The sequence below is a fragment of the Pseudoliparis swirei genome, chromosome 12 (assembly GCF_029220125.1).
Source record: "Pseudoliparis swirei isolate HS2019 ecotype Mariana Trench chromosome 12, NWPU_hadal_v1, whole genome shotgun sequence".
Classification (NCBI taxonomy): Eukaryota; Metazoa; Chordata; class Actinopteri; order Perciformes; family Liparidae; genus Pseudoliparis; species Pseudoliparis swirei.
In genome coordinates this window covers 23,658,847-23,730,935 of record NC_079399.1, presented here as the reverse complement: position 1 = coordinate 23,730,935, position 72,089 = coordinate 23,658,847, and the positions used below count along the sequence as shown (strand labels likewise).

At 47.4% G+C, this 72,089-nt stretch overlaps 1 long non-coding RNA gene across 1 annotated transcript; it reads right to left on the bottom strand.

Annotated features, from left to right (window-relative positions):
• Nucleotides 1-39,243: 39,243 nt before the first annotated feature.
• On the bottom strand, nt 39,244-40,775 carry LOC130202687 (uncharacterized). The gene is made up of 2 exons (XR_008833384.1): nt 40,488-40,775; nt 39,244-39,913 (listed from the first exon to the last, which is right to left on the bottom strand). It is a non-coding gene; the product is annotated as an uncharacterized LOC130202687 (long non-coding RNA).
• Nucleotides 40,776-72,089: the final 31,314 nt, after the last annotated feature.

Sequence of the window (72,089 nt, the reverse complement as noted above, 5' to 3'; positions counted from 1 at the left end):
TTCCCTTTTTTCCCCCCCTGAAGGGTTATTTGGGAGTTTTTCCTGGTCCGATGTGAGGTTTTGGGGCAGGGATGTCTATGTGTACAGATTGTAAAGCACTCCGAGACAAATTTGTAATTTGTGAAATTGGGCTATACAAATAAACTGAATTGAATTGAATCATCAGGTACAGGAGGATGACGACATCATCAGGGACAGGAGGATGACGACATCATCATCAGGTACAGGATGACGACATCATCATCAGGTACAGGAGGATGACGTCATCATCAGGTACATGAGGATGACGTCATCATCATCGGGTACAGGAGGATGACATCATCATCGGGTACAGGAGGATGATGTCATCATCGGGTACAGGAGGATGACGTCATCATCGGGTACAGGAGGATGACGTCATCATGGGGTCCAGGAGGATGACGACATCATCAGGGACAGGAGGATGACGACATCATCATCGGGTACAGGATGACGACGTCATCATCGGGTACAGGAGGACGACGTCATCATGGGGTCCAGGAGGATGACGTCATCATCGGGTACAGGAGGATGACATCATCATCGGGTACAGGATGACAACGTCATCATCGGGTACAGGAGGATGACGTCATCATCATCAGGTACAGGAGGATGACGTCATCATCATCAGGTACAGGAGGATGACGTCATCATCAGGTACATGAGGATGACGTCATCATCAGGTACATGAGGATGACGTCATCATCATCAGGTACAGGATGACGACATCATCATCGGGTACAGGAGGACGACGTCATCATCGGGTACAGGAGGATGACATCATCATCGGGTACAGGAGGATGACGTCATCATGGGGTCCAGGAGGATGACGTCATCATCGGGTCCAGGAGGATGACGTCATCATCGGGTACAGGAGGATGATGACATCATCAGGGACAGGAGGATGACGACATCATCAGGTATAGGAGGATTCAAGAGATTCAAGATTCAAGATTCAAGATGTTTTATTTGTCACATACACACACAGGGTGTGCAGTGAAATGAAAGTGGCAATGCTCAGCAGGAATGTGCAAGGGCAACAAGTACACACTATTTACAATAAAAAACAACACAATATTTACAGTAAGTGTGTGTGTGTGTGTGTGTGTGCCTAAGAGGGGCAGTTGTGTGGGTCTATGTGGGGGTCCTGGTGAGGTCGGAGTTCACAGTCCTGATGGCCTGAGGAAAGAATCTCAGTCTCTCTGTTCTTGCAGCGTGACTACGGAGGCGCCTGCCTGACCGCAGCAGCTGAAACAGTCTGTTGTTGGGGTGGTGAGGATCCTTCATGATCCTGCCGGCTCTGGTTCTGCACCTCCTGGTGTACAAGTCCTGCAGGGTGGGAGTGTAGTTCCAATAGTGCGTTCAGCCGAACGCACTACTCTCTGCAACCTTCCTGTCCTGAGCGGAGCAGTTGCCAAACCAGGCTGTGATGCTTCCTGTCAGGACGCTCTCTACAGCTCCAGAGTAGAAGGACTGAAGGATCCTCTGGGAAACTTTAAATTTCCTCAGCTGCCTGAGGTGGTAGAGGCGCTGCCTTGCCTTTCTCACCAGAGTGTCTGTGTTCGTTGACCATGTCAGATCCTCGGTGATGTGGACTCCCAGGTATTTATACCGCCACCCTCTCCACAGTAGTCCCGTTAATCCCCAGTGGTGAGTACGTCCTCTGTTGTTGTACCCTCCTAAAGTCCACAATCAGCTCCTTAGTTTTGGTGACATTCATGATGAGGCTGTTGTCCTGGCACCAGAGTGACAGATCAGCAACTTCCTCCAGGTAGGCCTTCTCGTCGCTGTCGGAGATCAGGCCCACCACCACTGTGTCATCCGCAAACTTGATGATGGTGTTGAGCTGAACCTGGCCACACAGTCATGTGTGTACAGGGAGTACAGTAGGGGGCTGAGGACGCAACCCTGGGGGGATCCTGTGTTCAGGGTGAGGGATTTGGAGGTGTGTCTGCCCACCCTGACCACCTGTGGCCTGGCGGTCAGGAAGTCCAGGATCCAAGCACACAGGGGGGTGTTCAGTCCCAGCTCAATCAGCTTACCGGCCAGTCTGGAGGGGACTATGGTGTTGAAAGCTGAACTATAATCAATGAACAGCAGTCTCACATAGCCCCCCCTCTGGCTGTCCAGATGAGAGAGTGTGGTGTGCAGTACCTGGGAGACAGCATCATCCGTGGATCTGTTTGGGCGATAAGCAAACTGCAGCGGGTCCATGGAGGAAGGGAGGAAGGCGCAGATGTAGTCCTTTATCAGCCTCTCAAAGCATTTCATGACCACCGAGGTGAGGGCCACTCGGTAGTCATTCATACATGCTGGAGAAGCATTCTTGGGCACAGGGACAATAGTGGATCTCTTGAAGCAGGCGGGGACCACGGACTCAGCCAGGGAGAGGTTGAATATTGTGGTGAACACTGGAGCTAGCTGGTTAGCACAGGTCTTCAGTACTCGCCCAGATATGCCATCTGGACCTGCAGCTTTCCTGGTGTTCACCCTCAACAGAGCCCTCCTCACACTGTGCTCGGTCACAGAGAGTGTGTTCATCCCAGCGGTAGAACTCACCTCGGCTATGCTAACGGTGTTGTTGTTGGCGAGCTAGCGCTGTTGTTGCTAGCCTCAAACCGTGCATAAAATGAGTTCAGGTCGTCCGCTAGGGATGCGTCGGCACTCACCATAGCTGGGTCTGCTCTGGTAGTCTGTGATAGTCCGTAGCCCCTGCCATAGGCGCCTGGTGTCGCGCTGCTCCATCTGTGATTCCACTCTGTCTCGGTACCTCCTCTTGGCTTCCTTCACCGCCCTCCTCAGTCCATAGACCGCTGGCTTGTACTGTCCATGTTGCCGGATACAAGACCGGAGTTATAGGCAGCAATGCAGGCGTTCACAGCTTCACGGATGGATCTATCAACCCACGGCTTTTGGTTAGGAAAGACCCTAACTTTAACCGTGGGGACGATGGTGTCCGCTAGCGTTGCTATGAGGCTCATTGCTACTTCATAAACTCGCTGACGTCACTGGAACTGGATTGGATCATGTCCCAGTCGACGACGCGCAGAGCGTCCTGTAGCTCAGCCTCTGATTGGTCAGACCACCGCTTCACGTTCCTCGTCACTACCGCTTCCCGCGATCTTTTTCGGTACTCGGAAGCAGAAAAATGGCGGCATGGTCCGATTTGCGAACGGAGGAGAGAGACAGCCTTGTAGCCTCTCTTGAATGGCGTATAGCAGTGGTCCAACGTTCTTTCCCCTCTGGTAGCACACGTAATGTGCTGGTGAAAGTTCGGCATGACTTTTTTTAGGTTCGCCCTATTAAAGTCCCCAGCCACCACCACAGCCGCGTCGGGATACTTGTTCTGATGCCGACATAACACATCATGTAGGTCCGATAGTGCTACGTCGGTGTCCGCTTGTAGTGGTATGTAGACGGCTGTGGTGATGACCGAGCTGAACTCCGGGGAAGGTAGAATGGACGGCATGAGATCGTCAGATGTTCCAGGTTCGTGAGCAGGAACGAGAAAGAGTCTTAATGTCCTTGGGGTCGCACCATTTGTTGTTAGTCATGAAGCAAACCCCTCCACCCTTAAATTTACCAGACTCTTCCGTTCTGTCTGCACGGAAAACAGAGAAGGACTCGGTTGGGCATATGACTCGATCCGGCACCAGCGGTCAGCCATGTTTCAAATCAGACAAAAGATGTTACAGTCCCTCATGTCCCGTTGGAATCTGATCCTTGCCCTAACATCATCCATCTTATTTTCCAGAGACTGGACGTTAGCAAGAAGGATGCTGGGCAGAGGTGGACGGTGGGCTTGAACTCTCAGTCTGTTCCGAATTCCGCTCCGTTTCCCTCGATGTTTTCGTCGTCCCCCCGTAGTAGCGGCTCCACTGTTGCTGTTGTGGTTCGCTCATACAATCTCTGCCGGCCACGCTGGATCGATGGAAAAAGTGGACAAAAACCCTTGTTTTGCGCAAAAGTTTATGTCCAAAAGTGTGCTGCGGTCGTATGCTGTTAGTGCCGATGTGTTTGTGGCAAAGAAAACATTAAAAATAAACACAAAAACTAAAAGAGCGCACAATCTCCGCGGAGCTACCTCGACGGCGTCTGGACACAGCCGCGCCATCTTCGGGTCCAGGGGGATGACGTCATCATCGGGTACAGGAGGATGACGTCATCATCGGGTCCAGGAGCTTTTAACTCCTATTTTATTGACTCGGTGGAGGCCCTGGCCCCGAGGTCCAGCATCGGCTCAGTTGACCTGCCGCCTGGAGCTGGGGGTGAACCTCGCTTCTCCTTCCTAGAGGTCTCTAATGTTACAGTCAATCGCCACATGGGCTCTCTCAGGAACTCTAGGGCAAAAGATGTGTATGGTCTAGACAACATGTTCCTTAAGAAACATAAAGACCCACTCGCGCTCCCGATCACCAGTCCGCTCACTGTGCAACAAACTGGACGAACTCCAGCTGCTGGTGGGGAGAGACAGAGACTTCTCCTCATCCTCCGCCCTGTGTTTTACGGAATCATGGCTAAGTGGATCGATACCAGATTCTGCGCTCCAGCTCGCTGGCTTCCAGCTGTTCAAGCGGACGGACACGGAGCTCTCCGGAAAGCAAAGGGTGGAGGAATCTGCTTTTACCTCAACAACGGCTGGTGCAACGACGTACGGTGATCCTACAGCACTGTTCGCCGGACCTGGAATCTTTATCATTCACTGCAAACCCTTCTACTCCCACGTGAGTTCGCTTCATTCATCCTGGCCGGAGTTTACATGCCGCGGGAACGTGCACGAGGCACAGCGGACCTCGCCGAACAGATACGGTGTGTGGAGCGGACCTTCCCGGACTCTTTAGTTATTGTACTCGGGGATTTTAACAAAGGAAACCTCAGCCACGAACTCCCTAAATATAGACAGTTAATTAAATGCCCTACTAGAGAAGAGCCTTCTGGACCACTGCTAAACAACAATCAGCAGGGCCTATCACGCCGTCCTCGAGCTGCACTGGGAAACTCTGACCACGTCATGGTTCATCTGATTCCCTCATACAGGCAGAGACTAAAGCTCTGCAAACCTGTGGTGAGGAAGTTCAAGAAGTGGACCAGTGAGGCTCTGGAGGATCTACGGGCGTGCTTGGACTGTACTGACTGGGATGTCTTCAGGACTGCTACCAACAGCCTGGATGAGTACACAGAGGCTGTAACTTCCTACATCAGCTTCTGTGAGGACAGCTGTATTCCATCCAGCTCAGGGTGAGTTATAACAACGACAAACCCTGGTTCACAGCGGAGCTCAGGAAGCTAAGACTGCAGAAGGACCAGGCATTCAGGAGTGGGGACAAGGACCTGTACACAGAGTCCAAATACAGGTTTAGCAAGGCGGTGAGAGATGCTAAACGTCTGTACTCTGAGAAACTGCAACAGCAGCTCTCAGCAAACGACTCTGCTTCTGTCTGGAGAGGGCTCAGGCAGATCACCAACTACAAGCCCAAATCACCCCACTCCATGAACAATGTGCTTCTGGCAGACAGGCTAAATGAGTTCTACTGCCGCTTTGAAAGACAATGGAGCAGTCCTGAGACCATCCCCACAGCCCCATCAACAAGCCACAGACCATCAGCCCACCCTCCCCCAGCCCATCAGGAGCTCACACCTCTGGAGCACCCTCCATCAACTCAGCGACGACCCTCGTCATCCTGGAGAGAGACGTCAACAGGCTGTTCAAAAGCAGAACCCCAAAGCAGCGGGCCGGACTCCGTCTCCCTCCACCCTGAAGCACTGTGCTGGCCAGCTGTCTCCGGTGTTGACCGACATGTTCAACACCTCCTGGAGACATGCCACGTTCCAGCCTGCTTCAAGGCCTCCACCATCATCCCGTCCCAAAACCCAAGATCACAGGACTCAATGACTACAGGCCCATCGCCCTGACCTCTGTGGTCATGAAGTCCTTTGAACGCTTGGTCCTGTCACACCTCAAGACCATCACCGACCCACTCCTGGACCCCCTGCAGTTCGCCTACAGAGCCAACAGGTCTGTAGACGATGCAGTCAACATGGCCCTTCACTACATCCTCCAGCATCTGGACTCCCGAGGAACCTACGCCAGGATCCTGTTTGTGGACTTCAGCTCTGCTTTCAATACAATCATCCGTCCCTGCTGCAGGACAAGCTCTCCCAGCTGCACGTGCCCGACTCCACCTGCAGGTGGATCACAGACTTCCTGACCGACAGGAAGCAGCACGTGAGGCTGGGGAAACACGTCTCAGGCTCCCGGACCACCAGCACGGGTTCCCCAAGGCTGTGTTCTCTCCCTCTGCTGTTCTCCTGTACACCAACAGCTGCACCTCCAGTCACCAGTCCGTCAAGCTCCTAAAGTTCATGGATGACACCACCCTCATTGGACTCATCTCTGGTGGGACGAGACCGCCTACAGGTGGGAGACTGACCACCTGGTGACCTGGTGCAGCCAGAACAACCTGGAGCTCAACGCTCTAAAGACAGTGGAGATGGTTGTGGATTTCAGGAGGAATGCAGCCCCACCCGCCTCTCTCATCCTGTGTGACTCCCCCGTCGACGCTGTGGAGTCCTACCGCTTCCTGGGCTCCATCATCTCCCAGGACCTCAAGTGGGAGCTGAACATCCGCTCCATCACCAAGAAGGCCCAGCAGAGGATGTTCTTCCTGAGGCAGCTGAGGAAATTCAACCTGCCAGGGAGAATGATGGTACAATTCTACACGGCCATCGTTGAGTCCATCATCTGCTCCTCCATCACCGTCTGGCACCCTGCAGCCACAGCCAAAGACAAGTGCAGGCTGCAGAGCATCATCCGCTCGGCCGAGAGGGTTATCGGCTGCAATCTGCCTTCCTCCAGGTCCTGTTCACTTCCAGGTCACTGAAGCGGGCCGGAAAGATTGTCGCTGACCCCTCCACCCTGGACACTCCTGTTCGAGTCCCTCCCTCGGGAGGAGGCTGCGTCCATCATGACCAAGACCACCCGCCACACCAAAAGCTTTTTCCGACGGCGGTCGGGCTCATCAATGGACCCGGGACTGACTGACTGTCACCCCAGGACTACCACCTCTTCTTCCACCTTCCTCTCTCTCCTTCTTCCGCTCCTTCCTCCTCCTCCTCACTCTCCTCATCCTCCTCCTTCTTCTTCCCTCCTCCACACACGTCACTTTAACATGCACTTTAACTAAAACACACCACTTGAAGCACACACCCAAACACTTCACATTATTTGTTGTCTTTCTGTCGTGTTGATTGTTGTTTGTTTGTCATGTCCAAATGTTGCACCTTCCACCAAAAAAAATTCCTCGTTTGTTTGTGAAAACATTCCTGGCAATAAAACTGTTTCTGATTCTGATTCTGATTCTGATAATCAATAACACCATGAGGCAATGTGTGTTCCCTAAAGGATGGAAATCAGCCATAATAACACCTATCTTTAAGGTGATAAAACGCAAGTTACGTATGTAACTATGGTTCTATGAATCCTGGATGACCGCCAGAGGCGGTGCTTAGCACTGGATATCTTCCGTCTTGCGCATAGCAGGTCGAGTATTAATAACGACAAAGTCACCCGTGACCTCGGATGACCCGCCCACCGGGTATAAGTTCCGGTGTCATCCCGAGATCAGTTCTACGGAATCTTCTCGCGAACTCACGAGATTCCGGTGACTAAGAACTCTGGCGGTCATCCAGGATTCATAGAACCATAGTTACATACGGCCTGCGTTCTATTTCATCCTTCCTGACCGCCAGAGGCGGTGCTTAGCACTGGATGACTTATATCAACAGAGTCACGAGGAATCCCAAGGAAACTACCTCATATGACTCAAGCAGAGGATTTGGACGGAGAACCACCTGCAATGCATGGAGGGTGTTCCCGTTCACTCTGTAGTCTCTGGTGAATGTGCGCAACGATGCCCCTGAGGCTGTTGCATACATATGCACCTATATTCCCTACGGGCATACCTCTCAGGGTCGCCCGTGATGTGGGAACGCTGTTGGTAGAACACCCTGCTCTGGATGGCAGAGCACGGACGTTCACCACCTATGCACAGGCAATGGCCTCCACTATGTAGTGGAACAGGCACTGTTCTGCAGTGGCATAGCCCTTCTTAGATCCACCCTAACTGACTAGTTATGGTGGTCAAGCTGTGCAGGCTGGCCAGGCTGGTTGAGACACGAGCGTGCCAGCACCTTTGGGGGAAGCCACTGCTTTAGGCCGCAGTGTGACACCCGAGCCATCTGAGTTCCCCTCAGACAAGGCTCATTGACCGACAGGGCGTGTAGCTTGCCTACTTGCTCTGCCGCAGTTATGGCAAGGATGAAAGGTCTTTGCCGACAGCAACCACAGCTCTGTCTCTGCCAAGGGTTCGAAGGGAGGCGAGCATAGGGTGTCCAGTACCCCGGGCAAGTCCCCTGGAGGAGCCCTCGGGGGGGGGGGGGGGGGGGGGGCTCAGGGGATAGTCACTGAGGCCCTCCTTATGAAGAGGGACACCAGCTTGTGGCTGTTCCGCATCATTGTCGGCTTTAGCATGCTGCCCTGAAATGGCAGCTATGTAGGCCCTCAGGATAGAGGCAGACATGCCCTTAACTAGAAGGGATGACGGAGGCGTGAGTACCGTAGGCACGAGGCACCGTACTAGTCCCTCCGTCCGCTGGTCGGGAAGCGGCTTCAGTCTGCACGTCTTGTAGACGGATGGCACTCTGGCGTTTAGAATAGTCCTTTGGACTGATTCTGTTCAGCTGCTTCTGCTCTCCTGCGGCCAAGCCCTTTGTTGGACACGGCCAGGATCGGGATGGCAGGTCCCACCATCTAGCTGTGCTAGGGCCCGCATGTCAGCGAGGCACCGTGGCGTCTCACAGCGAAGTCTGTGCAGCCAGGGGAACCAAGTCCTGGCTGGACGCAAGGGCCACCAGCAAAATTCGGTGGCCCTGTTGAAGACCCCGAGTAGTTGGCAAGATCAGCGGAAATGTGGGGAACGCCCTGGTTCCGTTCTCCTGGTCGCTACCTCGCCCGACAATTGGTCAGGTGAAGGGTTACTGGAGTAAGAAAAATCAGAAGGGCACGGGAGCTCCGTAGCAGCTCTGCAGCCCTAGAGGCCCCTGGAGGTTCAAGCCAACACGTGGTTGAGGCGATGTCTCGCCCAACAAGTACATATTCCCTCCCAAGTATGGCAGGAACTGTTTGAGCGCTAGGTGCATGGCCTGTGGCTCCAGACCCAAGTGTCGCGAACAGACTGTCCTCTGGAAGTCCTGTACCGCCAGACTGCGCCCCACTTTGAGAGGCGGGAGTCTGCTGTGGCAACCTCCCGGTGGGCGGACCCCTTCCTGGGGATACCCTCTGACGGGTATGCTCTCACCCTCTACGGGATGGCCGAGGGCACCACTGTGACCCCATCTTGTGCCTGTGGCCCCTGGCGAAGGCTGTTAGGCCCTCCATGCGGCGGGCGCGACAGCAGCCCAAGCATTTGCCCCATAGGCAAGGAAAAAAGGGATAAAAGACCACTGCCTGCCCCCTCAGAGAGTACCTACCTGCTTGAGTGACGGGCAGGCCCACTTAGTGGCTGCATCTAGAGCTATACCAATGAAGGTTATGCTCCGAGAATGGCTCAGAAAACTCTTTATGTTCACGAAGGCCCAACCGGGCAGCGTGAGAAAGAATGTACGACAGCTGATGCAGCTGTCAATTTTCCCGATAGGCAAGAAGAGAGGATAAAAGACCGCCATCTGCCCCCTCAGAGAGGGGAAGGCTGCAGAGGATGCCGTCCACCTGTCTGAGTGACGGCCAGGCCCGCTTAGTGGCTGCATCTAGAGCTACACCAATAAAGGTTATGCTCTGAGAATGGCTCAGACAGTTGTTTGTTCACGAAGGCCCAACCGGGCGGCGTGAGAGAGTGCAAGTAATGCACTGTGTGGCCCTAAATGGGTATGGCACACATATCAGCCAGATCGCCCAGGATGGCAGTTTCCTCACGCCCTGGTGATTGCAGGGCGGCAGTAATGCTCTTTTGTAGAAACTCCTGGGGAAGTCCACATGGAAGAAGCCTGGGAATAACGGCTTTGGAAAGCATAACAGAGCAACCGTCTGTGAAGCATTCTAGGAGCCTGACAAAAGGCCTCCCTTAAGTCGACAGACATGAGCCGATCTCCTCTGGACACCACACGAAGGATGTCTGCTGGGCTCAGCCTGAGAAAGTCAAGACGTGGCGCCCCCGAGTCTGCGGGGTGTGTAGTTCTATAGAAAATTTTGAGTCCGAGTGTCAAACACACAGATAAAAATGGCCTCTAGGGGCGCCGCAAAATATGTAAACTGCTACAACTTTGATTAGATTAACCAAATTTAACAAATGAGGTATGTATGGATTCAGAATTAAAAGGAGAAACTGGTATGCTAAGCATTTGGTGACCAGATAAAATAAATACACTTTTAGCCCAAATATTACATGGACACAAGCGAAATTATGCTTTTTTAAAGATAAAGTCTGAAAATATCCTCACAGTTGCTAAGGAATTTTACTTTTTAATGTTATTTCACAAGTCAAGACTGTGTGGTGATTAAACTGAAATTGAAATGCTCCTCACTCTTCTATTCTATGCCATAGGAGGCGCCGCAAAATGTAGTAACAGCCATGAACTTTCTATGTATTGATTTAGGATCAGGTGTCTCAACTTTTTTCAGTCAGTCAATCAATCAATCAATCAATCAATCAAGCCAATAAGCCATCATTTTATTCACAAGAAATGTTCACAAAAGAACTTTATATCTGGAAGAAAGTAAATCAATAACAATAAGAAGATAAACAATAGTTTTTCTGGCATTCAAAAAATGAACAGAGGACCATAGGGCTAACATTTATTCTGAGAACTTCACTCTACAATGATAACTATAATTTACTTCTTTGATTTATTCTATGTCAGTCTTAGAAGTTCTGACATGTGCACTTGCACAGACGCGTGTGCACTTTAACTTCGCCTTCATGCACTTGCACCGAGAACTGGCAGGTCGACTTGTACAAGTACTTGTCACTTCACATCTAGTTGTCCTTGGCAAGTGGTATAGTCCAAATGGGAAGAAGTTTGCTGTCCTCTTCTTTCCACCCATGGTCAGTGGGGTTGTTGTCAGGCATTATAGACCTAAATGAATGAATACATAAATGCATGGTTTTTGTGATTATATAGTACTCAAATCCATACAGGTGCATACTTACATGTGGGCTGTTGTCCAGATGCTTGCTTACAGATGGGGAAGACACTCCTTTTGAGATGTAGATCCAAAGCATCCATTGTTGGGGATTCTTCAACATCCTCGTCTTCTGTGAGAATAGCCTCATTCAAGAAGATCAACATCATTTTCCTCATTTGATTCACTGGAGTACAGCCTACAGACAAAGTTTACTGCAACTTCTTTCAGCCTTGGAGAGGTTTGGAATGGAGTCTCAATGATGGTTGCGAACTCTGTCAAGTGTGGAACTTCGTGCATCAATTTGCAGCAGGATCGCTTACCTGAACTTGAAAGAAGATGTGCTGTCTGATCCCGTGAATGCGTGGAAGAGAGCCATGGCTTTACATGTTTCTGTGCCCAGTTTTGTGGCGAGAGTGTTCAGGAGATCATTCTTGATGTCTTTCCAGTTTTGAAGCAGATCCAGATTTCTGCAGTTGCATTCAAAGCCTTGATATGATGGAAATTACTCAGCAGGATTACGACAACATCTGTGTCTCCAGTATAGACCATCCCAACTGATGCTGTTTGGAGGGCATGGAGAAGATGCACTAGGACACGAGTGTCAGCTTCCTCGTGGTTGCAGCGATCCATTGGAGGACTGTTTCCAACATGGTGGACGCAATCATCTGCTGTTATGTAGACATCTTTGTCATCTGGGAACTGTCCATTTGTTACAAGCGCAGTTGACAGGAATGAAAACAGTTCTGTCTTATTATCCTCATTTGCCAGAAATGCCTGCCAATCTCTTGGGACTTTGGCAGTGCCAGAGATGCGTTGTCGGGGTGCCTGATCCTCGCTTTCTCTTGTTCCTCCTTTGATTGTCAAAGCACGATACTGGTCCCAGACGATGTCCACTCGTGTTGATCTTTTCAGGTCACGTTGAACTCTTGGGCAGAACACCTTGTCGAAGTAGGACTCAAAGGTCTTCCCTTGGACAGTCGTGCCAGGCAGTGAATGGATAAGTGCTCCACCATCAATGACAATGAAATCATAAAGATCTGGTGCAACTATCTCCTCACTGTCAGATATTCCTCCACTCTTAGGATTCCCAGGATGTAAAACAACAAATCTGATTGCTTACAGGAGTTGAGGGATCCTTCGCATGACAATGCAGGTGGGTATGGCGAAGACTCGTGGCAGAAAAATCTTCCAAATTCCCACTCCGCTTTCCAGCACAATGAAAGCTTTCCATAAAAGCTCTGCATGACGTTTGAAGTGCTGCATCCTCAGTTTAGCTGCTGTCTTCTGCGTGTTTTCTTCTCATGGAACAACATCAAGTTGTTTCGCTTGATCGAGCTGTCAGTGGTGTGTCATGTGAGTCCAGCACATTCTTTTGAAGTTGTTGTACTGCTCTTGTCCCATTGACTCAACTTTAAGGACCGATGCTGCAGCGGCTGCAGACTCGCACACCTTGTTATCTAAAGTAACCAGGTCTTTACTGCTCTCCTCAAAGGGATTCCCATTGCTGAGCAACAGCTCCATCAGGTCTTTGTGACGTTGAAAACGCTGCTGTGATGCTGATCCTTCCTCGTGATGAGAACGCCATTCGAGTCATCACTGTCATTTACAGTGGTAAACTCTTCCAGGACACGGCTGATTTCGGCCTGTCACAATCCAGCGTTCCAACATGTCCGGGTTCTCTGTGAGGCCAATTATGCCACCCACTCCTTTCACCCTTTTGTTGGCTTGCTCGTGTGCTTGGTCAATCGGCATAGCTGAAAAGCGTCGATGCTGCGAGTTCAATGTCCCTTTTCGAACTCTGCCCGGATACTATCTGGGAGACAGTCCATGTCCTTTATAAAGACTGGAAGCCACTGGGCATAGTTATGATGGTCGAGAGCAAAGAACAGAGGAACAAGCTTCTGCAGGGTTGTGACCATGAGTTCGATCTTCCGTTCGCGATGTGCTCGTATGAACATGAAGATACTCTGTTGGTACTTGTACACAAGCAGCCAGAAGGAGAATGTTGGGCTCTCATGGGCCTCTCTCAACCCAGTCCTCAAGGACCATCTCAGTTCCACTGTCCTCATAGGCTCGCTCGCTGTAGAAGGCTGTGGAGTACCACAACAGTAACTTGATGGGCATATCTTGTTCTCATTACATTGGATGCCTTCAGAAATGATGTGGCTGCTGCCACTGAATTCACTAGCCCAGCTTCTTTCAGGGCTTCAGGCCATCCTGATCCACGAGATCTCCCATGGTACTCCACAAAGCCATTTCAATGTGGAGCCCACCTAACCCATTACACAGCCTTTATTTACAATAACTTTAAAAATCATGTTTCATAGCAACTTTGAGGACATTTCCAGACTTTATCTCCAAAAAAAGCATAATTTCGCTTGTGTCCATGTAATATTTTGGGATAAAAGTGTATTTATTTTTATCTGGTCACCAAATGCTTGGTATACCTGTTTCTCCTTTTAATTCTGAATCCATACATACCTCATATGTTAAAATTGGATAATCTAATCAAAAGTTGTAGCAGTTTACATATTTTGCGGCGCCCCCTAGAGGCCATTTTTCATCTGTGTGTTTGACACTCGGACTCAAATTTTTCTGTAGACCCTAAACTTCAACTTGGAAGTGAAAACCAAACTTTAACACAAATTTGAAATGACTGAGCCTTATACGACCCCACTAGTGGACACGGTCCTGCGAAGACCAGATAACTGCTGCCTGGTCTAACCGGCTTGCACCGTGCGCTGCTGCGCCTGTAGAGCAGGTCCCCTGATTTCACTGGGACAGTAGGGAGGTTGTTCCTACATGCCTCCGACAAGGGTGCCTGGGCCGGCCAAACAGCTGGTCTGAACCCTGCAGAGCATTAGGCGCCCAGGTTCTCTCGACGTAAGTGCACATGCCTGCAGCGAAGCATCACTGAGGCTGTAGTCAAGTATGACATATGAGGGGGAGTTGCCGTGTAGTAAGCACGGTAAAATGGTCACCTGAGAACCGACTGGGCTCGAGGGCACGGTCATCCGCCTCGGAGTCCCCTTGGGGAAAAACCGATGGATGCGATAGTCAGCTCAATGGATGGCATGGGACGAAGGCCACATTTGGCCATATCCTGCATGGACGCCGGGGTTCGGTGATCTGTCGTAGGATGGTAACCCCTCAGTCTCTGGAGGGGAGACTGAAAAGGTGGCAGGGCCGGGAATGCCCCTGAAGAATGCACTAGCGTGCGTGGGGTTCCGGCTGCTGTATATCCAGCAGTTCCTGTGCCCTGCGAATGACGAACCCGATGGGGCAGTCGACTGCCCCCTACAAGGGGCTATGGCCTGAGGAATGGGAACCAGGCCCAGAAGCGTGGGTGGGCCACTTGTCCCCGTCCTCCAGTAAGGAGATTGGTGGACACTGCCACTGGGATGTCCTCCCTTGGGAATGGATCAGCTTCAGTCCTCCCTGCACTAGGGTGGCGACTTATCTGAGCTAGTTCTGCGGTCAGCAGACCTACTCTATAAGCTAGCATGCCCGATTGCACTGCTAGGGGAGCCCCTGCGGCTCCTAGCCGGCGCTTGCAACTGGTCGGCTGGCCTGGAGCTGACCTGAACTGTCTGTTGGGGTCCTAGCAGGAGGTAGAGCGAGCGCACTCCGCTACTGCAGCGCAGGTCCTGTGGAGCAGGACGGAGACAGCCCGTCTAGTGAGGGGAGAGCGTAATGCTGTCCTCACTCGTACGGTAGCTGTAGCTGCTGGGGGTCGCAGCAGTAGCACTCAGCTACTGTGGCCCAGGTCCTGTGGAGCAGGACGGAGACAGCCCGTCTAGTGAGGGTATCAGCCACCACTGGCCTCCCTCGTACGGTAGCTGTAGCTGCTGGGGGTCGCAGCAGTAGCACTCAGCTACTGTGGCCCAGGTCCTGTGGAGCAGGACGGAGACAGCCCGTCTAGTGAGGGTATCAGCCACCACTGGCCTCACTAGCTGTGGCCCAGGTCCCAGGACAGGACGCGACAGCCCAGCGTCTGGGAGCGGACGCTGACCTCGCTAGTACGGTAGCTGTAGCACCTAGGGTCGCAGCAGTAGCACTCCGCTACTGTGGCCCAGGTCCTGTCGAGCAGGACAGAGACAGTCCGTCTAGAGCGAGGACACCTCTTCAATACAGTAGCTGTGATTACTGGTGTCCTATCAGTAAACTTAAGCGAGAGCACTCTGTTACTGTGGAAACGGGTTCCGTGGAGACAGTTTAGAAAGCGGTCTAGAGAACAGCCTCTCTAGAGAGAGGAAGTGAGGACACGCTTGACTAGTACAGTAGCTGTGATTACAAGCATCCCACGAGTAGCCTGGGCGAAGGCCTGTGCTCCGGGGGAGCAGGTCCTGTGGAAACAGTCGTAGTGAGAGGGCAGGTCTCTTCGAGGACCCTCTCCACTAGTCTGGCAACTGTACTTACTGGTGCCTCCCAGTAAGCCTGAGCGAGAGCTCTGCGCTACTGTAGACGCTGATCCCGTGAACACGGGTCAGAACCCAGCATGTCTAGTGAGAGAGTGAGGACACACTTCACTCCTCTGGTCTGTCAGCATTAGCGTGGCATTAGTTGGCCTGAGTGGAGACGCTCTGCTAGCTGTAACAGCGGCGATGTCATGGAGGTACATGTGCAGTATGCATCAGTATCGACTTATAGCCTCCTTAGCGTCCCACCGGTGAGCCTGAGCGGGACGCTCTGCTCACTGGAAGCCGGTACTGGTATTACAATGTACTACTAACATGCCATTCTCAGATAATGAGCATACCTAGGTAGCATTAGATGCCATTGGATCTGCATGGCAGTTATGATAAGCTAGCTGGCTAATCCACCACCCAGTCCTCTCGCCAGTCCGACGAAGGTGCACTTTTATCGGACACTTTTCGCTGAAGCGGGGCAGGTGGCGGGGCAGGTCGGCTCCAGGCGCTTTCTCCAGCGGCAAGTCCGACGACAGATAGCTATGTCAGTCATCGGACAGTGTTAAACAACGGCTGTTCTGTGAAACAATCGAAATAGCAATTTTAATAATGGATTAACAATGGGTATGCTCAGTTTAATAACGGGTTAACATGACACCGCGAACGTTTGCCCACACGCCGCCCGATAATGAATACCGTTACGATAGCTATCTAAGCTTGTCCTTCTAGAAATAATTGTAGCTTTCAATCATCGTTGTGTGTTGTTTTAATGTTGTGTATGTATTAATTTAAATGTAATCGTGGTCTGGGACAGAGCACTGAATGGCTATCCTCTTTCTGTTTCCTGCCCCAGAGACGTTTCCTGGAGGTGCTGGCTGGTCCTCTGCTGCCCTCCCGACATCTGCATCTGGCTCCAATGACCTCTGGCACCTCACATCCACCTCCAGGGCCTTTAAGAAGATGGACCGCCATCGCGTCTTCAGTATCCCGAAGGACCTCTCCACAACACACCTCGCCTTTGACAGGCAGCGGTTGTAGCTTGGAGGCGGACAGGCTGCCTGAAGGGGGTCATGAGGCAGATGGGTTGGGACAGGCAGGGATAGCCACCATCCCCAAGGATACAGTATCCTGGTGGAGGGGATGACTGCTCATAGAAGATGGGGCTGTTATTCAGGACCCTGGCATCATGCACTCAGTCTGGGTAGCCCACACACACATCTATGAATTTGTACTTATCATCACAGATGGCCTACAGCTGGACGGAATGAAAAAGCTTCCTGTTAAAATAGCAGGCAGCATCCTCCGCTGGGGGCTTCACTCTGACGTGGCAGCCATCAATAGCCCCCACCACTCTGCTGAAGGCTGCCGACCAGCTAGACGGGCGAAGCGAGCACCTCGGCGTGGGAGTTCCTCTCCTGTAGGGTGGCGGACAACGGTGTACAGGAGCGCAGCGATCTGCCCACTCATCCTGTGCACCAGCCGGTGAACGGTGGCCCGGTGGCCTGTCGAAGGCCCTGGCCACCACCCGATAGGAGGTGGCACTGGCAAGCCAAAAAATAAAAACTAGACAGGAGATCTCGGGGCCCCAACCGTGGTCACAGTCAGTGCCCAGCACAGCCATGAGGGCGTTGAATGACTCGGGTGAGCCTGAAGTCCACCCTCATGTCACTGTGGCCATCACAATACAACGCCAGCAGTGGCATTGCAACATGGATACGGCAGCGCCGCCTGGGACTGGGTGGCTGCTGTCGAGTGTGGGGAGGGGAGGGGAAGGGAAGATTATATTAATATGCAAGTCATTTTATCAATAAAATGTTGTCATTGAGGTTTTGTCGTCTTTTATTGCGTTTTCTGATTTATATTAGAATTGATGCATGTTTGTAACAACAATTAATATGCCTGTGTGTTCAATTGCTCATTGATTCCTGTATCAGGGTAAACTTCACTACAACAGAGATGTGTATAAAAGTACAGTCAGTCAAAGTAGGCCTATTACTGTGTGAATTCAAGCAGATGATGCCTATCATTTCAGTGGATAATTCTTAAAACTAATTGGAATCTAGGGACAAACATGTACAGATTTGTCATGTTTTATTTCCATATGGTGTGTATGTGGATTGCAAAGAAGAAGGCTACTTCTGACAAAGATAATTGAGAATTTAGCATACCTAGCGAGGAGAATTTAATTGCAACTACGACATGAAGCTATGCTGTGAAGGTAAGGCAAAAATCACAATTAAATTTACATATACCATCTCGACTTCAGCCAGAAGGCGGAGGCTCCTGCCGCGATTGTGGAGGTATCGCAGTTTCCACATGGGGTGGAGAAAGGGGTAAACAAGGAACAAGGGCAAGAAGTGCATTCATTCTGTCACTTTAAGGGTTCGGGTATCGCAAGCAGATTTGCATACGTCACTCCCGGCTTAATTTCGCCGGTGCCGTGAACAGATTTGCGTCCGTCACTTCCGCCAAGTGGTTAACGTAAGTGTTCCATTTGAGACAGCACTTATCAGCGACGCAGTGCACTGCAATACAGTGCACTGTATTGCAGTGCACTGTATTGCAGTGTACTTCGTAAAGTATGCGGTAGTAGACACAGCCTCTGACTTCATTGTTTCGAATCTGAGCACCAACTTCATGGTTGATGCTGATCACAGCCAGACCACTGAGGCGTTCTTGAGCCATGGTTGACCTCAGGTATGTCTTTAAAAGCCTGTGGCTCTGTAGGACTCAAGAGCTTTTTCAGTAGACTTACTGCTACATCCACTTGCATGGTTTGGGACTGCAAGAGTTTGCTCACGTGCTGAATTTGGTTCAACACATCATAGCAGACCACTGTGCACAGTGAAAAGCGGAATGACCCCACTTCTTCTGCCAGAGACTGGGCTTCAATCCTGATGATTGGGTCTTTGGCTTGGTTTCTCACCTCAAGCAGTGCCTCTCTCACAGCTGCGGCTTCATATCGCAGAGGTTCCACAGCTTTCACTCTGCTCTCCCATCTGGTTTCTGACCACATTTTGAGCGAAAGGTTCACATTTTTTTTGAGGATGGCCCATCTATGTGTAGAGGCAGAAAACAGACTGTATAGCTTCTGCACAATACCAAAAAATTATATTGCATCTTTGGAGCTTTTGGCAGCATCAGAAATTACCAAATTAAGAGTATGTATTCTCGTTTGGCTCTCTCCGAAGGTGGTCGCATTTTTCTCTCCCTCTCCTCCCCATGACCTTCCCTGCGTCATGTCTTGTCTTATACTTGAGACTCTCTCCGCATCGCTCTTCGAACTAAAAACCATGGATTTGATCAACTGGACTCAACGCAATTGACACCATCTTCTCGACGAGAAGCTCGGGTTCGGGGAACCTGCCCGTCCTGCCGGGACGTTGGCAGCTGGTCACACGATGGACGCGTGGGAGCGTCGTGTTCCTAGCGGCCCTTTCCGTGGAGGACGTAGAAGACATCTACCTATTCAGAACAATGATTACAGGATTTCTGCTGTTTGGATTTGGCGTTGCCCTGGCTTATCGGAAAATTAAGGAAACGGTGACAGCTGTTAAAAGCCCCCTAAGGCTGCCCGAATACGCTGGGTAGAGTTGTTGGCACTCAGACTGTGGCATTAAACCGCAAGATTGATAACATCGTGGAGAAGCTGACGGCTCTGCAAATGAATTTGGATCGATTTGAAAACCTATTGGAAAATGGAGGGTTAGTAGTTGCGCAAATTGAATGCAGCTACTGGAAGACCAAACAATCCCAATCTTATCTGCTTTCGGCTCCCTCAACCAGAACGGGCCTTGGCCGAGGCCGTTACTGGAACAACAACTGCTGTAGTAAGACTCTCTCATTCCCTTCCCCCTATCCACAGACACCTGTGGTTGTTGTCTCCCCAGGACCTTTCAAGGCTATCTCCATGGCAACGACCATCTTGCGGACTGAGAACTCTATCTGTTGTGGCCTGGGGGAGGACGACATACCAGACCACTCATACACAAACTTTCAACACACTGATATGCATTCACTACCCTCACCCCCATCCCACGCCTTCGCCTGCTTCGTACCCCCAGTGTGACAGGACGGGGTCTGTGACTGGCGCCGTAATGGCTGCTTGTCTGTGCTGGTTACCTTCTGCCCCCCAATGGCTGGGCTTAGATCACCCAGACTTTGGCTTACCTCCCCCCCCCTCCTCCATGTTGCAAGTCATGTTTAAAATGTATGTGCTTATGTGCTCTCTCCCCTCATGTTATGCTGTAATCTTCATCCTTTCTTGCCATTTCGTTGCCTCTGTACCTGTACTCTAGCAATGACAATAAATTGAATCCAATCCAATCCAATGTGCCCCACAAGGCACGAACAAAGCTCTTGGATTTAATTGCAGTAGCCTGGCCTGTACTCCCTTGTTCTTTCCTCTCATATTTGCCCCATTGTCATACGACTGTCCTCTGCAGTCATCAAAGGCAACCTCCAGCTTCTTCAAAATCAGGGCAGACAAACTTTCCCCAGCGGAGTCCTCTGCTACTAGGAATCCCATGAAGTGCTCTTTAACCTGGGGGTCTTCTTCCACTGTCAAAATTCTTATCACAACTGACAGCTGTTCAATGTGGCTAACATCCGGGGTGCAATCTAAAATGAGGCTAAAGTATTTGCATTTCTTTATTTCCAGACCATTGTTGATAGAATCTTTCCACTGATGCATTGGATCAACTCGTTCTGGATGGTTTTGCCCAAGTACCTGTGGTGTGATGTTTCACATTTAACCTTGTGGATGTGGTCTTTCATCACTGGGTCAAACTGTGCCATAAGCTCAACCTCTTTCAAAAAGTTACCATTTGAAGGAGTGGAGTATTTCTGAGTGTCCTCTAAATGCCATATTTCGCACAGTGAGCGACTGTACAATTGCAACCAGTCTTGTCAGTACTGCTCTCCACCGACTCTGCTCTGCCTCTAAGAGGGCCTGCTCTTTTTTGTCAATGGTTGTACCTTGTTTTCATCGAACTGCCAATTCTTTCCATGACGCCAAATTGTTCAGGTGTTCCGGACTATTTTCATGGCTGTTTAGAGCAGCACTTGCATTTTTCCAATCAGACAGTCCTCCATGTGTTTAAGAAATGTGTTTTGGGGAGAAAAGCTGACAACAAAAACAAAAAAGACTGTTTTTCTCTTTTGAATATGTCAACCAACTTCTTTTAATCCTTTCTCCATTTATCAAGGTCCTGCTGAAGTACTGGTGGTGGCAACTTCTCCCATCATCTCTCTTCGGAAAAATGAAATCAGGTGTTACCTGATTTGGTCCTCTCCGAACAAACTGTCTTTATTGTGTCCGTGAGATGTGCAGGCCAGTCAGCAGGATCGGTTGGTAATGGATCGTCTGTCTTTGCTGCATATGGACGGCACACGAAAAGCACACTTTCTCATCTCATGTGCACAATAACTTCACACACACACATAATTGTTGTAGTTTTAAAACCATTCTTGCTTGATATAAGATATTCAGCTGTTTGTATAACCTCTGCATTTAAATGGATCTCTTTGAGAATGGAGGGGTGGATAGGTAGATTCAGTTGTGAATTATGCTGGTACAGTATGGAGTGAATCTAAAATGATATAACAAAAGTATGTATTATCATTATTTGTTAAATGTAGCTATTATGTAGTTATTAAGCATTTTGCTGTATTTGGACAGCCTGACATTTTTATTCCAAGATGCATAGCTCTTGATGAGTTAAATCATGTCTCATGGCTAGCTGGCTAAAAACGTACGTTATGATTACTCACATTTTTATTTCATGACATCGCAAATGACGCAAATTTTGTACAGCTGAACTTGAACTGATGTTTCGACTGAATGGCAATAACAAGGAACGTCACAAGTCACTGGCTAGCTAGCGTTAGCTAACTAGCTAGCAAGATTACATACAACCATTCGCTAAAGTTGAGTTGACAATACAACACTTGGATTTTTACCAGTATTCCTCACTTGTTGACAAATTGCCGTGTTTGTCTTCCTTAATGGGCATGCTATGCAACGAGTAAGATATTTGTAGTGTTGTTGCACTGGCTATTGGCTTTATATGTGCGCCCCTATTTTAATCATGTCTATTTTGTATAATGTAGAATAAATGGCCATATCATTTTTTTTATATACCCGCCTCTGTAAAATCCTTAAAGAACTATGTGACAGGGGGTAGGAAAACTTTCAATGATAAGGTACATCTTTTCTTCTTAATTCCACTAAAGTGCCCGGGGCAATTCACGCATTCATGAACGTTTTCTTATCTGGAATTCATTTTAGGCTAAGAACAGAATTTAAGGATTTACCTTTCGCCTTTGCAAGTTTCTCTTCTTCTTCCTTTCTTTTCTTCTTAAATTCCACCCCGGATGGCTTTTGCCTCTTCATTAATTCGTTCTTCAAAGTTCTTGAACACACACTCTAACCAAACGCCTCACTGTGCTAGCATGTTCTGATAACACCAAGGAGGTACGTACCCCTTCCGTTTTCGATTTTTGGCTCATTTTACCCTAATGTTAAGATTTATTTTTTAAATGGCATTTTTTTGCGCCGCCCTCTGAATGGCGACCGAGGCGGCCGCCTATACCGCCTGTAGGAAAAACCGCCCCCGAGTGCATGTCCGATGAGGATACTGAGTGCATACCGGACTCAGAAACACAAGATGACGATGACGATAAAGATGATTATGATGATTTTTCCGATACAAGCATCCCCATTACGCCTAGTCAGTTGAAAGCTGGACGGATTCAAGTAAAACCAGTACTACCTGACGCTGGAACATCTTATGGGTCAGACACCAGCATCCCAGTTGTGTCGAGTTCATCAAAAGGTTGCCAAACTCTTGGTTCCAATGCTGCTGAAACATTGAATTTGACCAAAGACTCAACAAGTTGATCTTAACAAACAAGTGAGACATATGAATATGACCCCCCAAAAAATAATGTTTTGTTTGTGGTGAGCCACCAAGCAAAATTTCCCACCATTTGAAAACGCAAAAGACACTTGGTGAAATTGTAAACACATTTTTCCTCCCTGAGCACTCAAAAGAGCACAATATATTAATAGAAAAGATGAGGAATAAGGGACATTTTAAACACAACACTACAGTTTTACAAGATGGAACATGGCCACTGAAAAGTGAAAGGAAAGACAAAAGCTAACGCATTGGCTGGAAAGTTTATTCTGTATGTACTGTCAAGGCATGTACATTGGTAAGGAACTTTGGAGACATGCCTGCAGTTGCTCCTTTAAGCCAGAAAACATTGAACTGAATAGAGAACCTGGGAGAATCAAAGTACTGTTTGGCTGAAGCTCAAATGCATTCAGTCAGCAGATCTCAAGCGGCGTGTGGAAGATCCTTAGTGTCATGAAACAGGATGCGGTTGTTTCAGTTGTGCAAAATGGTCTCTCCATTATTAATTTAGCTCAGTCACTCGACAACAAACATGGACAAGATCCTACCAAGTATGAGTACATACGACAGAAGCTCCGTGAAGTGGGGCGTTTGTTGCTATGTCTGCGTACAGACTTCTCTGTACATATTCTCTGTTAAACCTGCTAACTTCCAGAGGATTGTGCAAGCTGTTAAGAGTTTCAGGTTTTGATGAAGAAAAACACTCGTACGCAACACCAAGCCTCTCACTGAAATTGAGTGATACACTTCAGAAAATGAGAAGTCTGCAGAAACTGACTTTTGCAACGTGAAGGACAAGGCCAGTACTCAGAACTACACTCAACTTGCAAAGAGCACCCATTCACAAATCATTGTGTCTAATCGAAGACGTGCTGGGGAGGTTTAAAAAAATGAGCCTCAAAGGTTTCCATGAAAGATGCTTCATTAAGATGTTGCCATGGGCTTGTCAAAAACTGAACAGAGACTCAGCAACTCTTTCAGCTGAATCGAAATCATGGAAATGGGGGTTAGAAAGGTTGCAGTTCTGCTCACACCAAGCATGATGGATGCTCTGTCACTCCTTGCCAGTAAAAGAACAAATTGTGGTTTTTGTGCCATAAACGTCTTCCTGTTTGCAATACCCAACACGATGAGCCACAAGTTGCTTTTATCAATGAAAAAAGGGTTAGGGAATCTTTCCAACATGCAGGGGAAATCACTGGATGAGATTGAAGTGGAAGGTTTGTAAATAAATGAACACTTACAACACACTCACTTATGCTTTGAACATATCTTATACTAATTTAAATATTACAGGGCAAACGGACAGAATTATGTTCAAATAATATCTACAAATAATTGTTTATTCTCCACCCCAGACAACCCCAATGGGTAGGAACATGGTTAGCATTTGAGAAGTACAAATTTGCTAAATTAATCTTTAAAATTAGTTTTCATAAAGCCATTTCATTCCTGACAGATTGACAAGTTCTTTAGTCTACCCTGAAATAATGCTACCATATAACAAACAGAAATATGATTTGTTTTTATGTCCAGATATTCATGCAAGTACAATTAATACTATTTTCCTGATGAAATTGCATTTAGCTGCACTGAAGACGAGGACAGTGGGAGCGAATCCGATGACGGTGGCACAGCAGGCAGAGCACCAGTGTGGAACTAGCGAGCCTGTAGATCACACGTGTCAAACTCGCGGCCCGCGACGGCATGAAATAAATATGATGCCTTTTCTTATAAAAGGGAAGGGAAAAATAATTCCTGTGCTTTTATTTTTGAAGGTCATTTTTTCTGCAACGGAGTCCGCTCACTCCTCCATGCTGCGTTCACGCCAGAGGAGAGGGGAACTCTCACGATGCTTTACGACATGTACTCGCGTGAGTTCACTTGCCGGACTATTTGCGATCATTTTCTTCACTCGCGCTAGAAGTGCCGGAGACGGGGCGTGGCTTATCGTGGCAGATAACAGTTTGTTTCCACCGTCCACCACGGAAGAAATAATCACTATTTGTACGTGTTGAGGAAGTCCCATTAACGTCGGACCATCAAGCCCTCGAGTCTGGGTCATAATATTAAATATTCTGTAATCCGTAGCCGCACGCAGCTTCTGTCATGACCCGGAGTTTCTGTCTCGTTTTGTGTCTTATGTTGAAGTCCTTGTGTCATCCGTCTCCCTTTGTCTGCCCTGGTCCCAGGCCCGGGGTGGGTAATCGGGAGAGTTCCCGGTGGGCCGCTTCACTTCTGGGCCGGTTGAGAATTGTATTTGTTGACATTTGTCACATTAGTCCATCTTCTCTTAAAGTGGGCTACACACGTTCCGCATTCTGACACCGCAGCCTCTGCATGGGTTGTACCATGCGAGGAAGTTCACCCCTCCCAAATAATAGAGTTGGTTCAGTCCATTATGGAACCAACCAACTCAATTTGGGAGAGGAGCGCTTCCTAATAGAGTTGGTTCGGTCCTTGGCCGTCTTTTCCAAAAAGTTCTCAGCTACGGATAGCTGGGCCGGCCCGACCGCAACGATACGCGTCAGGGAGGATGGACGGGAGGAAGAGGGCAGGAGGGGCTGAAAAAGCCAGGTTGAAAAAAAGACAGGCATTGGAGGAGGATGCTGCCAAATGTGCCAAGCTTACAGATTCATTTTCAAGAGGACAAACACAAGTGGCAACTGGTAAAGAGAGACAAAGGCCTAATGATAAGCAACATAACTATTCGGCTAACGTTGTAGCCTTGATTAATATCATTGTAGCGTTGTCAACCTATTCCCAAGCAAAATCTTAAATTAAATTAAAATATTAGCCTTTTTATATCACCCAAAATATGGCGATCCATAGACTTTGCAAATATTGATATATACTATTGATATTGAAGTATGCAGTAATATCACTCTTAATTTTTCTTTGTAGCTTCGGAGCAGCAGATAAGAGTCTCCTGCTGAAAATGATGAGCCCGACATTTGCAATGAGGAGGCCATGACTACAGGGACAGGTAGAGAGGATAACAGAGGAAACTATATGAATTAAAGTTATATATTCTAAGAAAGAGCAGTATATATGACAGTACTTGATGAACCAATATGCATTGTTTGCTCAGAAGTGGGTGTAGTAAAGGAGTAAATCACCACTATATAATACTCATGCAGAAAAATGATAATGACCATGACAATGACAATGACCATGACGGCCCCCATGAGGTCTCACTCCAACAAATCTGGCCTACTGCCTGATCCGAGTCCGACACCCCTGCAATGCCCTTCTGCCTTTTTAATGTTATGCATATTTTTTGTTAACTTCTCATCTTAAGTGGATTATTATTGTTGTATATAACCTTTACATTATTTGTTGGACCATGGTATTAATAAAAGAACTCCAGGATAGTAAGAGCTGAAATGTTGCTTCATTTATCCAATTTCCACTACCATGAAAAAAGTGGGCTGGTCTCAGGGTTGCCAGGTCTGTGTGACAAAACCAGCCCAATGGCCAATAAAACCAGCCCAATATCAGAACTCAAAATATGCCCGTGCCAAACCATATACACTGCTTTTAAAGTCCATGTCCATGTGTGTACGTGCTGATCTGGAGTTAGTTTGGTAGGATTTGGGTATAAATAAATAATTTCATTTAACAGGCATGAAAACGGGTCAGGGGTGAAAAAGGTGAGCGCGCGCGCGGGGGAGGGGGTTGGTGGTTACTTCCACGTACATCGATGTTGGACGTTGTATGATAATCTATAGGTCCTCCATCTGACACCAAGTCAGTGATCGGGCCCTATAATAATAGTAATATTGTGTATAATATGGTCATTCATGAACAAACTTACTTTTTGTTGTTGTTGGCGTGAACAAGTCTTTAAGTCTTGTGTGCTCTGCTGAGCCAAGCTGTTCCTTGAGTCTGTTCCTCGAGTCTGTTCTGCCTCTACCTGGTTGTCACGATCTTCTATACCAGAGGTCCCCAACCTTTTTTGAGCCACGGACCGGTTCCGTGTCAGGAATTATTTTCACGGACCGGCAATAAAAATGACGTAATAAATATGACGTCATACAATTATACGAAGGGCATAAAGTGCCAAAACTACAACTCATCATGACGCCGAATTAGTGTGAGCCGTGCTTGTTGACCTGCAACGAGCCGCTAATGGAGACGGCGACACAGACGTGTGTTTGGTCCGCTGCTCCTCACCGAGTTCTGGTCGCTGTCATGAGAACACCGGCACAGTTGTTGTGTGAAATGTCCCTTAAGGCCACCGTCATTTGCATCTCCAACACATTTTCTTCTAGCTCGGACGGCTCGATTCACCAGGTGGGTTTGTTTACAAATGGGTTGCAGGTCTATTCTTTTGCAGTCGGGTCTTTTGTGGTTGGAGTACCGCTCAAACTCTTTTAAAAGCCTCTTCCACCCGGTCAACGTCTGAAACATGTAGAATGTTCCGCTGTTCACTCGCCCACACAGCAGCGACTTTATCGGCCAACTTGAAAACAGTTGTCATTTCCCTGAAGTGACAGAATTCATTGAGCAGGTTGAATCTGTTTGAAGATTCTTTGTCACTGTGCCGCCAGCAGAGGGTTCGGCGCGTGAGACTCGCCTGCAGCGATAAACCCGAACTTTAAGACTCCTGAACGCGGCTCAGACGTACACACGGTGGATCCGGTCCTTTTTCAAAATAATATATTTTTCCGACTGATTTAAAAAATAAAAAAAAATTCCAACTTTATTTATTCACTTTTTTTCCGCGACCCGGTTCCAACCAAGCCGCGGACCGGTACCGGGCCGCGGCCCGGGGGTTGGGGACCCCTGTTCTATACCATACCTGCCATAAATATCATGATACTGATACAATACCATAAAAACGATACTGGTATATTTATCTATAATAGTAATAAATAAAATATATGTATGGTTCACTTTTTACCAACTTTTTCAACACTTAACAAATGGCAGTATTATTAGTATTAGCCTACAAGATATTAATGAAACTACATGGAGCCATGATAGCATTGATGATACACTATGAAGCCATTAGTCAGTATCTGACCAGAGGATACAGAGTTCATCAGGATGAGCAGCTGTAGAGTTACAGAACTTTACAGACTGAACTTAAACATTTCACTTCTGGCATCTTTTTTTATTTTTATTTTTAAAGCCGAAAATTCCGCCACTTAACGCCACTCGCTGAGCGCTACGCAGTGTGCGCAGACAGCTTGACGCAGAGCAGCGCGTGCGCTCTGATCCCGCGCTCTTTTAATGAAGTATCATACTAAAAATATGCTAAATCACATCGCTCTTAACGTACGGGTACTTTGTTAGCATCGCTCCACCGTGCAGCGTGACAGCAGCAGAAGTAGCGGCTAACATACAAGCTAACCTAAACCACCAAACGCTGAAGACATCTTGACGCTGATTGGCCGAGACGCGACACGTCCCATCAAAGATGTTTTATTGCGAAGAGCACCACTCCACATTTTCTCCGTGTCCCACTCCAATCTCAGAAACGCCGGCCGGCCAATTGACCCCCCCCCCCCCCAAACAAAAACTCTTCGGATCTACACGATTCACGAAAGTCACCTATTTTGGTTTCAAAACGGCGAATTTCGCCGAAAGGTGAGGGATTCTCATGCCCGATTTAAAAAATGGATTTTTATTTCAAGACATTCATGTAATTAGCATGCAAAATAGGTCTACCCGAACCAGCGGACAAAAAATTCAACCCGCGGCAACACTTCAAAAGTAGCCCAAATCCGCGGCCCTGGCAACACTGGCTGGTCTTGAGCCTGAAATTCCCGGGCTGAAAAGTGGCCCCACTCCGGCCCTGCCTGGTACCGATTGTTTCCTTCTGTGTGATTGCTAGCCCCGCCCTCATTGTGTCCACCTGTGTCTCGTTCCCCGTTGTCCAATCACCTTCACCTTGCCTGTGTAGCCTATTTAAACCCTGTTCGTCTCATTCCCAGTGTAGCTTCGTACCGTGTAGTTTGTGTTGTCGTACTAGTACTGTGTGTAACCTGATTCTAGAATTTAAATCCTTGTTTCGAAGAATTGTCGGCAATTGGGTCCTCTCTCTCTCCGACAACACATAACGAAGCCACCAGAAATGGACCCAGCCTTCATAAATCAGAACATGGACTCAGCAGGCTGCAGTTTCCACTGCAAAGTTCCTGTCTGGCCAGGTTACTGTGACGTTCTTCTCCAGAACATGTTGGAGTCCCTCCGGGCCCTTTAGCCACAGACATTGAGGGTTCATGCTGTTGCCTCTGTGCTTCAGTCCACATCGGTTTGTGCTCCCGGTGTCCTGTCGGCACCTCGGCCGAACCCTGCTCCCGGTGTCCCGTCGCCGGCTCTTGTTCCCTCTGTCCCGCCCGGCCCCGGGTTCCTGTGCCCCGTCTCCTTCCTGTCCAGCCCCGGTTCCCCGTGACCCGTCCGGCTTCAGTTCCTCATGTCTCATCGCCTGGTCCCACAGAGCAGCCGGCAACAGCCGCTCTGCCTCCAGCTTCAGTAAAGTGGAGTCGGGCAGGACGATTGATTCGGGCCCCGAGACTTTGAGTGATGTTTTCTTTAGTCTTGGTGAATTCTGGGGGGGATGTATGTAGGGGACTCTGTTTGGATCACATTCACAGGACTAGTAGGGTGGCGCGCAAGATATGTGACCAGGTCCCTTAAGAGCTGGGAGCGTAACCAGGGCAACGAGGTGGCGTTAAGGGGTTAAAGGTCACAAGTTGTCAGTGTCTTGGATAATTTGTTTGTGAGTGTATAAACGGCCACAGAGGTGTGCAGCCAAATAAACTAACTTTGTCCGCAGTGTTCATTGCCGTGCTCCTACACCGTGTCGATTTTGGCACTCCACTAGGAATGGACCTCTTTCAAGGAGCAAGTGGTCTCTGGTCCATTCAAGGCAACTTAAAAATGTGATTCATGACATTATGAACACTAAACTGTTCTTGATATCATTTTGAACCTTTTCAGAACAAGACAGTTGACCATAATGTCTGAACTGTCCTAAAATATGATGAGTTTGGTGTCTTGTACCCAACAATGAGCCTGCTGGCTGCCATTGCCCTTGCAGTCCCTGTCAGCTGTGTAAACTGAGGGACTTCTCCACCATGACCAGAGTAATATATACTTTTCACAATGGGATTTGCTGTGTAAGCTATTACTATTTTAAGATATCAACGCTCAGCTGCGATGCGCGCACAGGTGAGCATCGGGTGCTGATGGAAATGTCACGCTTGCCTGTCTTCAAAACTTGAGAGCCCTGCAAGAGGCTCTGGAACTCTTCTTTGAAACGCCCCGAAAAATTCACTGCAGTGACAAAACGTGCCCCCTAGTGGTGGTCATTAAAAGAAATGAACACCAACATGTTTCAAGTGTTTGTGTCGGTCAGACGGGACTCTCAAACATGTCGCTAGCAAAACCAAATGATTTCCTATGGTACGGTCGGGCTTTATTACGTTACCACTCCCTTCCTGTTGCCGTGTGGTATTCGGCGAACTCTTTCCTTTTTTTAATATCGCGAACACAAAACGTATGCTTTTTGGGGGATTTTTCCTCCTGATCCCACAACAGGGCGAGAGCACAACGTCTGCTTCAATCCTGTGGTGGGTAAAAAGGTCTTTGTCTTTAATACCCAGACCAGGTTTATTTGTGAAACTGTTGGTTACAAATAAATCTACGTGAATTGAACTCTGATCCAAACTCTGTGTCCTGTGGGTGTCTGATTACTGAGGTCCAGAGGGTGAGTATTCTGTGGTGTCTCACCAGCAGTCAGAGAGGAGAGAGATACAAGTTTATATGCATCAGGTTAAGATATTAGTTAGAATGGACCAAAAAGGAAGAAATCCAGCCACAACAATCCATTTTGTAAACCTGGTGTCAGAGTTGACAATAGTAATGCCTGTTTATTGTTGAGAGGAAGGGCATTGGAAGGCACTTTGTTACAGGCTAAGCTCCGGGATGTGAGGCCTGCTGCCTGGCGGCTGCAGTTACAGACTGCTGCGTGGCTGAGGAGCTTCCGTCTCACTCTTGTCACCAGTGGCAGCTTATGCTCCGTTCATGCGAGGTGGATTTGTGTCACTTTTAGGTAGTGAGGTGAAGGTCCTGTTAGCGTCACTCAAAATTGTATGTCTGGTAAAGTAATAATTCAGCCAACGGGAGGATTTATTCTCTGATCACATGATCACATGTAAAATACAAGTTTGATTTGACTGCATCACAGCGGGAGTCCTTCTTGGTCAGCACATGTCAAAACCCCAAACGACTGCCTTTCACAAAACAAGTCCGGCTCTCCCAGCACCCACATTCCGTGACGCGTTAAGAATATAAAAATACATACATAGTACCCCATGTCCCTTACATTAAGGCCCTGAAGCACCATACCTTGTGTCCTTCTATGGCAGTAAGGCATTGTGTATGCCAGGTAACAGGAAAACCGAAGCAGAAAAATCAAGCCTAAGCCACTACAGCCTATCCCAGCTCTGAGTGAACCAGTTACACACCTCATTGTGGACTGTGTGGGGCTGTTGCCATGTGCCAAGTCAGGGTGTAACTATTTGCACAGTGATGTGTCAAACCACCAGGTACCCGGCTGCTTATCCTTTTAGATCAATCACAACTAAGGCTGTGGTTAAGGCATTGTCACAATTCATGTCTATATTTGGCATTCCTAAGGTGGTCCAGAGTGACCAAGGGTCTAACTTTTCATCACACATGTTTGGGCAGGTGTTGAGGTTGTTGCGCGTGTAAAGAATATATATTATAGCTTAGCATAGCCTAGTATTGTTTGCATAAATGTTATGTGGAAAATCACTGGAAGGTCAGAAACTTTAGCAGGGCAATCCAGCGCCTGAACTAATCAAAGAAGATAACAGACACACGAAAGAACTTTATGCACCAACGCTCACCCTAGATTTGAATAGAACAAAGCAACACTCATGCTCACATGAACAGGAGAGCCACAGAGACAACTACTGAGCGCAGATAAGATAAGGAAAGGTCCAGCTTTGACAATTAATATCCGGATTCAACCACAGCCCTCACACACACACACACTGGCCCTTTGTAAATATCCTGGGAACGACCTCGCCACAGTTCGTCCCACCTCGGAAGAGATAAGATTATCTTAGAAAACTCCCCAGCTCAGTCAAGGAAGCTACATGTGAATTCCATCTTCCTTTCTCACTTTTTCACAACATATGCTCTCATTGGCGGGCCGAGAAGGACCAATGAGTGAGCGACAGCGATGGAAGCAGAGGAACAAGAACCAATGAGAAAACACCGCCCTCTTTTCTCCTGACCAATCAGAACTGTTCCTGTTGATTATTTCAATGGCCGCGCACCATGAACCGGCATCCTTTCTCCAGCGCTGGGGCCATTGGTGACAGCTCTGGATTGGGGTCCATGCGCATGATTGTCTGTTTGTATCCTGATTTTGCATAAATGCTTTATAGAGTTAAAGTCTACCGCTGTTTCTTCCAGTGAGTGCCGTCCAGGTGGTGTGTTGCTGCCCAACTCCAACATGCGTTAAACAGAACCAGTCGTCTGCTTATCATGCGCAAAGCCAGGGAGCCTTGGAAAGGTTTCACCAGACCCTTAAGTCTCTTCTATGTGGATTTTGTAGTGAGCTGGATAGAGACTGGGAAGAGGGGCTTCCATGGTTGATGTTGGCTGCGAGGGAGACTGTACAGGAGAGTACAGGTTTTAGCCCTAATGAGTTGGTTTTTGGACATTCTGTGCGTGGTCCCTTGGCAGTACTGAAAGATGGCTGCAGTAGGACTGGTGGACTATGTGAATGGTTTTAGGCATCGTTTGTTTCTAGCTGGTAGTATGGCACAGGAAAAGTTGTCAGTGTCACAAAGTAGAATGAAGAAGTTGTATGACTGCGTACGGAACGACATAAGTTCAGTCCGGGAGACCAGGTTCTAGCACTTATGTCTATTGTTGGTTCCCCTTTTCAGGCCAAGTACACAAGTCCATACACGGTCACAGAGAAAACATCTGAGTTGAACCATGTCATTGCAATGCCAGAATGTAGGAAGGTAAAGTGTCTTTGCCATGTAAATCTCCTGAAACCATGCTACGGGCGTGTAGTGGAGACTGACTTGAGTCAGGAGGTGAGAGATGGGATTCATCCGGCTCTTGCGGTGGCTTCAGAGGTTTTGGTGCACGACAGATGGAGTGCCGGAGCCTGATGATTGTCTCCTTTATGGGCGTTAAAAAAATTCTGAGTCACTTCTTAATTTAGTCAAGTTGTTGGCTCATCTGCCTGAGGAAAAGCATGAACAGATGTCTGAGTTGGTGCTCAAATATCAGTCTTTATTTGGAGATATACCTTTGCAAACTGAGTGGGCGGAGCATGACATTGATGTTGGAGAGGCTCAGCCAATTAACCCTTGTGTTGCCTTAGGGTCATTTTGACCCGAATCAATATTACACCCTCCCCCCGCCTTAGGATTAATTTGACCCCATTCAATGTTTAATGTCGGTGTTCTTTCGGTAGTCAACAAACAAACATAAAGTGCCTCACACTTAAACTTGGAAAACAATATTAATTCTAATAATTTTCTGGAGGTTTTAATTGCTGGCGTCAAATTGAACCCAAAGGGTAAAATATGTTAGTAAATATAAAGGTAACAGGAGGGTGAAACATTGAATCGGGTCAAAATGACCCAAAGGCGGGGGGAGGGTGTAATATTGATTCGGGTCAAAATGACCCTAAGGCAACACAAGGGTTAAGCAGCACTTCTACAGTATGCTGCCAGTTTAAACATGGTTATTTGGACGCAGAGGTTGAGTACATGCTTCAAAAAAAGCCCCGGTTCAGGCCAAGGTCATGGCAGTAGCTGGATATCCACAACCATGACAAAGGAGTTGCAAAGGTTGTTGGGTTTAGTGGGGTACTACATGAGTTTGTAAAAACTTTTGACAATTGTGTTTCCTCACTGAAATACTCAAGGCTAAGATGACTTTTTCTTTTTGTCATCACATCCACCTTGTTTGCTGAGACCTGAAGCTTTCATAACTACGGTCTTTTGGTTGTTCTGACCACAATTCTAAACAGAAGCTTGCACCAAAAACACGTACGGTAATAAAAAGAATAGGTCCTCCGCTCTGACCCTAATAATAATCACCAATATGCATTGTCATTATATATATATAATATGGTTAAAGTCCAAGGTGTTACCATGTCTAATCGGCCTCAGCTGGTGGTTGATTGTTACCAGCTGAGGCCAATCAGTCCCCATAAAGGAGCAGTAGGGACTGAGGAGGGCAGAGGCACAGTCTACGTCTTAATAAAAGATATTGCCAAAGATCCCTCTTGTACGTCGTTTGGTGCTTAGGGGAGAAACCTGCTGGTGACGGCCACGAAGCCGTTACAGATGGCTATTGTAATGACTGGAATCACAGCAAAAACTCAAGTCTCGCGCAGTTTGCTCACGACCCACATGCAGCTTCGTATGTTCCAAGACATCTTAAAGTAAGTCATGCTTCAATAGTGTTATTCATTTGTTTTCTTGTTACACAGCAAATGCGGTCAGCGCAGTGAGAACGCTTGCTGCATACAAATACTTAATAAAATAGCCTAAAAGCTTCTCACTGATGCGGCGTGCTAGCAAGTTAACAGTGCAACTGTTCACGCAGAGTTGCTAACTACTACTAACTAGCTTACATGTAAGAACGTGTTGCCAAGCAGTCAGTGGTCGTACAAATGAGACGGGTCGTCCGTTATATTGCACGCTGATATCGTTTTCTCCAATACTCATACTATGGCAAAGTTATGCAACAGCAAGACCACGTGTAACACGTAACCTGCAACATGAGACCTGTAAACGGCTGTGTGTAAAAACACGTAGTGACCAGTGGCGGTGCGTCCATAGAGGGCGCTAGGGCGCCGCCCCTCTTAAAATTGAGATGAAAAAAAAATCCTGTCAAACATATGCCAAATCATTGAAATAGTAAATATACCGTGTTGACGTGCTAAATATGTGTGGGAGACCGTCAGCCTGTCAACAACCACTTAAGTTAATGTGAAAAAATATAATATATCGCCACTCATTATCACGGAGCGAAGCCCCTCCCCTTTTTCGGGACACCGGCCCAATGTGTGTGTACGGCAGCGAGAAAACATTTGTCGTTTCGGCAAGGACGGCTTCTCATTGACGGATGAAACGTGAATCTTGGGTCACAAAAATGTGCGCCATGGCCACTGGTCACGTGATTGGACTATTCGGCAGATCAGAGACCCGTATGTTCCCTCAGCCCCGAGAGCAGTGTTGCCAGGTCCGCGGTTTTCCTGCGGAGTCGGGCTACTTTTGAAGTGTTGCCGCGGGTTGAATTTTTTGTCCGTTGGTTCGGGTAGACCTATTTTGCATGCAAATTACATGAATATCTTTAAATAAAAATCCATATTTTAAGTGAAATAATTTATTCATACCCAAATCCTACCAAACTGACTCCAGATCAGCACGTACACATTTTATTTATGATAATATACTGTATCTAATTACACAAGGCCATTTTAGGACCTAGGTGAAATAACTGTTCAGGGAAAACTGCTTTTAATGCTGGCATACTAAACATGTTGTTACTTTATAGATATTACAATAAATTTGGCAATGATAGCAATGCTGTTGGACTTTAAAAGCAGTATATATGGTTTGGCACGGGCATATTTTGAGTTCTGATATTGGGCTGGTTTTGTCACAGACCTGGCAACCCTGCTCACAATGGTTTTATATTGCTGAGGGTGAGTTGAGTGAAAAACGATGTCGCACTATTTTGGCTATATTCTTTAATAAAAATTAACCGTTTGTTACATACAGTAATGGTCGCTAATACGATCACGGCGTCCAGCTGTCGTGTCATTTAGACCGTCAACATATACGTTTGGTGGCGGTCTCATTGAGCCACTTTGGCACCGTTTGTTTAGCTACATCCGGTCGCCCCGACGTATATTTTCCTTGTGTAAATTGTGTTTTGCGTGTTTAGGAAGTGGAAGTGCAGAGACAGATCAGAAGGCAAATGTGTGTGTTCTGTTGTCTTCTGCAGGTATGTGTTTCCCTTTTGTTCAAAGTTAGAATTTTCGCTGTTTCTGCTGAAATGACGAGCTCACGTAGTTATTTATTTTGTCCATTAGGGGTCTCTGTTTTCCCCTTGTATGTTACATGTCATGGTTTTTGATGAGAATTATTATTTAGATTTAATGTGGTCCTGTCTTCCATGGACAATAGTTTTATATTGCTGAGGGAAGTGGAAGTGCAGAGACAGATCAGAAGGCAAATGTGTGTGTTCTGTTGTCTTCTGCAGAATAAATAAGTGCTGGGAAAATCCACCATCTGAGCCGACTTCTTCCATGCCCGTTCCACATCTGTAACATCTGCTCTGAACCTCTTTCATGTGAGGGTGAAACTCTTATTTTGCAAACCTCTGAAACCCAGCCCAATGTTTCTTAAAGCTGCTCTGAACCTCTCATGCCCAAAGTTACAGTGTGTTGATAGTTGCTATTGGACAGTGTTGAGCACGCTGTGTTCTTGAAATAAAGCTTTGTTTTTTACAATATTCTACTCAAAACCTCTTTTCTTCTCATTGTTGAGTGCTATTTAAACCACTGCGCCCCTCCCCCCCCCCCCCCCAAATCACCAGCCACCACTGGTAGTGACTTATGGATTCAGTGTTAGACAAGGCCATGTTAATACGTGAGGCCACATCTGTTGAATCATTTGATCATTTCAGTGCAAGGAAAGTCGTGCAAATGTTGCCATAACATGTATATATGCTTTTATTCTTCATACACGTTTTCTGTTTTTCATAGCAATGGCATTCCCGTCACCATCCAAATTCGAGGCAACCAATGAGCCGAAAGGCAAGGCAATTATTCAGGCCTTGCAACTGCTGAGTGCGAGTTGTACCGCTTGTGTCCTCATATCACCTGATAATTGAAGATTCATTCTATCACATGGGTCCTCAATTCTGCATTTTTTCAACTACAGTATGCAATCAGGGATGAGGCAGTCTCCAGGCAGGACGTGTACATGTCCTGCCTGGAGACATGCAGTGAGGCTGCATCACGTATCGCCCAGCTGACGCGCCAAAAGAAACAAGGGATGGGGCTATCGGTTCCTCCAGAAGGAGATAGACAACAGTAACGTGCGTATTCGCACATTTCAAAGCCGACTGGAGGAGCTGAAGGAATCGGCAGCATCTCCAGATGGTAAATATGATCCAACCTGGTTTTCTAACAATAATTTCATGACCTAATATTACACTTGCTGTTCATCTCACAAAATAAACTCATTTAACAATCTGCTTCCTTATGTTTCTAAGACATCACCGACGAGGAGATGTTGGCGATAGCCCTCTCTGTTTCAGAGGATGAAGAGGCCACATAGTAATTTGTAGAGTATATATGTGTGATGGGTTTATAAAAAAATTAAACATTTTAGCCCAACTTTCCAAATGTGATTTCTTCGAGACTCGGTTGGGCCAAAGCCACACATCAATGATGAAGAACTGTTCCGTCGTTGTTTCCTTCAGCTGCTAAAGAGCTGCAGACAGTGAGTTCCCTCTCACGTGCATGACAAGAGACCTTTTTTCAATTTTATTTTTAACGGCAAAAAACGCTGACAAAGTACACAAAATAATAAACGATCACACGGTAAAAAAAACCTATCTGCTCTCATGTCTAATGCGGCTCATTTCTTACACCTGCTACCGTCATAACGTCATTAAATCGCCTGGCTCGAGCATCAGTCATTAACATCAAGATCTTTCAATATATTTAACTTATAGTTCCTCCACCGTGAGCATAATTCTAAATATTAAATTATAAACCATTCTTAAACTTAAATTTACTAAAAACACACTTGTGGCTTGTAGCAGCTCTCGCGCCGTTACCCGTGGGTTTCCCCCAAAAGCAACAAAAATCAGCCATGACCAGTTTGACATGTTTTATTGTGGTTCACACCAGAGCAGACCGCAACACTGCGCCTCTGCTCACTCACCTCCCTTCCACTCTCAACAGAGCTTTTATGAGGGCGGCCTCGGCTGCTGACTGATTGCTAATCACCAGCAGCCGAGGCCAAATTGGAGACAGCTGCCACATGGCTCTTACAATAACTTTATCAATAAAAGTGTTTCCTACATCAAACGGATTACATAAGTACCTGATTTCCATTACAGTTTTCCTGTCATGAACATTTGAACTGCAATTACTTTATTGCATATTTCTTTTCTGTCCTCTGCCTCATTAACTGCCTTCATGGGGGGATGCTGGCAATAGCCCTTCCAGATTCAGGAAATGAAGTGGAGGAGGCAACACTAATTTGTACATTGTATGTGTATGTGATTTTTTAAAAACATTTTAGCCCAACTGTCCAAGTGTTATACCTGCAAACCCATTAGGGGTGAAAAAGATGACACTCTGTGATGGAGGCACTCTGTCACTGTGGCAGTCCTCAAGAAGAAACCAGAAGCCCATGGCCTCGAGAAGGGTTCAGGCTTCTGTTGCCACTTCTCTCACATGGCAGGATAAGGGCAGAATCAAGTGCTGCAGACCACTATCCTCCCAGAAGCAACACCCCCACGCTAAAGGCCAAACACTAGAATATACCCTGCTGTGAGAAAGGAAGGCATTGGTCACTTCACAACATGGAAACCAGGCAGAGATGTGCTGCACAGGCCAAGGTCACGTTTCTGAGGGCAGAGACTCAGGAGCAGAGAACAGGAGTCAAGGTGAGGCAGAACATGTCAGCCAAGGAGCTCAGGCTGGACGGCGACGCAACACGAGGGGATGCCAAGAGGATCTGGCCCAGAACCAGGAGCAGACTAAATACACAGACACAGGTGGAAACAATGAGGGCGGGGCTTGCAATCACACAGGAGGCAGAGGAGTGGCTGAGGGCAGGTGAGGGGAATGACCAATCAGGGGACACAGGGAAGACACACACACACACACACACACAGGGGCTGTGTCTACTACCGCGCACTTAACGAAGTACACTGCAATGCAGTGCACTGCAATTCAGTGCACTGCATTGCAGTGCACTGCGTCGCTGATGAAGTGCTGTCTCAAATGGAACACTTAACCGTTCACCACTTGGCGGAAGTGACGGACGCAAATCTGTTCACGGCACCCGCGAAATTAAGCCGGGAGTGACGTATGCAAATCTGCTTGCGATACCCAAACCCTTAAAGTGACCAAATGAAGCACTTCTTGCCCGCTTGTTGTCCCTTGTTTACCTTTCTCCACCCCATGTGGAAACTGCGATACCTCCACAATCGCGGCAGGAGCCTCCGCCTTCTGGCTGAAGTCGAGATGGTATATGTAAATTTAATTGTGATTTTGCCTTACCTTCATAGCATAGCTTCATGTAGTAGTTGCAATTAAATTCTCCTCGCTAGGTATGCTAAATTCTCAATGATCTTTGTCAGAAGTAGCCTTCTTCTTTGCAATCCACATACACACCATATGGAAATAAAACATGACTGTACATGTTTGTCCCTAGATTCCAATTAGTTTTAAGAATTATCCACTGAAATGATAGGCATCATCTGCTTGAATTCACACAGTAATAGGCCTACTTTGACTGACTGTACTTTTATACACATCTCTGTTGTAGTGAAGTTCACCCTGATACAGGAATCAATTAGCAATTGAACACACAGGCATATTAATTATTGTTACAAACATGCATCAATTCTAATATAAATCAGAAAACGCAATAAAAGACTACGCAACCTCAATGACAACATTTTATTGATAAAATGACTTGCATATTAATATAATCTTCCCTTCCCCTCCCCTCCCCACACTCTACAGCAGCCACCCAGTCCCAGCGGCGCTGCCGTATCAATGTTGCAATGCCACTGCTGGCGTTGTATTGTGATGGCCACAGTGACATGAGGGTGGACTTCAGGCTCACCCGAGAGTCATTCAACGCCCTCATGGCTGTGCTGGGCACTGACTGACCACGGTTGGGGCCCCGAGATCTCCTGTCTAGTTTGTATTTTTTGGCTTGCCAGCGCCACCTCCTATCGGGTGGTGGCCAGGGCCTTCGACAGGCCCCGGGCTCAGTGCATGATGCCAGGGTCCTGAATAACAGCCCCATCTTCTATGAGCAGTCATACCCTCCACCAGGATACTGTATCCTTGGGGATGGTGGCTCCCCCTGCCTGTCCCAACCCATCTGCCTCATGACCCCCTTCAGGCAGCCTGTCCACCTCCAAGCTACAACTGCTGCCTGTCAAAGGCGAGGTGTGTTGTGGAGAGGTCCTTCGGGATACTGAAGACGCGATGGCGGTCCATCTTCTTAAAGGCCCTGGAGGTGGATGTGAGGTGCCAGAGGTCATTGGAGCCAGATGTCGGGAGGGCAGCAGAGGACCAGCACCAGCACCTCCAGGAAACGTCTCTGGGGCAGGAAACAGAAAGAGGATAGCCATTCAGTGCTCTGTCCCAGACCACGATTACATTTAAATTAATACATACACGACATTAAAAAAACAACACAACGATGATTGAAAGCTACAATTATTTCAAGAAGGACAAGCTTAGATAGCTATCGTAACGGTATTAATTATCGGGCGGCGTGTATGCAAACGTTCGCGGTGTCATGTTAACCCGTTATTAAACTGAGCATATCCATTGTTAATCCATTATTAAAATTGCTATTAGATTGTTTAACAGAACAGCCGTTGTTTAACACTGTCCGATGACTGACATAGCTATCTGTTGTCGGACTTGCCGCTGGAGAAAGCGCCTGGAGCCGACCTGCCCCGGCTCGTCAAGCGAAAAGTGTCCGATAAAAGTGCACCTTCGTCGGACTGGCAAGAGGACCGGGTGGTGGATTAGCCAGCTAGCTTATCATAACTGCCATGCAGATCCAATGGCATCTAATGCTACCTAGGTATGCTACTAATCTGAGAATGGCATGTTAGTAGTACATTGTAATACCAGTACAATGTGTAATTACCGCTGATACTTACATTTACGGTCTGTAGCTTCGTGGTCTACCGCTTGTGCTGTCCGCCATTGTTTTAGAAATAAAATGAAAAGCTGGCGAAAGGGCTCCTCCTCTTCCGCTACGTCGCCAAGATGGCGGCCGCTTAGTGCGAGTAGTGTCCATCGTTTTACACGACATTTTTTGCCCGTTTGCAGTGCACCATCCGGGTACTTTCAGTGCACTGAATTCTGCTGGTTTTTTCAGTGGCGCACTTCGAACACTGAAAGTCAGTGCTCCAAGTGCTCAAGTGCGCGGTAGTAGACACAGCCACGGTGTTGCAAAGATCACGTCTCCTGTGGGAAATGTAAAGTTCATGTTTGCCTGAACGAGGACAGGAACTGTGTGTTGCCTTCCACAAGGCTAAATATAAAGGTTGTAAAAGAGATCCTGTTTGGGGAAAAATAAGAACCAAACCAACGGAAATGTTCAACAATTAACATGAGTTATTGTTTCTAAAATAAATATTGTCGATCAAATAAACCCTTTAATATCCAAAAATCTGAATATTATTCACAGGGTTAAGAAAGGGGATTACAATAAAATGATGTATATATATTAGACTATATTTGTTATGTATACTTGGCACGAAGACAAAAATGTGAAGACTGCAAAATATTTCCAGGAATAAAACAAGTCAAGAAATAAAAACTTATTTCATAGGAAAAAAGAAAATAAATTCACAATTCTGACGATCTCTAAGTAAAACCTGCATCCAGTCAACACATTGTTGTAATTAGTCTGAAATACAGTCATTGCCTGAAACTGCCAGATTGCCGTCTCACGCTGCTGTGGAAGAAGGTGGCTTCAATACACTCCGCAGCGTGAAGAAGTTGCATTCCCATGATGAGATCCCAGTCGGAGAAGACCGGGTCACGGCTCCGTTGGAGCAGCTGTGTTCTCTCTTGAGTTGTGTATTATTACTTCCGTCACACTTGATCGTGTATTGGCTCCAACCAGCGGTTAATTCAGGCAGACGGCTCCAGCAGGTCCGTGACACGGAGGTAGTTTACTGGCAAGGACACATTAGATGTATCACGGCCTCCTCATGGCAGAACCCTGTATCACTAAAGTACCCCAGAACTAAAAGGTAACTTGCAATTCCGTTTGACTCAAACGTATTTCTCCTTAAATTACATTCGTTTTTGACGCATTACAAATATTCTTCTCATCGTCATATATTTGCCGTTTGTTGTCTCGCTTGTTTTACAATGCTTTTATTAATTGGAAAAAGCGTACTCTTATGTATTTTATATTGTGTATCCTCGGCGTATTATGACAGCAATAGGCGTGTTTACTTCACATAAAACAAAAAAACAGGTATCCTGTAAAAAGGTGATGAATCTGGGAAATAATTCTGGAATCTTTAAAACTTAATTTTAAAAATGATTTAAAAATAACTAATGGAGCTATAAACTTGTTCTTCGGTCCATCCGTTCCAGCGACATGTGAGCCTTGTCCGAGGAAGGCACAGTCTCCCTGCAACGGTAATATCTACCCGAAAATATGTTGCCCTCACTAATGCAGGGCTCTCAAGTGTCACGCATTGAGCGTGAGACTCACGCATTTCGGTCGTAAGTCACGCACTCCCGCCACACATCGTATTTCTCACGCTGAAAAAAACTCTCGGCTATTTAATGTGCCGCAGCGCAAACATGAGCTGGCCGCGCTGCCCTCACCGTGGAGGAATCAAGCGCTCCCCTGGAGTTCTGCTGTGAGGAGACACTTATCAGCCAATCAAAAAAAAGAAATGGGCTACACAATAGCCAATCAGAAAAAAACCCGTATCTGTTGTATCTGGGTAAGATTTAATCCAGCAACCAATGAAAATAAAGCATCCTGGAATTGCGCACGACTGACTGATATCCGAAAATTTCGTTCGTTCGGGGGGGGGCGGGGGGGTGCTGTGCTGATGGAAATGTCACTCTTGCCTGTCTTCAAAACTTGAGAGCCCTGCTAATGTCAGGTGAAAATCACCCGATGAAGTGTCTGTTGAAAAAACCCGGGACTACACAATGATTTACGCAACTCAGACAAAAGCAACGCGATGAAAATGACTTCACGAGAATTTTGTGGTTAATGTTGTGTTTCAAAAATCTTCGAGTGCAGGACCGAGGAAGAATGTCTGGACAATGGCAAATTATAATAAAGTGTTTAATTGAAAATATTAACAACAGTCAAAAATGGTTTCATTACATAGTATAACTTTTTACATTACATTACATGTCATTTAGCAGACGCTTTTATCCAAAGCGACTTACAATAAGTGCATTCAACCTAGAGTACAAACCAAGAACTACAAGAACACAGGAAGCAACACTTCCTCAACTCAGTCGAACCACAAAAGCACCACAATAAGTGCCATCCCAGTGCCACTGAAATGCAAATCTGTGTTTTCATCCAGATATAGTCGGAAAAGATGTGTTTTCAGTCTCAGGCGGAAGATGTAGAGACTTTCTGCTGTCCTGATGTCAGTGGGGAGCTCGTTCCACCACTGAGGAGCCAGGACAGCAAACAGTCTGGATGTAGAGCGATTAGCTCGAGGTGCAGGAGGCACAAGTCGGTTGGCTGTTGCCGAGCGGAGCGAACGTGCCGGGGTGTACGGTGTGACCATATCCCGGATGTAGACGGGGCCCGATCCGTCTAGAGCAGGGGTGGGCAAACTTTTTGACCTGCGGGCCACATTCGGTTCTAAAATGTGACAGAGGGGCCGGGCCAGGAGCATTTGGACACGCAATGTAATTTATTAAACCTGGAGATTGCGTCTGTTTTTTATACATTTCAATTTAAGGTGCAAAGTTAAAGTAATCAACATTTACTGGAAAGAGATCAATGCTCACTTTCAACATTCAAAACAAATTATTACCCAACGAAATACTCAAGCTCAATAATTTCTAATTGTTTTAAACCCCGCAAAATAATGGACAGATTGTCCTGAGAGACAGACTGTATTAAATATCCTGCCTGCAGCAGAAACTAGAAAGGGGTCTTTAAATTGAGGGCGATGTGCGGCGTCATCTGGTCAGCATGTGTAAGAACCCGTCACAAACAGACTGACAGCGCTTTACTCGAGAAAATATGGCCCTAAAGCTGACAATTGAAGTTCGATTTTTAAAAATTATTCATATCTCTTCTGAAAACACACCTTTACTCATGTGGACGAACTGTTTTGTTGTTTGAAATTGGTTTACCAAAGGTCATAGGTTCACAAAAGCAGTGAAATATCTGAATACAATGTAATTGCACCTGTCCATCCTGGAGAGGGATCCTCCTCTGTTGTTCCTGATCCGATGTGAGGTCAAAGGTCAAAGGTCAGGGATGTCTATATGCACAGATTGTAAAGCACTCGGAGACAAATTTGTAATTTGTGAAATTGGGCTCTACAAATAAACTGAATTGAATAAATGAGGAAAACCAAATTTTGTATTAACGTTTTTTTAGTAAAAATGACACATTCACCAAAATGATAAAGATGGGACTGAGAAATGACTTCATATTGCAGATAAAGTTGCATGGGGTGTGTGCAAATAAAAAATGACCATTACATTTTTTTTAAAATAAATATGTATTGTACATAAAAAAATAAAAATTCTACATTATATACATGTTGTGAAATAGAAAACAGAACACAACTATTGACAGACTATTTACAATATGGCTTCACTATAATAACATCATGTCATCGTGTCATGCTGGTGGTCCTCCGGGGCACGAGACCTCTCTGCTGGCCGGGCAGGTGGAGCTGCAGGCTGCGCTGCAGGCGCTGGTGAATCCTCTCTGTAAAATACAAGACTAGTCAACACCACGCACAAGTTACGGACACCGTGATACGTAACGTGTGTGTAGTAAAGACTCTTACCCGGTCCAAGTGGCTCTCTTCTGGCTGCGTGTTCCTCCTCGTGGCTCTGCAGCTGCTCCAGGCTCGCGCTGCTCGGCAAAATCACTGCGGCTGTTTCTAAATGAGTCTCACCTGTGTGGTGGGCAGGTCCCTTGTGATTTACTGAGTGTTCATTGGTTGTTTTTTTTCGCAAAATGTTGACAGACAAACGGATTGACAAATCATGGTGAAGGGTTTTGTGTGACGAGTACTTTCCGCGCCAACGCACACCGGAAGTAAACAAAGTCGCGATTTGGACAAGTTCGGCGGGCCGGATTAAAAAGCCTAACGGGCCGGATGTGGCCCGCGGGCCGTAGTTTGCCCATGTCTGGTCTAGAGCACGGTACGCCAGAACCAGTGTTTTGAAGCGGATGCGGGCAGCCACCGGTAACCAGTGGAGAGAGCGGAGGAGCGGAGTGGTGTGGGTGAATTTCGGGAGACTGAAGACCAGTCGAGCTGCTGCATTCTGGATGAGCTGCAGAGGTCGGATGGCCTTAGCAGGTAGACCAGCCAGGAGGGAGTTGCAGTAGTCGAGGCGTGAAATGACCAGAGCCTGGATCAGAACCTGCGCCGCCTTCTGAGTAAGAAGAGGACGTATTCTCCTGATGTTGTGCAGCATGTACCTACAGGAACGCGTCGTCGCAGCGATGTTGGCCGTCAGGGAGAGTTGACTGTCTAGTGTCACCCCGAGGTTCCTGGCAGTCGGGGGCGGGGCCAACACAGAGCTGTTGAAGGTGGTAGTCAGGTCATGGGTGGGGGAGCCTTTCCCTGGAAGGAATAGTAGCTCGGTCTTGTCAGGGTTGATCTTAGCTGAGGGAGCATGAATCACTGCGTCCACAGACCGCCAAGCAGTTAACTGTCTAACAGAAGATCCTGAAATGTTTTTGTGGCAGCGGGGGGTGTTTAGGCTCTGCTGAAGAGTGGGTGGAGCGGGGGTGTGGTTCAGGGAACGGTGTCTGATTGTCATCAGCTGGTCTGCGAGGCTTTGTCTTCAAAAGGAGCTGGATGGACTGAAGACGGGGTGGAGGGCCGAGCAGAGACACTGCCTGTGGTTGGGTACAATAAAAGATATTACAAAACATCACTCTGGCTGCTCATTCCGTGTGGCTTAAAGGGGGAACCTACCAGTGACGGCTAGACACCTGTCACACTGGAGCCAAACGTGGAGCCTTTTTTGTTGTTGTGGAAAAGCACATGGAGAGCAGCCGGCAACACTCAGATCTGCCGACCCAGCTATTGATGGTGCTGGGGCAGATGCTGGAGGGGATGGCAGCTATACAGCGGGACCAGGCAGAGGCGAACCGGCAACTCTTGGGGGCACTCCTGGCCCAGGCAGAGAGGCAGACGGAAGCCCTGGAACGGCTCGCCACCCGGACAGCTGCGGCTCCACCAAACCCTCCACCCTTGGCGGGGGTGGAGGTCTCTAAGATGACGACGGCAGACGACGCTCAATCATTTCTGGAGATGTTTGAGGTGACGGCGGAGGCGTGTGGCTGGCCGGCGGTGGAGTGGGCGGTCCGTCTACTGCCTCTTCTCACCGGGGAGGCACAGACAGCGGCGCTGTCGCTGTCCGCGACAGCGCGGCACAATTACGCGGCTGTGCGTAAAGCCGTCATCGATCGGCTGGGACTGACTCCGCAGGACCACCAGCGGAGGTTCCGGGAGGCAACGCTGGGACCCAAGGACCGGCCATTTGCCTACGCACACCAGCTGAAGGACGCCGCCACCAGATGGCTACAGCCCGGGGACTCCGGAGGGGCGCAGGCGGCGGTGGAGAAGGTCGTCAGGGAGCAGTTCGTGGAGGGGCTGCCGACCGGAACAGCAGAGTGGGTCCGCTGTCACGGCCCCACGTCGCTGGAGGCCGCCATTGCACTGGCGGAGGACCACCTCGTGGTGCACCCCGGCGGGCAGGTCGACAGCTCACTGGCTCCGGCCAGGCCTACGCGACCCATACCGGCCCCAGCGAACACCGGCACCCTTCCCAACCCACAGGTAGTCCCTCAAACACCAGGGCAGGAGTGTTGGAGGTGCAGGCAGCCCGGACACATCCGGCGGGAGTGTCCGCTGATGGAAGTGGGCCAGGTGATCCGGGTTGCCGGCTCTCCAACACTCTCCCCAGGTCCGGGAGCGACATACCGCGTACCGGTAAGAATCCAGGGGGGTATACATCAGGCAATGGTGGATTCCGGCTGTACACAGTCTATGATCCACCAGAGCCTGGTTCGACCAGGGGCATTGGTGGAGGCATTGTGGGTGAAGATAAGGTGTGTGCATGGGGACATTCACAAGTATCCCATAGTGTCAGCGGAAATTAGACACGGGGGTAAAAAGCATAACGTCAAGGTCGCGGTTAGCTCCCGCCTTACGCACCCCTTAATCTTGGGAACCGATTGGCCGGGCTTTGATAAGTTAATGGGGAAGGCTGCGGGGGTGCGTTCACGGCAGACAGGGTCATGCGGTGTGTGCGCCATGCTCAGCGGTGACGCGAGGTTGTCCGATACTGCAGACGGGGAGGGGGAACCGGCGGAGCCTCCTAGGGAGACTCCTCCGGCTCCCGAGTTTCACTCCATGGAAGATTTTCCACTCGAGCAGTCTCGGGACGATACTCTACGCTCAGCCTTTGACCAAGTGATACAAATTGATGGTCAGCTGGTGCGCCCTGACGCAGCGCAGACATATCCGCACTTCACATTGATTAGGGACAGACTGTACAGAGTGAGCCGTGACACTCACACAGGGCAGGAAAGCACCCAGTTGCTGGTGCCGAAGAGCTGCCGGGAAATGGTTTTCCAGGCGGCTCACTATAACCCGATGGCTGGTCACATGGGGTATGATAAAACTCTGGACCGGATAATGACCCGATTCTATTGGCCGGGCATCCGGGCGGATGTGCGCCGGTGGTGTGCGTCCTGCCCGGAGTGTCAATTGGTAAACCCTCCGGCCATTCCGAGGGCACCGTTGCGCCCTCTGCCATTAATGGAGGTTCCATTTGAGCGAATCGCTATGGACCTCATCGGGCCATTTCACCGTAGTGCACGCGGATATCGCTTTGTGTTAGTCTTCGTGGATTACGCAACACGATACCCGGAGGCGGTGCCCTTGCGCAACAATTCTGCAAAGAGTGTCGCGCAGGCGCTGTTTCAGGTCATCTCCCGAGTCGGAATCCCGAAAGAGATTCTGACTGACCAGGGCACCCAGTTCATGTCAAGAACACTGAGAGAACTTTACTTTTTACTGGGCATCAAGTCTATTCGGACCAGTGTGTACCACCCACAGACCGACGGTCTGGTGGAGCGTCTGAATAAGACTTTGAAGTCCATGATCCGTAAATTTATTAATGACGATGAACGTATTTGGGATAAATGGCTTGACTCTGTTGTTTGCAGTACGGGAGGTTCCCCAGGCCTCCACGGGATTTTCTCCCTTTGAACTTTTGTTCGGCAGGACTCCACGGGGGGTGCTCGACCTCATTAAAGAAAACTGGGAGGAGGGGCCGAGCACCAGTAAAAACGAGATCCAACACGTCCTGGACCTGCGAGCAAAGCTCCACACACTGGGTCAGCTGTCACGTGAGAATTTGCTCCAGGCCCAGGAGCGTCAGCAGCGGCTGTACAACAGAGGTGCCAGGCTGAGACGATTCACACCGGGAGAGAAGGTACTTGTATTGCTTCTTTCTTCCAGCTCTAAACTCCTCGCCAAGTGGCAAGGGCCCTTTGTGGTCACACGGCGAGTGGGGGATGTCGACTATGAGGTGGTGCGTTCTGATAGGGGCGGAGCTACACAGATTTACCACCTCAACCTCCTAAAAGCATGGAGGGAGGCGGAGTCTGTTTCTCTGGTGTCCTCGGTATCTGAGAGAGAGGAGCTGGGGCCTGAGATCCCAAAATCCACCGATCCTGCCTCGCTCCTTTGTGAAGACCGTCTCTCCGGGACCCAGGAAACAGACATTGCCCAGTTGCAAAAGCAGTTTGCTGATGTGTTCTCTCTCCTTCCAGGACGCACAAACCTCATAGAGCACCAGATTGAGACTCCTCCGGGCGTGACGGTGCGGTCACGACCCTACAGGTTACCTGAACACAAGAGAAAGGTGGTTCAGCGGGAATTGGCTGCAATGCTGGAGATGGGGGTAATAGAAGAGTCCCACAGTGCCTGGTGTAGTCCCATTGTTCTTGTGGTCAAGAAGGATGGGTCGATACGGTTCTGCGTGGACTATCGCAGGGTGAACGATGTGTCACGGTTCGATGCTTACCCAATGCCCCGGGTCGACGAGCTCCTGGACCGACTGGGCACTGCGTGTTTCTTTACGACACTGGATTTAACCACGGGCTACTGGCAGATTCCTCTGTCGCCAGAGTCTAAGGAAAAAACGGCCTTCTCCACTCCGTTTGGCTTATACCAATTCACCACGCTTCCCTTTGGGTTGTTCGGGGCCCCGGCCACCTTTCAACGCCTCATGGACCGGGTGCTGCGTCCGCACGCTGCATATGCTGCCGCCTACCTGGATGATGTGATCATACACAGCACCACCTGGGCGGAGCATGTGCAGTGGGTGGGCGCGGTGCTGGAGTCCCTGAGGCAGGCGGGGCTTACGGCCAACCCGGGAAGTGTGCAGTTGGAGGGAGGGAGGTACGGTATCTGGGGTACCACTTGGGCGCCAGGCAGGTGCGCCCTCAGGTGGACAAGACCGCCGCCATCGCAGCCTGCCCGCGGCCCAAGACTAAAAAACAGGTGAGGCAGTTTTTGGGGCTGGCGGGCTATTACAGGCGGTTCATCCCGAACTTTGCAGTGCTGACCAGCCCCTTGACTGACCTGACCCGGAAAGGGGCCTCAGATCCGGTCCAGTGGACGGAGCGGTGCCAGTTGGTATTTGAGGAGGTAAAGCAAGCTCTCTGTGGGGAACCACTCCTTCACACACCTAACTTCTCTCTCCTTTTTACTCTGCAGACCGATGCGTCGAACAGAGGGCTGGGGGCCGTTTTGTCCCAGCAGGTAGGGGGGTTTGACCGCCCCGTGCTGTACATCAGCCGCAAGCTGTCGGAGAGGGAGGGCAGGTACAGCACGGTGGAGAAGGAGTGCCTGGCCATCCGGTGGGCGGTCGACTCCCTGCACTAATACCTCCTGGGACGCTCATTCACCCTCTGGTCAGACCACGCCCCGCTCCAATGGCTCCACCGCATGAAAGATACCAACGCCCGAATCACTCGGTGGTATCTGGCTTTGCAGCCTTTTAATTTCAAGGTGATCCATAGGCCGGGGACGCAGATGGTCGTGGCCGACTTCCTCTCCCGCTCTCATGGGGGGGAGGGGGAGTAGGTTAGGCCAGATGTTGCCCCGGCCTAAGTCGGGCGGTGGAGGTATGTGGCAGCGGGGGGTGTTTAGGCTCTGCTGCAGAGTGGGTGGAGCGGGGGTGTGGTTCAGGGAACGGTGTCTGATTGTCATCAGCTGGTCTGATGACAATCAGACCAGCTGATGACAATCTGTGTTTGTGTATCTGCGAGGCTTTGTCTTCAAAAGGAGCTGGATGGACTGAAGATGGGGTGGAGTGCCGAGCAGAGACACTGCCTGTGGTCGGGTACAATAAAAGATATTACAAAATATCACTCTGGCTGCTCATTCCGTGTGGCTTAAAGGGGGAACCTACCAGTGACGGCTAGACACCTGTCACAGTTTTGTAAAATGATATGAAGTCACTTATAGTTTGAATAAAACGCCAGGGCCCCATAAGGATAGACTAGAAACATACATGTGTGAGAGGTTAACTGGCTCTCTGGCTGCAGGACTAGATATATGCCTCTTGGATTAAGATTTATCCCTCAATCTGAAGTTCATCAAAATAGCCGAATAAATAATCAGATTCCGTGTGTGATTCAATTCAATTCAATTCAGTTTATTTGTATAGCCCAATTTCACAAATTACTAATTTGTCTCGGAGTGCTTTACAATCTGTACACATAGACATCCCTGCCCCAAAACCTCACATCGGACCAGGAAAAACTCCCAAATAACCCTTCAGGGGGAAAAAAAGGGAAGAAACCTGCAGGAGAGCAACAGAGGAGGATCCCTCTCCAGGATGGATAGATGTAATGTGTACAGAAGGACAGATTTAGAGTTAAAATACATTCAATGAATATGACAGAGTGTATGAATAGTTCATAGTAGGCATATTCCACGATGGAGACCTCCACGATCCATCAGGCAGATGGCGGTGGGGAGGAGGAGTGGGCGGAGTCTCAACAGGACAGTGGCGTAGTCAGGAGCAGGAATTCCACGACCCAGACCTCGATGATCCATCAGGCAGATAGGATCTATGCCGTCTCATAGGGTCCGATGACTCCATGAGACGTGAAGTCAAAAGGACTCCGGGGAGAAAGCAGAGTTAGTAACGTGTGATTGAGAGATGAAAATTCATCCTTAAGGAGAGAAAAAAGAGGAGATAGGTACTCAGTGCATCCTAAAACGTCCCCCGGCAGCTATATGCCTATAGCAGCATATCAAGGGGCTGGACCAGGGCAAACCTGATTCAGCCCTAACTATAAGCTCTGTCAAAGAGGAAGGTCTTAAGTCTACTCTTAAACGAGGTGACTGTGTCTGCCTCCCGGACTGAAATTGGAAGCTGGTTCCATAAAAGAGGAGCTTGATAACTAAAGGCTCTGGCTCCCATTCTACTTTTTAAGACTCTAGCAACTACAAGTAGTCCCGCATTTAGTGAGCGTAGCTCTCTAGTGGGGCAATATGGTACTACAAGCTCCTTAAGATATGATGGAGCATCACCAATCAAGGCTTTGTAGGTTAAGAGAAGAATTTTAAAAGTGATTCTTGATTTTACTGGGAGCCAGTGCAGAGCAGCTAGTGCAGGAGTGATGTGATCTCTTTTCTTAGTTTTAGTGAGAACACGAGCTGCAGCATTCTGGATCAACTGGAGGGACCTAAGAGATTTATTAGAGCAGCCTGATAATAAGGAGTTGCAGTAATCCAGTCTCAAGTAACGAACGCGTGAACCAATTTTTCTGCATCTTTTGAGACAAGATGTGCCTGATTTTGAAATATTACGTAGATGAAAGAATGCAGTCCTTGAGATTTGCTTTACGTGGGAGTTAAAGGACAAGTCCCGATCAAAGATAACGCCAAGATTCTTTACAGTGGTGTTGGATGCCAGGGCAATGCCGTCTACAGAATCCACATCACCAGATAATTGATCTCTGAGGTGCTCAGGGCCGATTAAAATTACTTCGGTTTTGTCTGAGTTTAACATCAAGAAGTTGCAGGTCATCCATGTTTTTATGTCTTTAAGACATGCTTGAATTTTACCGAGTTGGTTGCTCTCCTCTGGTTTTATCGATAAATATAGTTGAGTATCATCTGCATAACAATGAAAGTTTATGGAGTGTTTCCTGACAATATTGCTCAAAGGAAGCATGTATAAGGTAAATAAAATTGGTCCAAGCACAGAACCTTGTGGAACTCCGTGATTAACGTTGGTGGTTATCGAGGCGTCATCGTTTACAAATACAAACAGATCGATCTGATAAATAGGATTTAAACCAAATTAGTGCCGTGCCTGAAATGCCAATCGACTGCTCCAGTCTCTGTAACAGGATGTCATGGTCAATGGTGTCGAATGCAGCACTAAGGTCTAACAAGACCAGGACAGAGAGGAGTCCTTTATCTGCTGTCATTAAGAGGTCATTTGTAATTTCCACCAGTGCCGTCTCGGTGCTGTGGTGTTTTCTAAATCCTGATTGAAATTTCTCAAATAAACTATTATGATGTAGAAAGTCGCACAACTGATTTGCGACCACTTTCTCAAGGATCTTGGAGAGGAAGGGGAGGTTAGAGATCGGTCTGTAGTTAGCCAATACCTCTGGATCCAGAGTGGGCTTCTTCAGGAGAGGTTTAATAACAGCCACCTTGAAGGAGTGTGGTACGTGGCCTGTTAGCAGAGACACATTGATAATATCTAATAGAGAGCCGCCAATTAAAGGCAAAACGTCTTTAAGCAGCCTCGTCGGGATGGGGTCCAAGAGACAGGTAGACGGGTTAGAAGTAGAAACCGTTGAAGATAATTGGTCACGGTTGATGGGAGAAAAGGCCTCCAAATATACACCAGGGCATACAGCGGTTTCCAAGGCCATTCCACTTGAGGACAGATTGGCACTGGTTATGGGCAAGAGAATATTAATCTTGTCCCTAATAGTTAAAATCTTTTCATTAAAGAAGTTCATAAAGTCATTACCACTGAGGTTTATAGGAATGCTCGGCTCCACAGAGCTGTGACTCTGTCAGCCTGGCTACAGTGCTGAAGAGAAACCTGGGGTTGTTTTTATTTTTTTCTATTACTGATGAGTAATAGGCTGCTCTGGCATTACGGAGGGCCTTCTTATATGTTTTAAGACTATCTCGCCAAACTAAGCGGGATTCTTCGAGATTAGTTGAACGCCATATGCGTTCAAGCTTCGTGACGCTTGCTTCAGTTTGCGGGTCTGAGGGTTATACCAGGAGCAAACCTCCTCTTCCTCACTGTCTTCTTCTTCAGAGGGGCTATCGAGTCCAGTGTCATTCTCAAGGAGCCTGTGGCACTGTCAACAAGATGATCAATCTGGGACGGACTAAAGTTAGACCAGGAGTCCTCTGTTATATTGATACGTGGTATCGAATCAAATACAGAAGGAATCGCTTCTTTAAATTTAGCTACAGCACTGTCAGTTAGACATCTGGTGTAGAAACTTTTGACTAACGGAGTACACTCCGGTAGTATAAATTCAAAAGTTATGAGGTTGTGGTCTGACAGAAGAGGATTCTGTGGGAAGACGTTCAAATGCTCAATGTCAACGCCATAAGTAAGAACAAGATCAAGCGTGTGGCCAAAGCTGTGAGTGGGTTTCTGTACTCTCTGACAGAAGCCAATCGAGTCCAACAAGGAGATGAATGCAGCACTAAGGCAATCATTATCAACATCCACATGGATATTAAAATCTCCAACAATAATAACTTTATCGGTTTTAAGAACCAAACTTGATATAAATTCTGAGAATTCAGATATAAACTCTGAATATGGACCTGGTGGCCGGTACAGAATCACAAATCGAATTGGCTGTAGTGTTTTCCAGGTTGGATGTGAAAGACTAAGAACAAGGCTTTCAAATGAGGTGTAGTGTAATTTTGGTTGAGGATTAATTAATAGGCTCGATTCAAAGATGGCTGCTACTCCACCTCCTCGACCGGTGCCTCGAGGAATGTGAGTATTTATATGACTTGGAGAAGTCGATTCATTCAGGCAGACATATTCTTCATGGCTCAGCCAGGTTTCAGTTAGGCAACATAAATCAATGTGATTATCTGATATTAAATCATTCAGTAACACAGCTTTAGATGACAGAGATCGAATATTTAGGAGACCACATTTAATAGACCTATTTTGTTGCACTGCTGAAATAATGGTGTTAACTTGTATAAGGTTATTGTGTACAACTCCTCTTCTGCTTACTTTTGATTTATTTAATTGAAGTGGCCGTGGGACAGACACAGTCTCTACTCTAAAGTCATGGGTGGGTAACTGCTCGAATGGAAGAGCAGAGAAGGTGTTAAACTACAACTCTGCTCCCGGTTCCTGATCTGAACCCTGGGTTGTCATGGATTAAGTCCGGTGATCAACTTGGTCATATTCGCAGAAATGAGACGCGCTCCGTCCAACGTGGGATGGATGCCGTCTCTCCTCATCAGATCAGGTTTTCCCCAGAAAGTCTTCCAGTTGTCTACGTAGCCCACATTATTCGCTGGGCACCACCTCGACAGCCAGCGGTTGAAAGACGACATTCGGCTATACAATTTGTCTGTCTGCAAATTTGGGAGAGGGCCAGAGAAAATTACGGTGTCCGACAACGTCTTGGCATAAGCACACACCGATTCCACATTAATTTGAGTGACTTCCGACCGACGGGCTCGGGCGTCATTACCACCGGCGTGTATTACAATCTGACAGTATCTCCGCTTGTCCTTAGCCAGCAGCTTCAAACAAGACTCCACGTCGCCCGCTCTGGCCCCCGGGAGGCACACGACTCTGGTCCGCGGCTTCGCTATTTTCACGTTCCTGAGCTCCCGATAACCAGGGTGTGTTCCTCAGCGGGTCGCTGAGCAGGGAAAACTGGTTCGAAACGTGAAGTGGTTGGTGCACAGCGAGCTTCTGTGTAGACTTACTACTCCTGCGAACAGTTACCCACGATCCCGGCTGCACGGTTACCGCCGGGGAATAGCTAACAGCTGACTGTAGTTCAGCGCCGGCTACGGGAGAGGGCGGGCTAACTAGCATAGCTGTCTGAGCTTCGATAGCGCGGAGCCGTGCATCTAACCCACTTAGACCTGCCTCCAACCTAGCAAATAAACTACACTTGTTGCATGTATCGTTATCATTAAGGGAGGCAGGGGGATAACTATACATGAGACACACTGAGCAAGAGGAGCGGGAGGGAGAGAAGAAGAAGTCATGCTCGCTGCTGAGCTGGCAACCAGAGCTTACCGGAAGAGTGAGATGATGCGTTCAGGAGCAGCTAGGAAAAGTAATAGTAAGGTCTGATAGATGAAGATGAAAGAGAGGCAGAGGGGAAGACAGGAACAAGGGAAACAGACGTCACATTCCCACCGCTCCTGAACGCATCATCTCACTCTTCCGGTAAGCTCTGGTTGCCAGCTCAACAGCGAGCATGACTTCTTCTTCTCTCCCTCCCGCTCCCTCTTGCTCAGTGTGTATCATGTATAGTTATCCCTCTGCCTCCCTTCATGAGAACCATACATGCAACAAGTGTAGTTTATTTGCTAGGTTGGAGGCAGGTCTAAGTGGGTTAGATGCACGGCTCCGCGCCATCGAAGCTCAGACAGCTATGCTAGTTAGCCCGCCCTCTCCCGTAGCCGGCGCGGAGCTACAGTCAGCTGCTAGCTGTTCTCCGGTGGTGCCCGATCAGCCGGGAGGTTGGGTAACTGTCCAGGAGTAGTAAGTCTATACAGAAGCTCGCTGTGCACCAACCACTTCACGTTTCCAACAGCTTTTCCCTGCTTAGCGACACGCTGAGGAGCACACCCTGGTTATCGGGAGCTCTACAGTCAGGAAGGTGACGTTAGCGAAGCCGCGGCCCAGTCGCGTGGCTCCCGTGGGCCAGAGCCACGTGGAGTCTTGTTTGAAGCTGCTGGCTCAGGACAAGCGGAGATACAGTCAGATTGTAATACACGCCGGTGGTAATGACGCCCGAGCCCGCCGCTCGAGGTCACTAAAGGTCATGTGGAGTCGGTGTGTGCTTATGCCAAGACGTTGGCTGTGTCTACTACCGCACACTTGAGCACTTCGAGCACTGACTTTCAGTGCTTAATGCGCCACACTGACAAAACCAGCAGAATTCAGTGCATTGAAAGTACCCGGATGGTGCACTGCAAACGGGCAAAAAATGTAGTGTAAACAATGGACACTACTCGCCCTAAACGGCCGCCATCTTGGCGACGTAGTGGAAGAGGAGGAGCCCTTTCGCCAGCTTTTCATTTTATTTCTAAAACAATGGCGGACAGCACAAGCGGTAGACCACGAAGCTACAGACCGTAAATGTAAGTATCAGCGGTAGTTACACATTGTACTGGTATTACAATGTACTACTAACATGCCATTCTCACATTAGTGAGCATACCTAGGTAGCATTAGATGCCATTGGATCTGCATGGCAGTTATGATAAGCTAGCTGGCTAATCCACCACCCGGTCCTCTCGCCAGTCCGACGAAGGTGCACTTTTATCGGACACTTTTCGCTTGACGAGCGGGGGCAGGTCGGCTCCAGGCGCTTTCTCCAGCGGCAAGTCCGACGACAGATAGCTATGTCAGTCATCGGACAGTGTTAAACAACGGCTGTTCTGTTAACCAATCGAAATAGCAATTTTAATAATGGATTAACAATGGATATGCTCAGTTTAATAACGGGTTAACATGACACCGCGAACGTTTGCCCACACGCCGCCCGATAATGAATACCGTTACGATAGCTATCTAAGCTTATCCTTCCAGAAATAATTGTAGCTTTCAATCATCGTTGTGTGTTGTTTTTTTAATGTCGTGTATGTATTAATTTAAATGTAATCGTGGTCTGGGACAGAGCACTGAATGGCTATCCTATTTCTGTTTCCTGCCCCAGAGTCGTTTCCTGGAGGTGCTGGTGCTGGTCCTCTGCTGCCCTCCCGACATCTGGCTCCAATGACCTCTGGCACCTCACATCCACCTCCAGGGCCTTTAAGAAGATGGACCGCCATCGCGTCTTCAGTATCCCGAAGGACCTCTCCACAACACAACACACCTCGCCTTTGACAGGCAGCGGTTGTAGCTTGGAGGTGGTTGCGGACAGGCTGCCTGAAGGGGGTCATGAGGCAGATGGGTTGGGACAGGCAGGGGGAGCCACCATCCCCAAAGATACAGTATCCTGGTGGAGGGTATGACTGCTCATTGAAGATGGGGCTGTTATTCAGGACCCTGGCATCCAGGCCCGGGGTGGGTAATCGGGAGAATTGGGAGAGTTCCCGGTGGGCCGCTTCACTTCTGGGCCGGTTGAGAATTGTATTTGTTGACATTTGTCACGTTAGTCCATCTTCTCTTAAAGTGGGCTACACACGTTCCGCATTCTGACACCGCAGCCTCTGCATGGGTTACCGTGCGAGGAAGTTCACCCCTCCCAAATAATAGAGTTGGTTCAGTCCATTATGGAACCAACCAACTCAATTTGGGAGAGGAGCGCTTCCTAATAGAGTTGGTTCGGTCCTTGGCCATCTTTTCCAAAAAGTTCTCAGCTACGGATAGCTGGGCTGGCCCGACCGCAACGATACGCGTCAGGGAGGATGGACGGGAGGAAGAGGGCAGGAGGGGCTGAAAAAGCCAGGTTAAAAAAAGAAAGGCATTGGAGGAGGATGCTGCCAAATGTGCCAAGCTTACAGATTTATTTTCAAGAGGACAAACACAAGTGGCAACTGGTAAAGAGAGACAAAGGCCTAATGATAAGCAACATAACTATTCGGCTAACGTTGTAGCCTTGATTAATATCATTGTAGCGTTGTCAACCTATTCTCAAGCAAAATATGAAATTTAATTAAAATATTAGCCTTTTTATATCACCCAAAATATGGCGATCCATAGACTTTGCAAATATTGATATATACTATTGATATTGATATTGAAGTATGCAGTAATATCACTCTTAATTTTTCTTTGTAGCTTCGGAGCAGCAGATAAGAGTCTCCTGCTGAAAATGATGAGCCCGACATTTGCAATGAGGAGGCCATGACTACAGGGACAGGTAGAGAGGATAACAGAGGAAACTATATGAATTAAAGTTATATATTCTAAGAAAGAGCAGTACAGTACTTTATGAACCAACATGCATTGTTTGCTCAGAAGTGGGTGTAGTAAAGGAGTAAATCACCACTATATAATACTCATGCAGAAAAATGATAATGACCATGACAATGACCATGACAATGACCATGACCATGACGGCCCCCATGAGGTCTCACTCCAACAAATCTGGCCTACTGCCTGATCCGAGTCCGACACCCCTGCTATGCCCTTCTGCCTTTTTTAATGTTGTGCATATTTTTTGTTAACTTCTCATCTTAAGTGGATTATTATTGTTGTATTTAACCGTTGCATTATTTGTTGGACCATGGTATTCATAAAAGAACTACAGGATAGTAAGAGCTGAACTGTTGCTTCATTTATCCAATTTCCACGATACCATGAAAAAAGTGGGCTGGTCTTGAGCCTGAAATTCCCAGGCTGAAAAGTGGCCCCATTCCGGCCCTGCTGGCATCATGCTCTGAGTCTGGGTAGCCCACACACACATCTATGAATTTGCACTTATCATCACAGATGACCTGCAGCTGGATGGAATGAAAAAGCTTCCTGTTAAAATAGCAGGCAGCATCCTCCGCTGGGGGCTTCACTCTGACGTGGCAGCCATCAATAGCCCCCACCGCTCTGCTGAAGGCTGCCGACACAGCTAGACGGGCGAAGCGGGCACCTCGGCGTGGGAGTTCCTCTCCTGTAGGGTGGCGGACAACGGTGTACAGGAGCGCAGCCATCTGCCCACTCATCCTGTGCACCAGCCGGTGAACGGTGGCCCGGTGGCCTGTCCAAGGCCCTGGCCACCACCCGATAGGAGGTGGCGGTGGCAAGCCAAAAAAGAAAAACTAGACGGGAGATCTCGGGGCCCCAACCGTGGTCAGTCAGTGCCCAGCACAGCCATGAGGGCGTTGAATGACTCCCGGTGAGCCTGAAGTCCACCCTCATGTCACTGTGGCCATCACAATACAACGCCAGCAGTGGCATTGCAGCATTGATACGGCAGCGCCGCCTGGGACTGGGTGGCTGCTGTAGAGTGTGGGGAGGGGAGGGGAAGGGAAGATTATATTAATATGTGTCATTTTATCAATAAAATGTTGTCATTGAGGTTTTGTAGTCTTTTATTGCGTTTTCTGATTTATATAAGAATTGATGCATGTTTGTCACAAAAATTAATATGCCTGTGTGTTCAATTGCTAATTGCCTTCGCATTGAAAATGCGGAAGGTTATGTTTTGATCGCCGTGTATTTATTTGTATGCGTGTTATTCGCATAACTCAAAAAGTATTAAACCGAATCGCATGAAATTTGGTGGGATGACCATTTGATTAGATTTTGGGATCGATCGGTTCAAAGGTCAAGGTCAAGGTCATGAAAAGGTCAAAATCTTCTTTTTACCATAGCGCGGTCAATTTCTATCCAATTGGCATGCAACTAATGCCAAAATGTTCAGAATTCAACGCCCAATTTTGTGATATGCGAAGGTATGTGCTCTACCAAGTGCCTATTCTAGTTGATTCCTGTATCAGGGTAAACTTCACTACAACAGAGATGTGTATAAAAGTACAGTCAGTCAAAGTAGGCCTATTAGAATATACACTTTTATTAATCCCCAAGGGGAAATTAGTTCTCTGCATTTAACCCATCCTTAGTTATTAAGGAGCAGTGGGCTGCGGTGAAGCGCCCGGGAAGCAACTGGGGGTTCAGTGCCTTGCTCAAGGACACTTCGACTTGCAACTAATGGGGAGAGCGGGGATCGAACCCACAACCCTGCGGTTGCAGGACGGCCCTCTTACCCCACTGAGCTAAAGCCGCCCCTGTGAATTCAAGCAGATGATGCCTATCATTTCAGTGGATAATTCTTAAAACTAATTGGAATCTAGGGACAAACATGTACAGATTTGTCATGTTTTATTTCCATATGGTGTGTATGTGGATTGCAAAGAAGAAGGCTACTTCTGACAAAGATAATTGAGAATCTAGCATACCTAGCGAGGAGAATTTAATTGCAACTACTACATGAAGCTATGCTGTGAAGGTAAGGCAAAATCACAATTAAATTTACATATACCATCTCGACTTCAGCCAGAAGGCGGAGGCCGCGATTGTGGAGGTATCGCAGTTTCCACATGGGGTGGAGAAAGGGGTAAACAAGGGACAACAAGAGGGCAAGAAGTGCTTCATTTAGTCACTTTAAGGGTTCGGGTATCGCAAGCAGATTTATACGTCACTCCCGGCTTAATTTCGCGGGTGCCGTGAACAGATTTGCGTCCGTCACTTCCGCCAAGTGGTTAACGTAAGTGTTCCATTTGAGACGGACTCATCAGCCACGCAGTGCACTGCAATACAGTGCAATACAGTGCACTGAATTGTAGTGTACTGTATTGTAGTGCACTGTATTGCAGTGTACTTCGTAAAGTGTCCGGTAGTAGACACAGCCATTATCAGACACCGTCGTTTTCTCTGGCCCTCTCCCAAATCTGCTGACAGACGAATTGTTTAGCCGAATGTCGTCTTTCAACCGCTGTCGAGATGCCCAATAATGTGGGCTACGTAGACAACTGGAAGACTTTCTGGGGAAAGCCTGATCTGATGAGGAGAGATGGCATCCATCCCACGTTGGACGGAGCGCGTCTCATTTCTGACCACATGACCACGTTGATCACCGTATCCATGACAACCCAGGGTTCAGATCAGTACCCGGAGCAGAGTTGTAGTTTAAAGCCCCACTATGTAGTGTTTCCCTTTTAGCGCCCCCTTCAGTTTTTGAGGTATTTAACGTTTACTTCAGTGTCGTAAATACCCAGTTACGATAGACGCAGCCTCGCAGACACTTGTATTGAGTTGGGATCATGTGTTGTCCTGTATTATAATAGTTATTATTATTATTGTTATTATTTGTACGTGTCACGGGTTATAAAAGGTGACGAGGGGGAGGTGACGCAAGGTTTTTCTTGTTTGGAGCGCGCTGACAGGCGGCGGACTCAGAACGGCAGCAATCCGGCGACTGTTTCTATTTTGGATTTATACCAACGGGCGGGATCACTAATAGAAGACTGCGCAGGAACACTGAACTGGGCCCAGCACCTACCGGACTAGGGTGAAATAGCGCGGGGATTGAACGCGGCGCCTCGCCATGTCTCTGCCTGGTCGGTCAGCTGTTTGCCGGCTTTTGTGGGGGGGGGGGGGGGGTGTGCAGTCATTTACTTTTGTTTTGGGAGACTGCAAAGACTTTGGGACTGTCAGGATCCGGGGATTATACTTCGTTTTGAGTGGGTTTGATTGTTTGTAGTGTATGTGTTCATTTTGGGGGCTTCAGATGCATTGAATTTGATTTAATATAATAACATTTGGGTTTCCGCATATCGACTGTGTGTTTTTCTTTTACGACCATTTGAGCAGAGAGAGTTAACACCAGAATTCGCAGATCCGCCCATTCCCTTTTTTTTTTAGCGTATTGTACCTTTTCCCCTTGATTGAGTTGCTCAGGGCGAATGAAACAACATAACCAAAAGAATGACAACATTTAGTTTAGATGAAATACCGATCGCGTTTTCAGCCTATATACGTTGTTTTCTAAATGTTTGAATGTGGAGTACGTGTGATCGAATACAATATTGTTGACAACACCGAAAAGCTACATAAAAAAGCTACCCTTATACTGTAGCTGCGAGCGTGGAGTGGCACTTTATGACATTGCGTCATCACTGCCAGAAAGCAGGTCGAAGTACATCCGCCCCGGATCGGGCGGCTCCAGAATCCTACATAGCGGAGTTATTTCCCCACAGACCCCCGATGGCGGAGACGCAAATCACCATATTAAAAGTCATTGTAGCGGCACCATTTTTTTCAAGCTGTTATTTTAAGGTACAATTGTTACATAGTGTTGCTTTAACAGCCTTCTCTGCTCTTCCATTGGAGCAGTTACCCCCCCACACCTCTAGAGTAGAGACTGTGTCTGTCCCACGGCCACTTCAATTAAATAAATCAAAAGTAAGCAGAAGAGGAGTCGTACACAATAACCTTATACAAATTAACACAATTATTTCAGCAGTGCAACAAAATAGGTCTATTAAATGTGGTCTCCTAAATATTCGATCTCTGTCATCTAAAGCTGTGTTACTAAATGATTTAATATCAGATAATCACATTGATTTATGTTGCCTAACTGAAACCTGGCTGAGCCATGAAGAATATGTCTGCCTGAATGAATCGACTCCTCCAAGTCATATTAATACTCACATTCCTCGAGGCACCGGTCGAGGAGGTGGAGTAGCAGCCATCTTTGAATCGAGCCTATTAATTAATCCTCAACCAAAATTACACTACACCTCATTTGAAAGCCTTGTTCTTAGTCTTTCACATCCAACCTGGAAAACACTACAGCCAATTCTATTTGTGATTCTGTACCGGCCACCAGGTCCATATTCAGAGTTTATATCTGAATTCTCAGAATTTATATCAAGTTTGGTTCTTAAAACTGATAAAGTTATTATTGTAGGAGATTTTGTTCTTTGCCTTGTTCCCTGCCCGATTGTTGTGTGTCGTGTCCCATATGTCGATTCACTCGTGACCAGTCTGTTTTGAAGTAAAAACATTTGTTTCTCCAACCTGGAGTTGGACAGTTCGTCTGCACCTGAGCTTACCCGTGTGAACCTGTAATCACAGGTCAGGAGGATGCATTCCAACCTGTGTCGACATCTATGTATGTAGGAGCCGAACTTCGGGTTCTAGAGAAACATGTGTTGACAGAAGGACTTCCTGTGATGACAGCGAGCGCTGGTACTTTGCTTGTGATCAGAGAATAAACCTACCAGAACCAGAGAAGTCGTTGGCTGAATTCATCCGAAGGCTCTACCAGGCATCCAATATATTACACACTTTCACCTCTAATGACGTTTCTTTGTTTTAACTGTTAGCACAGGGCTTCTGATTTTGGGAATGTTCATCTAGTAATCAGGAATAAGTAATCCACCATTCAATACCAGCAAACAGTAGAAAGGGTGCTGTAGCTCTGTGCTCAGCCATGTCTGGACGTTCAGAACATAGCATCACATTCAGTTTGCATTGGTTACAACATACTGAAGTGCATCTTCATTGTGTTCTGATAAGAGTGTTGGAGCTACAAGGAAATATCAATGTTGTCAAATATAATGATACCTTATACAAAACAGTCGCCGTGTTGAAGTGAGTTCATCTTTGTTTGCTCCGTTTATTTGAATGTTTGCTGTTGAATCGACTGAAACACAAACACCAAGTCATCCTCAGTTGACTTCATGCTAATTCAAAGCTACAGGAGTGACGCTAGAACATTTGTAAATCAAAGTACTCATTTGAATATGTTCTGAATGTAAAGTTGTCCCATCACACACACCTAACACATGAAGTACTTCTATAAGTACGTACTGTACTACTGCTTACTACAGAAACGGTTTAATCAGTGTACAATATACATTTATATTGTATATTTAGGTTTCCATCCTGCCAAGGACAGAACTTTCTTAATTATACAGTTTAATTATTTGTATATGCTTTTGACTAAAATGCCGTCCCAGTGCATGTGCTCAGGAAAACATGGCCGCCTCAACATGGAAGGAGTTCTGACCGGGCCGACCGGGCCTCCTGTTCCTGAACCAGACAGGACCTGAGCCCTGAGCTCTGGTCTTTGGTCGACCTGTTGTTACCACTAGTGTCTTGTTCTTGATGAGCAAAGCAATGCCGAGCAGAGACCAACATGTGGCTCAGTTCCTTTGAGTTCAGGTGGAAAGTCTGTTTAGTGATGAAGAGTTTAGTCAGTGTGCTGCACGACAACAGAACATCATATTTTACTGGAATAAAAAGCGCTGCATTGAAGCCGTTCTTGAGGCTCGTGTTTGACACGTTGTGTGTTCCAGTCATGAGACTCTGAGCTGAAGTACATGAAGAACTGGTGGAGCAGAAAGATCATTCACATGTTTTATTGAAGAAGAAGCATCACAACAATGAAAGACCACACCGTTACTAATACAAGACCTACATTCAGAATTATGTAACAACTACTGAGCAAGGTTCTTCATGATAACAAGTAAAAGCACTCATGCAGAATAAACTCTTTTAGATAGCTATAATATAATAAGCAGCATGTAAGTGGATGTATTACTCATTAACATGTCAGGAATAGAACCTCAGCCCTTCAGGAAGAACCTGTTAGAACCCTTATTTCATAGAGTAGAACCTGAAGCTGACAGATGGATGTAGAGGAGTAAAAGTCTAAAGGACTATGAGATGGAAACAGGTACTTCACAGCAAAGGGTCTGTACTCGGGTACTTTGGTTCTTTCTATCAATGATGGAGATGAAGAAGAAAAGGAGGAAGAGGAGGAGAAAGGAAGCCTCTGACCAGAGAGGATTGAAAGAACATTACAGCTCATCTCTTCTCTTCTTCTTGCTCTCCTTCTCTTCCTTGTGGAAGACTTTTCCATCCGACTGCTTCTTCCAGCTCAGCTTGATGTCGCCGTTCAGCCCCTGGTCCTTCAGCCTCTGTTTGAGCTGAAACATGGAGAGAAGGACTCTTCACTAGACTTGTTCCCTTACCTCCTGCTTCCTTCCTCTCTCTGTCCTCATGTGAAGCTCTAGAAGGACTCTTCACTAGACTTGTTCCCTTACCTCCTGCTTCCTTTCCCTCTCTGTCCTCATGTGAAGCTCTAGAAGGACTCTTCACTAGACTTGTTCCCTTACCTCCTGCTTCCTTCCTCTCTGTCCTCATGTGAAGCTCTAGAAGGACTCTTCACTAGACTTGTTCCCTTACCTCCTGCTTCCTTCCTCTCTGTCCTCATGTGAAGCTCTAGAAGGACTCTTCACTAGACTTGTTCCCTTACCTCCTGCTTCCTTCCTCTCTGTCCTCATGTGAAGCTCTAGAAGGACTCTTCACTAGACTTGTTCCCTTACCTCCTGCATCCTTTCTCTATCTGTGTCCTCATGTGGAAGCTCTAGAAGAACTCTTCACTAGACTTGTTCCCTTACCTCCTGCCTCCTTCCTCTCTCTGTCCTCATGTGAAGCTCTAGAAGAACTCTTCACTAGACTTGTTCCCTTACCTCCTGCTTCCTTTCCCTCTCTGATCACAACTCTGATCAAAACATAAACTAGGGATGATTAAATGACCTTCAGAATTTAACCGATTAAAAATGTATTAACCGACAATGTATGTTTTGTAAACCATTTTCTCCGGAGCTCATATATATTTACTTTAATACTACAAGAGGGCGCCCCATTTGACATTGTTTTGTTTGGCGGTCAGAAAAATAGGTCAGATAAAAGAATAACACGTAATTTAAATCATAAATATTTTTATATTATTTCAAACTTTTCAAAATTGAAAATTAAAAACATTTGATTTATTTATTGAAAATGACCTAGCGGCCCATCTGCAGTACCTTCACGGCCCACCAGTGGGCCGCGGCCCACACTTTGGGAATCGCTGCTCTAGAGCGTCTCTGTTGTTGGCATGTGTGGAGTCTATCTTCAGTACTGACGTTTCCACGTTGCTCTGCACATAGCTCCTCTACATAGTTCTTAGTAGTCCCTCTACATAGTTCTTAGTAGCCCCTCTACATAGTTCTTAGTAGTCCTCTACATAGTTCTTAGTAGTCCCTCTACATAGTTCTTAGTAGCCCCTCTACATAGTTCTTAGTCGTCCCTCTACATAGTTCTTAGTAGCCCCTCTACATAGTTCTTAGTAGTCCCTCTACATAGTTCTTAGTAGTCCCTCTACATAGTTCTTAGTAGCCCCTCTACATAGTTCTTAGTGGCCCTCTATATAGTTCTTAGTAGCCCCTCTACATAGTTCTTAGTAGCCCCTCTACATAGTTCTTAGTAGCCCCTCTACATAGTTCTTAGTAGCCCCTCTACATAGTTCTTAGTCGTCCCTCTACATAGTTCTTAGTCGTCCCTCTACATAGTTCTTAGTAGCCCCTCTACATAGTTCTTAGTCGTCCCTCTACATAGTTCTTAGTCGCCCCTCTACATAGTTCTTAGTAGTCCCTCTACATAGTTCTTAGTAGCCCCTCTACATAGTTCTTAGTCGTCCCTCTACATAGTTCTTAGTAGTCCCTCTACATAGTTCTTAGTAGCCCCTCTACATAGTTCTTAGTAGTCCCTCTACATAGTTCTTAGTCGCCCCTCTACCTAGTTCTTAGTAGTCCCTCTACATAGTTCTTAGTAGCCCCTCTACATAGTTCTTAGTCGTCCCTCTACATAGTTCTTAGTAGCCCTCTACATAGTTCTTAGTAGTGTCTCTACATAGTTCTTAGTAGTCCCTCTACATAGTTCTTAGTCGCCCCTCTACATAGTTCTTAGTAGTCCCTCTACATAGTTCTTAGTAGCCCCTCTTCATAGTTCTTAGTCGTCCCTCTACATAGTTCTTAGTCGTCCCTCTACATAGTTCTTAGTAGTTCCTCTACATAGTTCTTAGTAGCTCCTCTACATAGTTCTTAGTAGTCCCTCTACATAGTTCTTAGTCGTCCCTCTACATAGTTCTTAGTAGTCCCTCTACATAGTTCTTAGTAGCTCCTCTACATAGTTCTTAGTAGTCCCTCTACATAGTTCTTAGTAGTCCCTCTACATAGTTCTTAGTAGTCCCTCTACATAGTTCTTAGTAGCCCTCTACATAGTTCTTAGTAGCCCTCTACATAGTTCTTAGTAGCCCCTCTACATAGTTCTTAGTAGTCCCTCTACATAGTTCTTAGTCGCCCCTCTACCTAGTTCTTAGTAGTCCCTCTACATAGTTCTTAGTAGTCCCTCTACATAGTTCTTAGTAGTCCCTCTACATAGTTCTTAGTAGTCCCTCTACATAGTTCTTAGTAGCTCCTCTACATAGTTCTTAGTAGTCCCTCTACATAGTTCTTAGTCGCCCCTCTACATAGTTCTTAGTAGCCCCACTACATAGTTCTTAGTATCCCCTCTACATAGTTCTTAGTCACCCCTCTACCTAGTTCTTAGTAGTCCCTCTACATAGTTCTTAGTAGCCCCTCTACATAGTTCTTAGTAGTCCCTCTACATAGTTCTTAGTAGTCCCTCTACATAGTTCTTAGTAGTCCCTCTACATAGTTCTTAGTAGCCCCTCTACATAGTTCTTAGTCGTCCCTCTACATAGTTCTTAGTAGTCCCTCTACATAGTTCTTAGTGGCCCCTCTATATAGTTCTTAGTAGCCCCTCTACATAGTTCTTAGTAGTCCACTACATCTCATGTACCACCTGTTGTTCTGTTGCTAATGAGAGGAAGATGTACCTTCTTCAAGAGGTCCTCCATCACCACCGGGTCATTCAGATCCAGAGAGGAGCTGCTCTTCACCAGCCTCACCTTCACCACTCGCTTTGAAACAGGAGCAACGTCTACAAAACAAACATCAGTCACGACATTTTGGTTTTATAATACTCAACATCCTTGAATGTTTAACACTTTGGATGATGAGTTCTTAGTGGTCCTCTACATCGTTCTTAGTAGTCCCTCTACATAGTTCTTAGTAGTCCCTCTACATAGTTCTTAGTAGCTCCTCTCCATAGTTCTTAGTCGTCCCTCTACATCGTTCTTAGTAGTCCCTCCATAGTTCTAGTAGCCCTTCATAGTTCTTAGTAGCCCCTCTACATAGTTCTTAGTAGTCCCTCTACATCGTTCTTAGTAGCCCATCTACATAGTTCTTAGTCGCCCTCTACATAGTTCTAGTAGCTCCTCTACATAGTTCTTAGTAGTCCCTCTACATAGTTCTTAGTAGCCCTCTACATATTCTTAGTAGCCCCTCTACATAGTTCTTAGTGGCCCCTCTATATAGTTCTTAGTAGTCCCTCCATAGTTCTTAGTCGCCCCTCTACCTAGTTCTTAGTAGTCCCTCTACATAGTTCTTAGTAGCCCTCTACATAGTTCTTAGTCGTCGCTCTTCATAGTTCTTAGTAGCCGCCTACAGTTCTTAGTCGTCCTCTACATAGTTCTTAGTAGTTCTACATAGTTCTTAGTAGCCCTCTACATAGTTCTTAGTAGTCCTCTACATAGTTCTTAGTAGCCCTCATAGTTCTTAGTGGCCCCTCTATATAGTTCTTAGTAGCCCTTCTACATAGTTCTAGTAGTCCCTCTACATAGTTCTTAGTAGCCCCTCTTCATAGTTCTTAGTAGCCCTCTACATCGTTCCTAGTAGTCCCTCTACATCGTTCTTAGTAGCCCCTCTACATAATTCTTAGTAGTCCCTCTACATAGTTCTTAGTAGTGTCTCTACATAGTTCTTAGTAGCCCCTCTACATAGTTCTTAGTAGCTCCTCTCCATAGTTCTTAGTAGTGTCTCTACATAGTTCTTAGTAGTCCCTCTACCTAGTTCTTAGTAGTCCCTCTACATAGTTCTTAGTAGCCCCTCTACATAGTTCTTAGTAGTCCTCTACATAGTTCTTAGTCGCCCCTCTACCTAGTTCTTAGTAGTCCCTCTACATAGTTCTTAGTAGTCCCTCTACATCGTTCTTAGTAGCGCCTCTACATAGTTCTTAGTCGTCCCTCTACATAGTTCTTAGTAGTTCCTCTACATAGTTCTTAGTAGCTCCTCTACATAGTTCTTAGTAGTCCCTCTACATAGTTCTTAGTAGCCCCTCTACATAGTTCTTAGTAGCCCTCTACATAGTTCTTAGTAGTCCCTCTACATAGTTCTTAGTAGTCCCTCTACATAGTTCTTAGTAGCCCCTCTACATAGTTCTTAGTAGTCCCTCTACATAGTTCTTAGTAGCCCCTCTACATCGTTCCTAGTAGTCCCTCTACATCGTTCTTAGTAGCCCCTCTACATAATTCTTAGTAGTCCCTCTACATAGTTCTTAGTAGCCCTCTACATAGTTCTTAGTAGCCCCTCTACATAGTTCTTAGTAGCTCCTCTACATAGTTCTTAGTAGTGTCTCTACATAGTTCTTAGTAGTCCCTCTACCTAGTTCTTAGTAGTCCCTCTACATAGTTCTTAGTAGCCCCTCTACATAGTTCTTAGTAGTCCCTCTACATAGTTCTTAGTAGCCCCTCTTCATAGTTCTTAGTAGTCCCTCTACATCGTTCTTAGTAGCGCCTCTACATAGTTCTTAGTCGTCCCTCTACATAGTTCTTAGTAGTCCCTCTACATAGTTCTTAGTAGTCCCTCTACATAGTTCTTAGTAGTCCTCTACATAGTTCTTAGTAGTCCCTCTACCTAGTTCTTAGTAGTCCCTCTACATAGTTCTTAGTCACCCCTCTACATAGTTCTTAGTAGTCCCTCTACATAGTTCTTAGTAGCCCCTCTACATAGTTCTTAGTAGTCCCTCTACATAGTTCTTAGTAGCCCCTCTACATAGTTCTTAGTAGTCCCTCTACATAGTTCTTAGTAGCCCCTCTACATAGTTCTTAGTAGGCCCTCTACATAGTTCTTAGTAGCCCCTCTCCATCGTTCCTAGTCGTCCCTCTACATCGTTCTTAGTAGCCCCTCTACATAGTTCTTAGTCGTCCACTACATCTCATGTACCACCTGTTGTTCTGTTGCTAATGAGAGGAAGATGTACCTTCTTCAAGAGGTCCTCCATCACCACCGGGTCCTTCAGGTCCAGAGAGGAGCTGCTCTTCTCCAGCCTCACCTTCACCACTCGCTTTGAAACAACAATGTCTAAAAAACAAACGACATCATCAGTCACAACATTTATGACTGATAATAATCAACATCAATGTTTAAAACTTTGATTGATCAAATAGAAAAGTATGGTCATTTTCCATAATTCTTCATGTTTTTGGAGATATTCAAAAAAAATGTGATCTGCAAATGAAGCAAACATTCAAAAGTCCACATGTAAAGTGTGAGTGAATGACAGCTCACCACTGTAGCAGATGAACGCTGACTTGACGTTACAGTCCAGGCTCTCCCATTGTCCATCGGCACTGAAGTCTACTGACAAACAACTCTTGGTGTAAAGCCCAACCAGCTCATTCGGGTTCCAGTTCCTAAATGAGGAGTCACTTCCATCAGACCACTTCCATCCATCTCTGGAAAGGCCGATCCAGACGAACTCTCCATTGATCACAGTAGACAGCCTCGCGTTGTCCTCCATGTTCCTCACGCTGGCCAGGTCTGTGTGGTGTTCTCTGCAGTAGCTCTGGGCCTCAGGCCACGTCATGAGGGTGTTAATGAAGACGTATGTGTCTGGCCCTGAAGGTAGAGCAGAGGGAAGTGCTGAGGAGAGGAACCATGACCGACCACATGACGCAGACCCGTTTACTGTTGCTGAATGAATCTCAGCATGAAGGAGGAATCAACACGGAGCTGCGTGAACATGCTGGTGTAACATAGTCGAAAGGGTCGGCTTAAAGCCAACTCAATGTGAGAACTACGCCACCTGCTGTGGTAAATGTGAACCTGCACAAAGGATTGTGGGGAATCCTCAGTGATGCAGGATTCTTGATAACGTCTCTTTGAATGAGTCTGTGGGTAATATCGTATTAACTCATTGGGAAAGTAAATAAAAGTTGAACTGGCATTATTTGTTTCAATGGTAATAGTCTGAGATTGTATTTGCCATGTTCTCATTCAGTGAACTCTTGTTTGTTGTGCCAGTAAAGATTGTCCAGTACAACAAGCTCACGCTAGCTTGACTCCGTCTTTCTAGACTGAGCATGCTCAGTTGCCCACAGGAGATGCAACGACTCTGTCCCTCGTTATGAATGCAGAATGTAGATGTGGAATAAACTGATGTTCCCACAAGCCTGCACAGCTTCCTCGTCTCGACACTTCGGTCCTATTCTTAAATCAGCTCTTGCCGAAAGTAGAGATTCTTGTCTATCTTGATCTTCACTGGGTGGATCAGCTCCTGTTCTGAGCCCACGGTGTCGACAGCTGGCCGTTCCACTCACGACCGGCTGGGGGAGCGGCTTTGGCGTCTGTGGATACTCTTCGTATGAAGACTCGGAGGATTAAGACCGAGAAGTCTTTCCTCCGAGTCTTCGGGTGGCTGACTGTAAAACTGCTCTGTGAGTATGTTTACTTTCCATACCTGTGCGTGTATCAACTTGTAGATATTATAGCCTCAGGCTCGTTCATTCATGCACCGAAGCCCCTCCCCTGTTGTCTTTCCCACCCGTTCTACACCCAGCACCTCATCACAGGGGCCTCTGGAACGGTCAGTCAGCCAACCGCAAGGCAGACCTCATCTCTGGCTTTGCCATGGAGCAGTCACTTGACTTCCTGGATCACACCAGAGGTCGACCCGGCTGCTCTCTCCTCGGCCTTCTCCTTCAGCCACACATCCAGACCCTCTGGTCCGAGTGGTGGTTCAGGTTTACTCATCTCACCAAATGGAGTTTCTCTCTACCTGCTTCCACTTTGCACCCCTCTGACTTTTGCGTTTCATGCTGTGACAGTGACTCATCCGGTTCAGCTGCACGGTTGTTCTCTAGCGTCCTCCTGGTTCTTTGGAGATTTAATAGAGGAACTAGACCTCCTGTTGAACTTCTCAGAAAACGCCCCCCTCATCCTTCTGGGTGACTTGACCATCCAGACAGAGAAGTCATGTGACCTGTTACTCTTACTTTGGCCTCTTACTCAGTCCCTCCCTCCTACTCACAAAGCAACCACCTGACGACATGTTCACGAGAAGGTGCTCTTCATGTAACCTACCTGTAACTCCTCTTCATGTCTCTGACCTCTTCTTCATCTCTTACTCTCTCTCACTCTCTGGAACCGACAACCCGCCCACGTCTACAGACTCTGCACCTTTAACATTCCCTCTGTCCTCCTCTCTGGCCTCCTCTGTCCTATCTGCCCTCCCTTCAACTGACTCCTTCTCACTCATGCAGCCTAACTCTGCCACAGACGCTCTCCTCTCTTCATCTCTTGATTCTCTTTGTCCTTTTAAGACACGGCCGGTGCTCCAGTCCTCTCCTCTCCGTGGTGGTCTGACTCGGTGCTCCAGTCCTCTCCGTGGTGGTCTGACTCGGTGCTCCAGTCCTCTCCTCTCCGTGGTGGTCTGACTCGGTGCTCTGAGAGTCTTGCGAGCTTCGGAAAGGAAATGAAACCAGCAGACGTCCTGCTCTTCTACAAATCTCTGCTCCCCTCCTTCTCGGCTTCTATCTCTGCAGCCAAAAGCTCGTTCTACCAAACCAAAATTCAGTCTTCTTTCTCTAAGCCCAACAAACTCTTCTGTTTCTTCTACAACCTCCTTGATCCCCCCCATCCCCTCCTCCTTCCACCCTTATACCGAACCACTTTGTCAACTACTTTACAACCAGATGGACGACATACGCTCCTCTTTTACTCATCCATCTTCTATCACTACACTTCCATCAACGTCTTCTTCATCCCCCTCTCCTTGTTTCACCCCCTGTCTCCTGATCAAGTTCT